Source organism: Vollenhovia emeryi, unplaced genomic scaffold, assembly GCF_000949405.1.
Source record: "Vollenhovia emeryi isolate VEMERY1.0 unplaced genomic scaffold, V.emery_V1.0 DF939190.1, whole genome shotgun sequence".
NCBI lineage: Eukaryota > Metazoa > Arthropoda > Insecta > Hymenoptera > Formicidae > Vollenhovia > Vollenhovia emeryi.
Window position 1 is genome coordinate 152,208 of NW_011967176.1, and position 72,089 is coordinate 224,296.

The 72,089-nt window shown below is 37.0% G+C and overlaps 4 protein-coding genes across 16 annotated transcripts in view; all 4 read left to right on the plus strand.

Moving 5' to 3' along the window:
• The first annotated feature begins 19,724 nt into the window (after positions 1–19,724).
• LOC105562323 (probable G-protein coupled receptor B0563.6) lies at positions 19,725–38,992 on the plus strand. Its single transcript, XM_012013066.1, has 2 exons — positions 19,725–21,595; positions 34,822–38,992. Exons 1-2 carry the CDS (start codon positions 20,572–20,574, stop codon positions 35,031–35,033), a joined length of 1,236 nt encoding a protein of 411 aa, XP_011868456.1. The 5' UTR covers positions 19,725–20,571; the 3' UTR covers positions 35,034–38,992.
• A 6,236-nt stretch (positions 38,993–45,228) lies between these two features.
• On the plus strand, positions 45,229–49,383 carry LOC105562325 (DNA repair protein complementing XP-C cells homolog). Of its 3 annotated transcripts, XM_012013068.1 has the most exons (6): positions 45,234–45,629; positions 45,689–47,355; positions 47,478–47,683; positions 47,931–48,195; positions 48,292–48,460; positions 48,676–49,383. In XM_012013068.1, exons 2-6 carry the CDS (start codon positions 45,703–45,705, stop codon positions 49,029–49,031), a joined length of 2,649 nt encoding a protein of 882 aa, XP_011868458.1. In that variant the 5' UTR covers positions 45,234–45,629; positions 45,689–45,702; the 3' UTR covers positions 49,032–49,383. The 3 variants fall into 3 exon arrangements, with proteins under 3 accessions (XP_011868459.1, XP_011868458.1, XP_011868457.1); XM_012013067.1 differs by having other exon boundaries at positions 45,234–47,355; XM_012013069.1 differs by lacking the exon at positions 48,676–49,383 and having other exon boundaries at positions 45,229–47,355; positions 48,299–48,377.
• A 3,015-nt stretch (positions 49,384–52,398) lies between these two features.
• LOC105562326 (protein FAM188B2) lies at positions 52,399–65,549 on the plus strand. 10 transcript variants are annotated; one of them, XM_012013072.1, is made up of 13 exons: positions 52,399–52,774; positions 53,139–53,258; positions 54,596–55,522; positions 56,609–57,152; positions 61,320–61,405; positions 61,551–61,768; positions 62,470–62,677; positions 63,098–63,163; positions 63,419–63,489; positions 63,611–63,761; positions 64,011–64,210; positions 64,553–64,702; positions 64,972–65,549. In XM_012013072.1, exons 4-13 carry the CDS (start codon positions 57,029–57,031, stop codon positions 65,018–65,020), a joined length of 1,323 nt encoding a protein of 440 aa, XP_011868462.1. In that variant the 5' UTR covers positions 52,399–52,774; positions 53,139–53,258; positions 54,596–55,522; positions 56,609–57,028; the 3' UTR covers positions 65,021–65,549. The 10 variants fall into 10 exon arrangements, with proteins under 10 accessions (XP_011868462.1, XP_011868464.1, XP_011868463.1 ...); XM_012013074.1 differs by lacking the exon at positions 53,139–53,258; XM_012013073.1 differs by lacking the exons at positions 52,399–52,774; positions 53,139–53,258 and having other exon boundaries at positions 54,514–54,750; positions 55,149–55,522.
• Positions 65,550–67,490: 1,941 nt separating this feature from the next.
• LOC105562327 (cadherin-23) overlaps positions 67,491–72,089 on the plus strand; it is a 13,550-nt gene continuing 8,951 nt past the window's right edge. Inside the window, exons 1-3 of one of the 2 annotated variants that reach the window (XM_012013082.1) lie at positions 70,079–70,191; positions 70,796–71,001; positions 71,072–71,191. In XM_012013082.1, coding sequence (XP_011868472.1) covers positions 71,116–71,191 — 76 coding nt within the window. In that variant the 5' untranslated portion in view covers positions 70,079–70,191; positions 70,796–71,001; positions 71,072–71,115. Of the gene's footprint in view, positions 68,165–70,078; positions 70,192–70,795; positions 71,002–71,071; positions 71,192–72,089 lie in introns of those variants that run through there. The other variant, XM_012013081.1, reaches the window with a different exon arrangement.

A 72,089-nucleotide genomic window follows, 5' to 3' on the forward strand; every position in this document is an offset into this window, starting at 1 on the left:
TGTATATGTATTACTGCAATTTTCTTTTTCCTTGCAGTCAATCACTTTTAATTGATAGAAGAAGGAAAATTACAGAAGTACATATTTTTTAAATATGTGATATTTTTTCGCAATAAACTTAGAATAGAATATTTAGACACTGCCACCCTGTCACGGCTCTGAGTCCTTTAAATTCTTTGAAATTTTTTTAAATATATTATTTACATCTATATATATCTCTATATATATTCTTATATATTATTTATATCTATATATAGATATAAATAATATATAAGAATGAATTATATAGATATGTATATATATAAAACATTCTTATTAAACTTTAAAGCAAAACCCTAGATATAATTTATAAAACGTTTTTGTATGATATTAAATAACTTCTCTAGTAACTTCGTTGCGTAAGCCATTAACATTTCAAGTGATTGAGATAGAAGAATTAAGAATTTCTCTTAAATTGCCAATTAAATTTGCCCGAATGTTTCTAAAATAAAATTATTCGATTTAAAATATAAACGATATAAACTGAAATAAGATTATCCGATTTGGGTCGCTCGCAATTAGAGAAGATTGCAGATCTTGTCCGCCAATTACACGCGTACATTTTCTAAGAATTCTTTGGTATTTGAATTATACATAAACAGCTCGGAGACAATTCGCCGAGATGAAAGAATAATACTTTCTTACATTGTCAGAAAGTTTCTGCGCCAGAGATATTTTTCCATAAACTTCTGGTGATGTGTGAACCATGTTCTAAAAGAGAGATCCATTTAAATAACTTTGTTTCCGCAAAGCATTTGTTCTCTAAACATGTGGTATCTGTGATTCGAAGTGCACTTAATATTCGATGCGAAATTCCCGAGAACTCGTTTAATAGAGTTTTGAGCAGCACGGACGAATTAATTTCAGAGCCGATTATATCGTAAAACCGTATTGCCATGTTGTCGAATTCAGCTAACGATATTAAAGGCTTTCGTCATTTTCTGGATCGTTAATTGCCGTTATACAAACCATTAAAGCCCCTAATAAAAGCCGACGATAATCATAGATAAACCGATTTACGACTATCCTATTAAAATGTAACGTGTTAATATATCCGATAAATTAACCTTACATGCACATAAATGATTAATTGCTTATATAGGATTTATATAAGCATTGCTTGCATAATAAAAAGTTAAAAATTTTGCAAAAATTGAAAGTGATGTGTTACAAAAATATTGCATGGTACAAAATAAAACAATTTTTAATTTACTCTTAGCAAAAGTTTCGAAAATGCGGGGCGTGCATCAAGAATATACAAATACTGAGAAAATTAATAATAAAATAAACAATACAATTGAACAGTTATCCTTAAACACATTAACCGGTTTAAGCATAAAAAATAATGAATTTTTTAATGGTTCGTAAATATTCTTTGCCAAATTAACGTAGAAAAAAACAGTTTAATAATCATGAACAATAATTTATGTTGTTAAAAATCTCTACGTTTTTATAACCTTATAAAATAGCGGTGTTTAGTTGAAATCAAAATTTCTATAGTGAGGTAAAAGCTATCCATACAGATCACTGGCTTTAGTACGAATGCTATGATCAATTGTTAACAAACTATCACTAATCGCGCGAGATGTAAAGCCAATCGTGTGTAATCACTGTAATGCGTAGCATAAATCTGGATTTCACACGATATGCACTTAAACATCGCAGAAATAACAAAATTTTAGCATTTTACAAAAACTTTTTATCGTAAAAATATAAATTAGAAAAGACAGTTCTCAACGAAAATGTCGAAATTCTGTTTAAAAAGCGATAAATATTCACTCTTTCGAGACCTGTCAACACAAAAATCAATTTTTACTGTATCATTTACATCTAAACATCCCACAAAGAGAAAACCACAAATTTAGAAAGTGCCTAGTACAAAATGTTACAAACAATAGCCGCGTCAAATTTTAGTCTAGTGTTTCATTCAACTTTTTATTCGAAATTCATGACTAAGATTCTGCGAGCGCCGTGTGAAACAGGCGCGCAAAATTCCTCTAGAATTTTCAGCCATGATAAACAAAATATCTCAACGTTCCGGAAATAGTGTAGTAACGCCAGAAATGCGAAGAATTTGTGGTATTATCGCTTCTATGCGTAAGCGTAGTCTTCGTTATTAATCGTTCGTCTATAGCACCCCGCTGTTGGTTTAAATAGAACTTTCAACGCGTTCAAAGAATACCTCTCAAAGCGATGGATTGACACAATGTACGATCCGTGATAAAAATTTTTTGCAACACGAGCTAAAAGTACATTGGAAACAAATTGCTAATAAGCTATAAGAATAAGTCAACTCCGTTAAGAGTGCAACATTTATTTGTAAACAAATGTTGCTATATTGACATTTGGCTAAATTAATTAAGTATATCCTAATTATTATACAATAACGATTATATTACATTTTAAATATGTAATAAATGTATAACCATAATTACCAATAGTAGATATGTGTATATGATTTCACATAAATAAACGAAAATTTTGATTCTAATTAGAATGTAAATTACGAGAACGATACTCTCCCTTATGGTTACTCTTGATTATCAATTTCAAGCTATTCACAATATAATAATCGTTAACGCGGAAATTGTTAATATTAGATGTAATGTATTGCTACTAGCAATTAATTGAATTCAGCTGCTCACTAATTTGCAATTTCGTAGTCACCGCTGGGCGAATATGAAGTATTCACGTTTTCTTTGAAATTTATCGTTTTTTCATATGTTACGTATAATATTTATAAAACTCGATTATTTCCAATATTCCAAGGAAAGGAACATTAAAATTGTTTGAGTAAATTTGGTGATGTTAATAAATATTTTTATCGCGAAATTGTGCGAAGGGTTACCGATAATTATGCCAATTAGGAAGAAACGCCATTCTCTCATTAAGTAAGTTTGTCTCTGCTAGATGGAAGTTTTGGAATGCAACTGTTTCTCGGAAATCACTATAATTACACTTTATTACATTCCGTTGATTGAATTTTGGAAATGCGAATGATGCGTCATTGCAAACTATGAGCGTGTTTAAAACATTATTTAATTAGACAAAATTATCTACTGTTAAAACTCAACAATAATTTCTTTTAAGTTGTATTAATAATCGCAAAAATAATGGATCTGCGATTATATTACTTCTCACTAAACGCGATTTTTACCTGTACGAAGCTGCGCAGTTTTTCCAATTGCACGTTTTTTCATGCTTACAATCACTTACTATCACAATCACGCTTAGTGCATTTCTAACTATAAATCTCTTGAATCAATTTTCCGCACTTCTCCTCGCAGAGGGGCAAAAAGCGAGAGGCGTACAAAAGACTGGGACTTGGAACATATTGATCAATGAGGTACGTGTGAGGTAAAACGAATGCGTTGAGCTCGCAATCACATCCCACAATTTGGCGGAGACTTCCGTAAAGCCCCATTTTTCAAACGACACGTGCGCAACTTTGCGACGATCTTTCTCTCTGCTTAGTACCGAGCTAGGAAATAATTTTACGAAGTAAAATGATTTAAAGAGAATATTGGAAAAACATTTCACGCTTTTCTAAAATCGATATCATCTCGCAACATCTTCATGTTCACCTTTCTAAAGTACTTCAAAGTACGAAATGATAATAAAAATTCTCTTTGAAAAAATTCTAGCTCTAGGAAAAGCTTTCAAGAAACTCCAGTTCTAAATCTTGATTTTTCATAAAGCTATTTACATTTAATAACCATATGTCAATACAAAGTGATTTCATAATGACAAGCTGTGACATAGCTCAACGTATTTATTTTATCTGACACGTTGATTGATATTCCTGTCGTTCATACACTTCGTTTCTTGCCTCTCTGCAAGAAGAGATTTCAAAAAGCCGTTTATAAAATTTGGATCAATACAGCTGGTAGAATTACGGAATGCAAACATATATGTCACATATAATGTCACTTAAGATTTAACGGAAATATTTTACTTGACCGGGAAAGAAACCTGGCAAGAACCCATAGCATAAAAATTGGATGGCTTCAAAAATGCCGTTGAAATGTTTCTCACACAGTAGAATATCCCGCGTTTGCCAGTACAAAATCACGGATTTGCTCATCTCCAGATATATAATAGCTATTGCTGAAGTGCCTCTGGATTCCAGCCAAAATTATTTCGAGAATTATTGCTAATAAAGCACGTTTCGTTGCACCGAAACGTATTTCATTTTATTGTAGATTTTGATTGCCGCGTTTTGTAAATCAAGGAAAACGATATCTTTATTAAATAAATATGCAAAATCATTTTTGTTATTAAATCTTATCGAATTGTTTCTACATTTTATTTAATAATAAAACTTATTAAGTTATTTTTCACGCATTATAAATATTTTAATGTTAACTTATCTCACGAACATCTCAATTAAATGTGAACATTGCGTAATATGAGATTCGATTCAAGAACAAATACGTTTCTCTGTCAATTAAATCAAACTCTGCCAGGGATAAACTGCAATGAGTGTATAAAACAATTTTAATCCAGTAAAAACCAAGGCTCAAGAGCAAGAGCAATTCACATAAAACTTTTCTTTTTTATGTAAAATGCGCAGTGTAATATTACTAATAAAATAAAACTCGATTTAAATACAGAAACACGAGTTCGAAATCTTCAGGTAACGGGATCGCACTGCCGAGCAGTGCTACAAATGGCATTACGTTAAATAGTTTAGTCGCTATTATCCTGGAACAGCCATTAACTTTGTGCAACAGCTTTTTTTCCAGGCCCGGTTTCAATTATAAAAGCGTCACTAATACGATCTGTTCTGCTGCAGGCAGCGAGCGACGGTACCGTCTTTGCGATCCATCTACGCACCTAGCTCATTAGTGGCATTAACACTACCAATCCTCGTTTCTACGAGGCAGTTAGCGGGGGGGGGGGGTGGTAATTATGCGCTTCGATGATTTCGCGCAAAGGTGGATATACGCGAGAATTCGCGTTGCACGTACATACGTAGACATGTACAAAAGCATATATACACAGGCATATATACACAACGGGCGCACAAGCATGCGTAGGCACGAGGAGATATACGAAAGCCCTGAAGTGCTTCATGCCTTATTCGCGCCTCGCAGAATATTTGTGTCCGCTACAGAGGGGGTTATGTGAAACTACCGTACCGAGATTTATGCACACGCATTCAAATCCGGACTAACGGATTCCGGCATAGCGGTCCCATAATTATTACGCACTTCTCTTTGTCTCTCTCTCTCTCTCTCTCTCTCTCTTTCGTTTCGCGGCTTTGATCCTTCGGAAGGCAAATCGCATTCGACGGCCCAGTTCGTGTCACATTACTAGCAACACAACTCCCACGTAGCGTGTAACACCGGGGGTCATTTTCGGTTTTTGGAATGACTGTAATTAGTGCGCGCAATAACGTGTTTCCGCGTTCGCGCCATGGCATATACGAGGCGCTTTCGCGATTTGCGGTAACCGACGGCACGAAATGCCGGTTATACAATGCGACTAAAGAGATTCAATTGTGGAATGCGTGTTGATAATGTTTGTTTCATAGCGGCCATTGGTTTTAAGTGGTCTTTTTACGTACTTAAGAGGTCGTGATCGTAAATTTCTTCTATTATACAAGTTGTGCGCAATAAATACTGTTAAATTCTTATTTTAAACCAATATGCGAGACATGAAAAAGTCCCGCTTTAATAATACATCAATTAAAAGTCATTGCAAATTTTATGATTTAATTTCATTTGTAATATAATATAAAAGGATAAAATTAAAATAATGATATAAAAGAATATTTGAATGAGCGAATGGATTCTGGAATCGTAATTGCGCATATAGAAATTAGTCAGTAATGTAATAAAAGAAGGTCGAAAAAATTAATTCGAATATTAGTTCGCCGAAATGCGATAAGCCAGTGTTAACAATCTCAATTAAAAAATAAAAATCTAAATAAATAAAAATCCCAGATATTGAAAACGTATATACTCATCGTTACTTAGACGGCGGAAAATTTAAAATACAAGATTGAAAATAAATTTTTATTTGTTACAGTATCGCTACGGTCTTATTATAAAAAAACTCGAATGTGAAAAATTTGTAACGCTGATTGCACATTTCTAATCTACTATTCAGATTTCGATCAGTCATTTTTTGTAAACTTGATTTCACTCGGTCTTTCAACTACGCTTGTGCTTTCTGGGAAAAAAAAAGTATTTTTTAAATGCAATTGTATTTTTTTACCTCTTCGAATGCGAGAGACAGTTCTTTTGTACAATATATTTTTCATCGTAGAAAAAAAAACCAAGGGACTATTGAAAGATTCAATTTATTCGACTACGCGATTCTAATTCACCAACGTACTCTACTGTTACGTAGTAAAAATAGCGTGAAGGACCATTCTTGCATAGCGAAAACAAAAATGGTTTAATGGCTACATCGTGTAAATATTGGATAATGTAAAAATACATATACTAGCGGGCTGCACCTACTCCACAAATGAATATGACCACGCATCCTCGATGATGCCATGCGTGTTTTTCCTGCAAGTAATCTGTACACGAAGGCAATTCCATTGAAGTCATCCAATTACTTTAATACGAGTGTCATTCATCCATTCCTTATTTTACTATAAAATGAAAGTTAACTCTTTCTCTTAAAAAAATTTATAATCTTTACCTACTTTCCATCTTACGTTATGTAATGCTTCATAGTTCTTTTATCACGAGACACGGCAGTGTCTCGCGCCAAGTATTATACAATATATAATATAATCAACTTTTTCACGAATAAACTTTTGGTTTGCAGTTATGAAAAATGAATGCAAACACGAACTGCGAATATGCGAAATACGCGGATAAAGAATATAGAACTTCTATTATTACGTCGTAATTTTTCTTGACCTCATGACCTCAGTTTGCCATTTAAATTTACAAATAATACATTTTCTTTAACTCCAGCTCTATTCCACTTCCAAGACTGTAATAGCAATCCCCCTTAAGTCCGTTTTCGAACGACCGTTTGACAAAGTGAATGTAAATCAAATTCTCACATCGTGATCACGAAAAACTTGAAAAAGGTATTACGTCCAAAGAAAAACTTCATTTGCTTTTGTTGACGTACGATAAGCCATGCAATAGTGTACCTGAGTGGATGAGAAACATGAGAGCACATTATTTTTATGATGAATCATACTTTTATAGTTATTTATGCCTTTCTTCAATACAGATTGTAAAATAACAATCATAACTTCATTTATCAACAAATAACCTGTTTCATTATTGATAAAAAGAAAACCTGTTACTCGCAGATAAAACTTTTCTCAGTTATCTAAAATTTTTATTTCCAGAAAGCAAGAGAGAGAGAGAGAGAGAACGAGAGAGAAAGAGAGAGTAAAAATTCACAAAATTCCAAGCAGACTTATCAACTTCGCAATAAAAAGTCATAATATGTTGCAAGATTAGATTCATTAGCACACGCACACACACACCTGTTTATTCCTTTAAGATAAAAGTTGTACCATTATTTTAATTATTAGTAGACACAAAACTGGGTCAGTGAACCAGCACTCAAAAAGACTAAGAAAATCTCTTCCTCCTTTCGTTATTTTGGCTGTGGTGTGAAATTTCACGCTTAACAAGCCATTTTTCTTATGCCAGAGACGATGATAAAGTACCGTAAGACTTATAATTCTGACGCAGCACTGAATATGTATATTCTTCCTTTCATCCCTATCATCTTTTCATCAAGAAAGTCGACAAACTTACCCCATATGAGAGGAAAAAGGAAGTTAATTAAAATTTCTTTCATACCGCAGGAGTTAATATATGCATATTTCAAATTTCTCTCTCATTCAGACTCATCGAGGGTCTTTATTCCAATCTAACGGGTGCAATTTGTTAACATTGAAAGATATTTCGACAAAAACTTTCAAAAAGTGTTTTTAAATGCGGTTATAAATCAGCCGATAAAATCGCGTTTTATTCTTTTCGCCGTTTGCAGAAATACTGCCAATCTACATAATGCAAGGGCCACTTAATCAGTGAATTACGACCATTTGTCACGATCCACCTCGTAAGCGTATGCATCAATTCTCAAAGTGTCACGACCACTCGCTCGTATATTTAGTCGGACTCTGTCAAAATCGATTTCTCTTTCTTACAACGATTGACATATTTTCACAAGATAGTCATCTAGAATGCAAATTCGCCATTTTCGCAAATATGTAATCTTTTTCGTCATCACCGGATCAGAACGACATTTAAACTTTAGCATTTATATAAGTTTTATATGTCGTTACACCTTTGCAATCTTCATCGTTATGGTTAATGTTGTTTTGCATATACATTGCGTAACATGCTGTAACATACCATCTATCCGATACAATCAGTGATTAAATATAGACGGAAATAAAATTGAACGTGCGTGTCGAGAGAATTTTTCAACGCGAGCGAAACGCGCCGTTTTATAAAACGTTAATTTCAAAGCTCCATCAAAAGACACGCAGGTCGTACTGAAACTCATTACGTGGCAATTGGAGATACGCTAGTGCAAAAGATAAGGTGACGTTTATGAAGAATTCTAGAAAGACGCTGGTCCGACACGAACGGCTGTATTGTGTCGCGTATTCTAAGCTCTTGCAAGAGCACGGATCACAAAAAGCTCGTAACTTACTGCGGATACAAAAGGTACAATGAAGCTCTCAATCTTGTAATCTACCGAGTCGGCACGAATGTGAAAGTAACATTTCCATACCAGATCAATGAAAAACAATGTCTGTGTAAAAGAATGTAAAAATAGATAGGAACTAAAATTTAAACGAAAAAGTTTGCAGTTTTGGATATTACAATTCACAATCAACCTAACTTTCTCCATAAGATAATAATTATAATAATTAGGAACAATTAATACTATAAATAATCGCATTGTACACGTGTATCGTGTATAAAACGCGTGTTCTGCTATACCTTATACCCGAAAATAAAGAAACCACCATTTTTCTTCATTTTTATGCGTACAAGTCAACGCTACCCAACTATGCGAGACACGTTATACACAGCATTACTTTTGACTGCGTAGGAAGCAAGAGGCGACCTTGTCGTGAAAGAAGCACGACATACCAAGCGCACAAGACATATTCCTCGTTTATAAACGGCGCGCAACAGCAATAAAGTTCCACATTAATAAACGGCACTAGATGTCAAGTAAATTATTCTCTCTCCGACACCTCTGCTAAGTTTCGAAAGAATGCGCATGAGTTTCATATATGCCCCACGAATGCAGTTAAAAGGGATTTTATCTTCATCGCGTGATGAAGACCCTTATTTATAAGAAAAATAAAAATTTTGCACTCTTAACCGTGACACAATACAATTAATTTTTAATTATTCCGATTGTATTGAGCATTGCTGTCCTGATAAAATTTCATAAAACACCTGAGATTTTATGTCTGCTCTTTCCTCTCTTTTTTTTATTTTATATGAAAGTAACAAAATATAAAATCAATATCGTTTTCCAGACTGTTATCATAAATTATAACACCATTTATTTATCGAAGTCAAAAGCGCCCGCTATATTAATTACGTTATTAATACTTAACCATCATATTTAACTATCAATAATCGAATAAAAATACTCTGATAAATAAAGCACCAATTCAACACATGCATATCATTCACAGTGTTTGTCATAAATTCATAATTTTTATAATTTTTTATAAATATCGCATAAATTACAAATCATAAATTATTATAAATTACATATCGCTAAATTAATATGCGCTTATGTAAATAGCAAAAAAAATATCTAAAATCATCGAGAACGATATGGATGTATCAAATTGTGATACCCGAAAAGCAATAAAATTAAAAACGACAAACGATCCAAGGGGCAGACGAAGGTTCAATAAAACGACTGTCTGGCGAGGGTAATGACTTTTCGCACATTCGCGATTCATTCATATCTGTCACAACCGGTGGCCGCCTGTCAAACTTTCCATGACGACAAATGATTTTAACGAGCTATACAATTCGCGCTGAAACGTCCTATTCGCGATTGTCGACACATCTGTTTGACGCACTTTTTGATCGATCCTACGCTACTATTTTTAACAACTCGCGAAGGGCTCGGGTAACCCTGCTCGTTACTGAATTAACGTAACAAGAGCGCCTCGCTTTTTGCAGGATTAAAACACTGCCATCCAATAAGACGATGCAAATCATTCTTGCTCCATTTCAGTAGATATTTCTCAAAATATTCTACTCTTTCTTGCGCGATTAACATGTGCATCTTTAAGTCAAAACAGAAAGATTAAGTGAAAAATTCTTTCTTGCAAGCAGCATTAGAAATATATGTATAAAGTAGCAATATATGTGTTAAAGTCACTTAGAAAAAATTTTAACTCTTCCTCTGTTAGACAAAAATTCTTTATAGTTTATATATTATAGTTATTGTAGCTAAATATATTTTATTATAGTTGTTATAGAGATAGACACATTATAATTGATATGCAACAGTAATACTTGCAATTTTTATCTTTTTTTTAAGCTTGAAAACTGTAAAACTCATTTACGCGCATGTGAGTGTGAATCTTTACTTTAATATTAATGACAGATTTTTTTTTAACAGATTTAGAAATACATATTTAAAGATGCATCTTTTACATCTCTTTTAAGATGACAGTGTTGAAAATACACTATCGATATATAGACTTCTACTTTTTTAATGTACCGAAGTACTTCAAAATATGCTCTTTAAAACCATACGTATACATTACGTTGGTCAACTGCACCCTAATTTGTCGACCAGTGCCTCGGCAAAGCCTCACCCTGTTCTCGATAAAAATAACTTTTTATTGCGAAGGAAAAATATTCGAGACGAACTTCTCCATGTTGTTGAATATCTTATAAGTATTAAAGATATATGCATCTTCAGCGAATGCTATGAATCTGATATAAGTACCAATTATTAATAATATGTATATATTTTACCGTTTTACATCTCTATAAATTAATTTGAATTTTAAGGAGACTAGTAAAACATACGTAACTATCAACTAATTATTTATTAAATTAATTATTATATTGTTAAAAATTTCTGTATATTCTAATTTTACGTAAACGAATATTCTGCGTAATATCGAACTATGCAAGTTCTTAAATAAGCCATTACATTTGTTTGGCTTGTTCGCCAATATTGCATAAAAAATTTAATTTTTCATTCCTTTCCAAGAACTGACCTAACTTCCATCTGTCATATCACGTTGTTACATAAGACTTAATCCAGCCAGAATGTCGGCTGCAAGGCAAGGATTTTATTTATGAATCCGAGTGCACGTGTGGCTTGTCGTGGTTCATAGCCGCGGGATGAATGTAACATAATTTAAGTAGTGCAGAATGTATTGTAGATTTGTAGCGATACGGCACGGAATACGTGCGCGAATATGTTGTATCTTGTTATGCACGCGATGCCACTGATGGTGATACGCAGTACAAACATTATCCAGTGTGCACTGTTACATAGGGATTTGGTTGTACGCATTGTAATTTGGGAGGGGACCGTACATCTTGCGGTTGGAATGAGGGCCTAACAACGGGAGGCGATGAGAATAACTATTAATCCTTCGGGATCGAGATAAATCCCCAATGGTATTCGGATCGCGTTCGGGCTTGAAACCGAATCCATTTAGCTTATGTGTCCGTCACAATCATTAATTGACGTAAACGAGATAGCTATTACTTTGATGCATAATTACACGCAGCATTCAACTTTTTCCACACAAATTCATACCTACACGCTTTGCATAACAAAATTTCGTAATGATTTCGAAATCAATTTTTCAAATGTCACATTTTACCGTAATTGTTTCTTAATTGAAATAGTCTGTCGAGCAATTTCTAATTAAAATTTCAAGTAAATTGCAATTCATTGAAAAAGTAAGATGTGAACAATAACGAGACTATTTAAAATTTAACTCACAAAAATACTAGTATTTCAAATTAATTGTGAGTTATTTTTTATATTATATTATGCTAATGCGTCAATTAACATAATCAACAATCGCATTATTTTAAGAGCTATGTCTGCATTCCGAATAACAAAATAATTTAAAAGTTTTAAGCTTTCGAACGATAGATTAATCCAACTTTCGATTGACTCCAATCTCTATTTACCGGCTTGAATCTCAGCTGTTGAGACGCTTCATCTAATCGTCAATTGAGAGAAGCGCATTCACCGCGATCGCATCGCGAAAAAAACAAGAAATATCGTTTAACTTTAAACTACAGTTTCAAGATTGCTCTCAGGAAAATTGTTTTTGACAACTTGCGCAATATTCAATTAAACCGCAATGAAGTATCCCCGTAAAAGCGACGGCGCTGTCTTGAATTTCCGGAATTATTAGCTTGTGGACAACCGTACTTCCGTTTTGCCGAGACATTTTCATTAACAACGTACATCAAAGGCATTTCCCGTCTTCTCGTAAATACTATACTTAGATGCTGAAAATGTACTTGCCGTATGAACGAACAACAAATACGTAACGGTACGCCTTACATCGTAAGGTATCAATTTTATACAACCAAATCTTATTTTCTGTTCAATATAGAGGAATAAAAGGAGAAAATAAACAGAGGGAAAAATGCTCAGAGAAATACCCCTCGTCTTGCATAAAGGCGTTTTGAAAATGGATGTGGTAAAAAAGTGATTGTAACAGTTACGCGCTATTATAAAAAAATTCATAATATTATCGGTTTTTTTCTCTTGACTGATATATATATATATATATAATACAAATATAGATATTTCAAATCGCAAAGCGTAATATTTCGCAAAAGTGTGAAACCAACCACGTAAATGCACGGCCATAAATAAAAAGTATATTCAATTCAAAAGTAATATTTTATATTGATGGTTTTTTTAACAATCGGACAATAAATGTCGGTATTGCCGGATTGCGTGCAAGCACTGCACCTTTTTCCTTGTTTTGCTTTTATTATGTATAAAACCAATTTCAACCACCACATACTATGTATGAATTTTAATAAAATATTTCCTTTAGTGTTTTTATTATAAGCACTACTTTCATAATTACAAGCGCAAATTATTCAGGGCTTTCCCTTCGTTTCGGTGTTGCTTCAATTCGCAGTTCAATGTGAGTCCGTTTCAATAGAGTGAAGATCTGTCTGAACGAATCGGGGAAACTCTAGCAGCTGCTGTTTACATGTTTTGTAATTCTGAATCAATGACTTACAGAGCGATAATGTCATTATTTGATATAATGAAATAATCCAATCTCTATCTCGACGAGAATCGGTTTTTTGCGAAATAGAGTACTGTTGTTTGCGTTAAATAAGTAACATGATCGCAAATTAAACTCGTAACTCCCGCTCTGGTATACGTATACTGCAATACAATAACGCACTCACGGTATAAATATCGCGCTATCTGGCAAATAAACAAAAAGAAAGCGTTAAAATAATACGACGTTATAAAACAGCTCCCAGTTAAATAAGACAGGAGTACGAAACGGCTATAATTTCACTAGCATTGTTTATTGGAGCACATTGTGTACGGTTATTCACTCTACCGTGCTCCGCAGAAAACAATTGGCAAAAGCTAGCCTCCCCGATATTACTGCCGTCAATCAATGGAGAAACGAGAAAACAACGAGAAAAGAAAGAGAAACTGACATTGATCATCTGTGGAAGGGCGACAAGTAGGTTTCCGAAGACTAAAATACTGCTGGTAAAAGTTGGAGACGTAGCAATATAGAAACCATCCCGAAAATGATTCATACCTCGTCTTTCGTGAGTTCCGAAATATTGTTTATATCACAATTACAGATAATCCCCAGGGATCACCCTAAGAAACGAAGTCTGCTACTCAATATGTATGCGTGCGAAAAATAAAGAAAAAAGATATTTCTCATTTTCTAGAGATTCGCAAAGATATGTAACTAAACGACAAGAAACTGACGATTACTATAAATGCTCAATTATTATTTATCTCGATTTATAATTATTGTGCGAGTGCGTGTATAAATTTCCATTTTTTTAAGTTTCCATTTTCTTGTGTATATATTCGTTCATAATTATTACACATACTTGTTATAATATTACAATTTATTTATTAAAATATAATATATTATTTATTAAAATATAATATATATACACACAAGGCTCGTTGACTATAATAGATATCTGAATAAAGATTACAAGAGATCATTTTTCTCAGCGACACAATTGTATGAGTGAGCGTCATATAGAAAAATGTTTCACCAGACTTTCGCGTCTTATTTGTTCACGTAGAATTGAAATCATTTTTGGTTCAGGACTACCCGCATATCACTTACAAGAAATCTAATATGGAAGAAGGTAAGTTTTGAATCTCCCCGTACTTTTCCCCCGAGGACGACCGAAAAGTTAAAAGTAGATATCATTCCTGTCACGTCAGAAAAATAAGAAGAGTTTGATCGAAACGTATCGGAAACGATTGGCGTACGAGCAACGATTTTCACTCCACGTCGGAGCTGTTTTCGCGTGACAAATAACTGTTAACACGCTGCGACTATTCTTTATCACGATCGAGATGTCGCTGAAATCCCATCAGCAAATTTTAGATGTTGCATCGACCAACAGGAAGTCATCGAATATACATTCGTCGAGATGATCAAACATTTATGCATGAACTTTGTCTGATCTTTCCATATCAAGGATGCTTTTTGTAAGTGAACTATTTTGGATGGGAAATATGATTCGTACGTTGTATATTTCAAAGCGAGATATCTCCTGCAGATTCCGCGAGATACGAAGTTAGTTAAACTTTTGTCTCAAACATTTCTTTCTAAAATGTATAATTTTTGAAAAATTTAGAGGTTTCCATGCTTTTTCCTCATGTACAATGATAATATACTTTACGAAATACTTTCGGGGGAAATATAAGAATGAAACGAAAGAGAAATCGAGATGCAATTATCTAAAGATGATATAATAAGAAATGGAGGTTTCCGTTTAAAAAATTCAATTACGAAAGAGGAATCGAGATGCAATTATCTAGCTTCTGTTTTACCAATTCAAAAATTAGATGTATAAATTTTGTTTCTAACAAACTTTTTAAAAGAATCATCTTACAACTAGTCTAAAAATATAACTCTCATCAGAAAATTGCATTTTGAATCTTACGTTCTCACGTTATTCTCAAATGTATTTTACAAAGTGAATTATTTCATCTCCAATGGTCTCCACTCTACTCTAGAGTTACGTATATAGAACGTCCTCCAGTTATACCTTACAATTAGAAATATAATGTATATGCTTATCAATTCGTGCTCTTTTGTTGCAATGTGTATTAATAACTGGCATTGCGTTCAATTTACAACTGAGAATAGTTAATGATTTATTTGAGATATATAATAATAATACACGCAGGAGCCGACGCGTAACGCTAATATTGATACAAACAGAATTCACGCATCGTGAAATAACGATTTCCCTTGGGCATTTAAACCCATTTAAATAATTATTATTGCGCAGCGGATACTCCGTTAAATGTCCAATTTGCGGGCAGAGCTACATTTCAGATTTAAGGCTATAAGCTGTCTCACGTGTGGCGAAATGCTTTCACGTACCGAAACGGCGTAACATTGAGACGTAAAGCAACACAGCATTCGAAAGATTTAACTCCGAAACGTATCTTCAAACTGATAAAAATTCACGGTTGAAAATAGAATACAGAATCGTACAAATCCGTGTGGGGGCTTTTAATGCGATACCATTAGGAAAAGGCACGCGCTCTCGCTCGCCCCAATGTAAAACACACTCGCCGCACTCAATCCGGCCATAATAGCTTTCCAGTGTTAGATGTATAATATGCACGAGGCCACGAAAAACTTCCAGATAAAACAGAGACGAAACAACAAGGTCAAAAAAGTGATAAAGCGGACGAAGAAAAGAAGTCAGATATTCGTAGCCCTCAATATTAATATAGTTCACATCCTTCGACATCAATGGACCTACATCGAAATGCTGTCAGAACATAAAATATTAATCTCTATAAGAAATAAAGGTACGATATTACTCCTTATGTTAAAAAAATTAATTTACTCTTCTCACAATTATTTTAACGTGAAAGGACAGTTTTTGTGTGTTTTTTAAGTAAAAAAAAAACCATAAGTAAAAAGAAACATTTTGCTATAAAGTTTTTATAAGATGAACCGAAAATCATATCTCAAAAACAATGTAAAACTCTAGTGTTCGAACGTGCATAATCCTAAATATCAAATAACAATAAAGTATATTAAAATTATAATAGATTCGATAACAAGGGTAGGAATAAGTGATAAAAACTTGATATAACTGCTAAAATTATTGACCACTCGTTTCAGCTCTGTTTCATGACGTTACTTAAACGAACCCTTCTTGCTTAAACCATCAATTTTGCGCTGGTCACTGTAACCCCCTATCCACTTTAGCCCCTATCACCCTTTAGAGATTACTATGGAAACGCGATCTAAGGCACTATTCCATCGTGTCTATGTATAACAGGGAAAATTGAATTCATTGAAATTATACCAGTTTCTGTCCGGACCGACTTTGATGAAACGACGAGTTTCGAACGGAAATACGAAGCGCACGTTTTCAATCGAACACAAATTGCTACACGTTGTTATCTGCGCTCATTGTAAGCCTCACACGCTCGAAGAGCCGACATGCGAATATCTTTGGAGGTTTCTGAGAGACGAAAAGCTCAGTACAGCGTGCATTAACGACAGAAATTAACGCCGGGACGCTGTTACAAATTGTTTCGCATATGTGCAAAATGATTCTCGCTGTCACATGTGTTAGGAGATATCGCGCAATGCCTGCACTTTACAACGGAGGGAATAATAAGGAGGAAGATTCATCACCGAGTTCTATTAAATACGACCGCGGTATAATGCTAGTGTAAGGCAAGAAAATATATTTCTAGAAATTTTATGGTGCGAGATTGTTATATAAAATGTTACTCATTTCTTTCTCTGTTCTCTTGAACGTTGAAAATCTCGAGAGAAACGGTTCAAAAAAATTATTATTTTTTACACGAGAATAGTAATAATTACATGCTTATTTGTGTTAACCCCACTTTTCTGAAAATGTGTATATTTAAGAGAATATTTTATAAGAGAATTGCAACTGTACCCATATTTCTATGCGTCTTCGCGACATCCTCCACTTGGAGTGTTTAATGCTAAATGCAGACATATAACCTCATATTTTATATACCCATGAGAATTGCGTTTCCACATTAGTGTGGGATCAGAGAGCGTTTACCAAATCTGTGATGACAATGCGGAACTGAGTGTATTCATGAAACATTCCCCTATCTGTACAACCGCAGTATTTTCGTACGTCATCCCCATGCGTTTAGAGCGCCCCAATTTTCGGATAAATTACTCGATTAATTAACTAAACATACCAATCAATTGAGCACTTCCATTGAACCGATTTGCTAACGCAAATCCGCATTTGTAGGTGCTAATTACGTTCGCTATTCAAAGACACCGAGACACGCGTACGTGGATTCCATTCGCGAGAGTGCCGTTCTGTTAACACGAGACAAACGACGAGTGCAGTTGCGAAAAAAAAAAAGCAATCCTCGCTGATACGGAGATTGCATTGCTACGTCAAAGCCGAGAGTTGGGAATCACTCTCATATCGCTGCTACCGGAAGCTGATACCAATGGCCGGCGCCGATGACAGGAGACAAACCCGAGTAAAGAGCAAGGCACTTCGGCGAGTTGGGACGCGCTTCAGCGGGGATCACATGCGAGAGAACCGATAAAAGGGAACTAGAAAAAGTAGCAACTAGGAAGAATGAAGAGTAATGAAGCGTTCTATTCTGATGCGAGGCGACCAGGAACCAGGAGCTTTTTTTTCCGCCCGGTAACGTATGCCGACATTTTAATGGTGCCTATTGTTAACTCAGATTCCTGTCTCCACCACCCGCACGGGACTAAGCCTGTTTCCTTTCCTCCGCCGCAGAATCGTGTAGCGATTCGATTTTACAAGTATCGCTCTCACATTGTGGCTTGATTAAATCTACCAAGGTGGGACGACGCTCCCAGTGTTTTCCAAGTATTCTTTTTGACAATATTCTTCCTTCTTTTACAAAGCGAAGGTACCATTGAAGATAAAGATATAGCGAGAGAGAAAATTATATAAGGGGAAAATAAAAAAAAAAAGATTATTTATATATAGCTTCTTCACGGCATTGTACGTGATGAATACAATCAGCGCAATATACTATATACCGTTTCGAAATAAAAGAGAGATATAAGAGTTTTGATGGAATTATATAAACGAATTTTAAATCACGATAACAAACAATCTAATTTACATCTCTCGCGTATAGGTCTACTTGAAGAAGAGATTTAAATTAAGATTAAATCTCCATTTGCCTTATAGATTGCCGCGTCCAAGACTCCTTGATCGTTCCTAAGGAGACCTGAACTCTATTCGCGCTTTGGTCGCAAAGATGCAAAGAACTGCTTTGACAGACGAGAAAGGACAGTACGGGGGGGGGGGGGGGCGGGGGAGAGAGAGAGACAGAAAGAAACAGAATGAAAGGGAGGAAGGCATAGAAGGAGACTAGAATGGAGAAGTGGACGCAGGCGCAAAAGCCGTTCCCCCCCAGTATTACGAGGCGTCGCGACGCCTTTTCGCTTCATTCGGCGTCCGGACGTCAACTTACCACATATGTGGGACCGCGCGACGCTCCTCGCATCATTACTCTAACGTGAAACAGCTGTGTTAATCGCGCTGGAATCGCTGGCGAAGGGAGAAAATCCGCGGGACGATGGGTGCGAGTGCGATGAATGGAGAATTAAGATAAACTGTACAAAGGGCGATACAGCGCAACGCGAGCGATCTCAAATTGGCGCCCGAAACAATTTTAGCTGGCGGCATTTCCGCGATCAAAAGCTCGCCCAGTGATCGGTTAAGTGGGGGCGGTAACTCGATCTGCGAGCGGCGAGGCGAGTGGAAAATTGAAAGCGGAATGTTTGTGCATCTCTTGGTCCGGATTGACGATAATGCTCGTTTCGTGCTCGAACGGTTATTACGCTGTGCGTAGAAAAGTGTTCCTATGGCACTCGAGGATCATTCGCACTACACCAGGGTGCGGCAGCCACGATTAATAACTGAAGCGTCCTTCTCACACGTGTCACCGGCCGTACGTGTCACATGACGCTGTGTGATCCTGCACGCGACACACAAATTCGATTTGCTCTCGGAAAGTCGCGCTTCCTCGAATCAACGTGGAAAACGTCGGACTGCGCGCGGCCAGCGCGGGCTAATTTTAGAAAGATTAATTAATCATCATCCCCTTTAATCGTAATCCTGTCCGCTAATTAGCAATGCTGCTTGATATTAATACGTCAGGCATTTGCATAATCTAAATCGCTATTAAGAGATCTATTATCTTTATTGTTATAGAAGAGAGAAACTTAGTCTTGATATTGTTAACGCGCGAATCGACTTGGATCTCTTAAACGCTGAAACACAGGCTCCAAAACGTGAGACGTAAAAGTCGAGGTCAAATGACTGCGCTCGTACTGGACGCTCCGATTGGAAATGTCAGATTGTCACGCGGCAACAATAATGCTAACGAAAGTTTTGTTACTGTTATATTTCAGCGTTTCATCGCGCTACCTTTGACAGCGTTAAAGTTTGACCGGAACACCTTCGACTATGATCGTTGGAGGTAAATTGAGGGAGAGGACCTTCAAGCGCGTAGTAACTTTATCCCTCCCTTCATCTCCGCGCGCGTGCACGAGAATGAATCGTCTCAAAGTTATCGCGCGATTTCCAGGTCGAAGAATGTAGAAAAATTATCACATTCTCCCGATGTCGAATCAGTGAACGGCGACTCTCTCCTTGTCATCAAAGTTAGTCGGCCGAAATTTTAAAGTGAATCAAAAATGTGATATAAAGTAGAATTGGCTCGATTGTCCCGACCACACATCTCTCCAAAGTGGCATCGAAATGACGAAAACGTTTGCTCGTTTGCTGTGAAATACGCCAATGCCGGTTTATAAATGTTCCCTTAGATAGAATTTATCACGGTAATTATCACTGCTAAATCAAGAACACTCATTGTTGTATACAATTGTAACCTGTGTGTGATAACTGTCTTCGTTAATCTGACAGTGATAACTTTTAAATAACTTAACTAAAATTGTAATCTCAATTCGATGGTCAGTATTAAAATACGTCTAAATCGTTGGCAACGTCATGGTGTAATTTTGTCAATGTAAGTTCATGTGATAATGATTATGATAAATCGCCACTTTTCACCGGAAACTCCAATTCCGAGTAACTTGGAATCGCGTCGCGTAATTCGTGCAACGTTCTTTATAAAAAGAAAGACAGCGAGGGAACTATTGTCATAAGTGGTAATGATTCAGCCGAGAGAATTCGAGGCTCCGAGGCGCGTGAAAGAAAAAGAGTTGGTTGATCTTCCGTATCCCGCAGTGGAAGTGCGGCTTACTCGCTCGCAGGACCGCTTTATCTCGCAAAGATGAATTTCAGCGAGAACTTGACGTCGGCGCCGGAACCCACGGAATATATGTGCGGCGCGCGTTTGGAATCCTTCTACAATTGGTATACTCAGGTGCACGGCTGGGCTAGTCTGCTGGTATGCATATTCGGCTCAATCGCCAATGTGCTCAATATCGCCGTGCTGACGCGCCGTGAGATGCATTCGCCCACTAACATGATTCTCACCGGTCTCGCTGTGGCCGATCTTCTTGTGATGATCGAGTACATTCCTTACGCGATCCACATGTATCTCTATCGACGATCCCGCAGAGATACCTTCACTTACGGTTGGACCATATTCGTGCTGTTCCACTCGAACTTCACTCAGGTGTGTCACACGATCTCGATCTGCCTGACGGTGACCCTGGCGGTCTGGAGGTACATCGCGGTGGCGCATCCACAAAGGAATCGCGAGTGGTGCAGCAATAAGCGCACCTTTTTGATGATCGCCTTCGCCTATGTGTCCTGCCCGATACTTTGCATACCGCTTTACATCAACACCGAGGTGAAGCCGCAAATGGAAATGTTAGACAAGTTTGGGATGAGTGTAAACCTGACAGAACTCCAGCAGACGAGTGCGTCTTTCGACGGTGTGACTAACACCACCCTGTACTTCGTGAAGCTCACCGATTCTCCGATGAGCAATGTTCTCAAGAACATCAACGTCTGGATCTACAGTGTAGTGATCAAGCTGATACCGTGCATGGCGTTGACGGGATTGAGCATCAAGCTGGTCAAGGTGCTATTGGAGGCAAAACGGAGGCGGAAGAAACTCACTACGAAGAACACCGCCATTAAGATGGGCAATGGTAAGGAGAACGCCTGCGAGAAGCACAAGAAGAGGAGAAAGGGCCAGGATAAAGAAAGACAGACTGACAGGACTACGATGATGTTGTTGGCGGTGCTCCTGTTGTTCCTCGTCACGGAAATGCCGCAGGGCATTTTAGGATTGCTCAGCGTTATATTGGGCCCGAGTTTCTTCAAAACGTGCTACGTAATGTTGGGTAAGTCCAGAACACTTGGTGTTACGGAAATAAACATCGTATTATTATTTCGGTCGATTTACCATTAGCATTATCACATTTCGCAAAGCAGTTAAGATTTAATCCAAAGTCCTTTTTATTTCTAGTCCGATTTTTATATGCGCTCGAGTGCTCACATTTAACAGTTGAATTTCCTACAATACCTAAAAAGCGTACTCTCCGTTTACATAATCAATTCAACTGCTTTCAAATGCTCGAAAAGAACAAAAGCAGTGAATGTTTCGCGCTATAATATAAGGATATGTTCGTTATACAATATATTCATTATAGGTACATATCGCGAGAGCTGAGATTTAATTAATAATTCTATTGTAATTTAAATAGATAAATATTTGAGCACCGCTATTGTGACAATGATAAATGTGCAAGGATTAAATTCTCTATAATAACGACGGTACTATATTATTCATTTTATATGTCATGTATATTTTAAATATAGCTTCATTTCCATTATTCTCAATATCAATAAAAGTTTTTATACGGCTTAGCAACGAAACAAGGTGAAAATGATTTGAATACGGTTAGATAACAATATTTATGCTATCGATCATACATTGCATAACTTTTTTATATTAGTTTACTGTAGCATTAGTTCCGCGTAAAAGTTTTAATGGCTGCTAATGTAATTCAAGCGCATCATTAACCGCCATTATTCACCGCATTATACATCTCTAATAAAAGTATGCCGTAAAAAAGAAGTTATTGAATTTGACCAAAAAAATTGATATTAAGTCGTAAGCTAGCGGGAAACTTACAAGCAGAAGTTCGAGCTAATGAAAATTGAGTGCGATGCAAGAACAAAAAGGCGATTTAAATTCACGCCACGAAGACTCGTACGAATCTCGAGTATTTGCTGTGAATTTCATGAATTCGTCTATAAGACGTCTCATTTGTGGGAGAAACCGTAAATAGAAAAACACGTTGCCGCACTCGACATTTACGATAAAGCATATAAAACTTCTATCGTAAAAGTTTTTCAAGAGTAAAAGAGAGTCATAGCGTGAAATATGACAGTCCGATAGTTTGCACAGAGAAGTTCTAATAAGTGCGATCTCCGTCAGCAAGGTAACTGCTATAGCTTTTATTTAACGCGCAGAGCAACAAATCATTATCGCTCGTCACACCACGTTCTTCCCTTAATTGGTATAACATTTAAAAAATTGCGCGATATTAAAAAAGAATATATAAAGAAACTTGTCAAGTCAGTATAACGAGATCTCTTATATAAGATTTCACATTTCCTGCAAATTAACGCAAGATCAAGTTTCACTTCATATTATTGGAATTGTTAATTAATCGATAACGAGAAATTTCTCAGAAGAGCTATAAAAGGGAGAAAAATGCTATCTAAATTATGATATACAACGATCAGCCTGGCAAAAGATCGTACGGTTAATAATTGATGTGCTCGATATTACGATGTCTCATGCGTGAAATATGAAATTGAGGCGGAAACAGTGTTACGCAGATCAAATTATGCATTTCACGAACATTAAATATGTTTACTTTACGTCACCGGCATTTTCATCGTCGTCACGTTTAATCTGCATTTTACATCATCATACATTATATGTCGTTCTGAAATTGTTACGAGCGTGTTGTGAGTGGTTGAAAGCATTGCAAATACTTTTAAAAGCAGGATATTAATACATTATGTCAATTACAACTTATTATCAAAGCTGCACTTTTACGGTACTTTATAACAACGCGATATTTCATCATAAATCATATATTATGTCGTTATCATATAAAATTCGCTTACAATAATGTGTTTTGAAATTATCGCCACTAGATTACAAGTGCGTAATCGCGCTTTATTAGGTTTACCGCGCTAGAAATTATTGCAATATTCACCCCCCTGTTTTACAGAAAAAGATATAGGGACGGAAATGCTGATGTACCAATGTTGACGTCGTTCTCTTCACAGCAAAAACACGATAAAATCGCAAAAAAAATCAATACCCTTCTTTTTTTATGACATAATCCTATCGTAAAATTATACCGAAAGCAGGAAGAGAGTCGCGCATAATGCTGTGTGTGACAAATCTTCTCCGCTATAGTATCCAAATGCGACATAATAAGGTCTTTTTACCCCGTCGGAATATTGGATCGGAAAAGGGACCAAATACTCCCCGCTAGATGTCGAAACTTCGCAAATATTTTATGTTATATGAAATTCCCTGCGTCCGAATCTCTTAAGCTCGATTTCTTCGCTGATATGTTGTCGTACATTAAATCAATCCGTCAACTATCTTAAAAAATGAGAAAAAAAACGTTTCCTTCATATCCCGAAGGAAATTGCAGTGCCTGAGAGTAACTCATTTTCTCGTCCCATTGCGTTATTCTCTTCACGATCCAATTATCAAGAGGTATGAACACTTTTATAAGATAATTCGAATATGTTCGTACAATAGGTATGCAGATAAAGATGTGTATAAGAGTGATACTTCGTTATGATTTAAAGCCTTCCGCGATTCATGAATACTTTCGAGGGTCACAAACTTTTTCTCTTTTTTCCCCGTTAGCAAAAAATAAATTGGGGATCTGCGGTAGAACGCGAATCGCATAAAACGAGACACGCGGGACATCAGAGGAAAATCTGAACTTTCACTAATTGTACCAAAGAAATATTTTATCGCTGCGAATTTTATCGTAATTATTTATGTAAAAAATATTTTTATTCTTACACGATGGTGTCATCTGAAACTTGAAAGCACACAAACAGCTTCACTAACTCGAATGTCCATATCTTATTGTTAGACATGAGAAAACTAATCAGACATTTTAGAATATACAACAATCTAAATATTCACGTAAATCAAGCCTTCAGAACTTTAAGTTTTTAATTATCCGAAATTTGGAATACTTTAAGATACATATTTGAGGTGGAAAAATAGGAAAATGTAAAATTTCGGATTTCCCAATATTTAAATATCAAAAAGAGTTTTGACCATATCTCGCGATCGTGAATCCTGCGAACGACAGGCGATTTCATACATTTCCAGTTAGATTTACCTCTTCTGTTTTTGATAGCCAGCTAGTATAGTCTCGTTTGCATTCTATCTTCGATTGGCGTATTCTAATTAACACGTGTACTTTCATCGACATTGTAATCGTGTACAAATATAATCTTGTATGGCGAAAGCAAAGGCCAACCAGCATCATGTACCTATGCGTGCGATACGTCGATACATGCACCAACGCTATTCTCCTCTCGATTTAACCGCGGGGTTTCATGCAAAATACAAATTTTTCTCTTTATATGCCGAAGATTACACGGATATTACAAGAATATTAATGAGTTGTCAGTAAAAGAATTGCAGATCTTTTTCAACGATTATTTTCTTCCTTCGTTTGTTTTTATATTTGTTTTTATCTTCACCAGCAATTGCCGATCTGCAATTAAATACACATCTTGCTTAAAGATTAAGACACTAAGTTTTCCTATAATTTAGGAAAAAAAATAATTAAATGGACCCATCTGCTTTTCTTTCATTTCATCTTTACGTAAAGGATCGAAAGTTATATATGCAACCACATTTCCACATAAAACAATCAAATTAAACTTTTGTACCCGGAAGCGATGTAAGTAAGTTTATTGAAACTAATTCCACGGCGGTCTGCTACGAATGAGTTGACTATCTAGTGAAAATATTATATATTCCATTTGCCAGTTCATCAGCATGGAATATGTTTTCTTTCACCGTGACATAAAACATCAGATTCCTACGTATTGGAATTTCAATACGTATCAATATTAGATCAATATTAGATATAGGAAAAGTTGATGTAAAAATTTCACATCACGTACTTCAACTTGGAATTTCAAACGAGTAATTTCTACAAGTCTTTTTTTATAGAAGTGCCTCTGTACGTGTGTGTATATCGACGTCTGGTACGTTCGGCGAGCAAAGAAAGTTTGCGCTACATACGATTATTTGCATGTATTATCTCGCTGCTAAAATTTCTAAAAGAAAGACTCAATATCGCGATCTTATAAGTGAAAGAATTATTCTGGTAAGAAGTTGAAAAAAGAAATTTAATACAAATAAACCGTTTGTCAAGAAAATTGCTTTCACGAACGACGGAAAATCTGATGTTAATGCGGTAAGAATGAAAGCGTCTATGTATAAAATATTAGTTTTTATTCGTCTCACTTGGCCAATATATACTGATTCTAGCGACAAGTAGAAAACACAATTCCGAGTTAACTTTGAACATTCATACGTGACATGCGACGTCTATAAAGTCGCCTAATAAATTTCACTTGTGCGACATTATGACGTACGCGATAGTAACTTGTAACATAATTTCCGTTGCTGCATTTATATGGTATTTGCTGCTGTTAACTTTCTCGTACTTATAACGTCCGGTCACATGTTATCGGGCGGTGCGAGGCACATTACGGCAGTTCGTATTGAATGATATTTCCATTCCTATTAGCACGACATTAACGGTTCGCGTTTCGCCACCGATGACGGTGTGTTGCGCAAGTTCTTTAACTCCCGTGACTGTACTTTCCGTCAACAAAGCGTGTAATTTAAAAACAACAAATGCTACAGCGCTCACAACAACAAATAGGAATGGCTTTTCCAACGGTCCTGTTATGTTGAACGCTAAATAGCGACAGATAATACATCGTCCTTCGTGCAGCTTCGTAACTTTCAAATTACGAAGGCTTAATCAATAAGTAATTAATAATGCAAGATTAAAAAGTGAGAAAGTTAGATATGAAGATTCTGCAAAATATAACAAACTTATAATTCAAAATTTTTCTAGACCATCCGGTGTCTCCGATAACATCTAACAAAGTTGGTCTCGCAAAAAAACGCGAGAATAACAATTTCTGAATATGGAACTTATAATTTGATTTTGCGATCCAGAGAGAGAATAAAATTTTAATTTAAAAATTTTGTACTTTTTATATAATGTTGGGATGTCCGCCCTTTCTTCCTGGATCGACCAGGAAGTATTATATGGGCCATCTTATGAAAGGTAGATTTCACAGAAATACGAATATAATAAATTACAATATTATTTTAATAAAGGTGGTAGGTTACCAAATATGATAAACAGATGCCCTTTCTAATGGATCTGTGATCTCGGTAATGAGCATACGAAAAGTGTATAATTTGAAGCGGCGTGATACCATCAGCAGAAAAGTTAGACGCTAACGAGGAAGTTACTGATTCCGCAATAACTCCGAGTGACATAAACGCGACATCACGTCGCGCATTATCTCAGCACGCTACTGGGAATAACGAGTACGATAGTAGCATGAAGGATGGACACAAAAGAGAGAGAGAGTAGAGCTTATGAATAATAACGCCGTTCCTTCTCTTATATTCGTCAATAATGAACGACTGACAAAATTGCGAGCAAGTCCTGTCAGCAGTCGACTGCACGATGCAATTATTTTCATGTTGCACGTATGAAAGTACACGTTCTCATAAACGCTTCTAACACACGTCACAAATATTTAGAACCGCCATTATATTAGACGTGCAACAATTTAGTTCATTATACATACACGTATTCTTTTTCTCTCTCTCTCTCTTTCTTCTGATATCTTGTTATTTAATCTCTTGTGTTTTATATAGAAACAAAAGAAATAGTATAAACCGATTTGTAATAAATTAACGCAAAGTAATTTCTAATATATAGAATAAAATTGTTATTGAGCCCAACTGAGCTCGATAATATAATTGAGCTGAATATATTCCTTTCAGATATAGGCAATTTCATTGATAGTAATGTGATTTGAAACAATATGTTTAATGCAAATGTGAATAATTGGGCTTGAAAAGAAAACGCTATCCTTTGTTGATTTCATTACAAACTATAGCAAGATTAATCTGTTTCATCAATTTTACAAGATTATATTCAACGTGATGATATGAACATGAACTTCCCATTCATTTATCTCGCGAAACAATCTCGAGACAAATTCACTGTTATGCAATGCACCATTTCAATTAATGAAGCTGTTCGTAGCAGAAGTTAATTAAGAGAACTTCGTTCAAGAAGAGCCCGATTCCGCGAATTCGTTCTTGTAGTTTTGCAGACGGTAAGCAGCGTAAGATTAATCAAAGTGGTACGTTGTATAGGTAATGGTACATGTCTTGTTAAATTCTGTACAAGATCTCGAAACTTTTGTGAAAGACAAGTAAATAAAAGATTGATGCTACCGTTGCCGAGAAGAACCGACAGAACGTAAAAAGCCTTAACTTTATTATACATATACGATGCGTTTTATACGGGAATGCTAAGTCACATATCGTAATGTAATCCCATAACGATAAATTCTATTGCGAGCAAAGCTAGTAAACTTTTTATTGCCCGACTTGTACTTTCAACTAGCTTGCCACTTCCATTCAATCTATTTAGATTTATTATTAAATAACTATTTTCCATACTCCCTTTACGACAGCTGCCAACCGAGGGTTGCCAAAACTATTATAAATTAGATTGCTTTTCAAAGAAATGTCATTTTACCAGCAAATTTTAGTTCTGACATCAGCCATTTAATAAGCTAATACACTAAGTTCCAATTTTTGTTTTAATATTGACGTTCTATTAATGCGGACTATTACAAATAGTTGATGTGTTGATGTGTTTTTATCCGGAAAGATAATTTTAAACAACTTCGTCTACGGTATATTTATTTTATACGTGTTTTTTTTTATTTATTTTTAAAATAAATAAACGTAATCGGATCACGTAGAATACTGGCAAATGGAGCCTATATATACATTATCTCCGCCACAAAAGTTAAGCTATTTTACAATAACGCTTTATAATGGAAAATGGTACGAATGTAGATTTAATAGCCATTAATGAGGCAAAAATAAAGAAGATGAAAATGTTATAACATATGTTATAACGTGTGTTATTTATATATAAATTGCGCCCGGATACATATAGCAATATACAATACATCGCTGTTTTAGCTAGATATTTAACTTATTCTTTCTCTCTTTCTCTCTCTCTCTCTCTTCAGAAATTATATATGTTTACAATTTTACTAAAAAATTATTAATATCTTGCTACTGCAAATATTACGCGTGTATATATGTATATGTATATAAAACAAATTTTTAAATTAAAAGCAAATATTTTTACCTAAAATTAAAAGCAAATATTTTTAAAAAAAGCACCTAATGAAAGTTTGATGTCACTGTATCAAAAATTTAATACCCAAGACCTGTGTCGCTGAAAGCATATTGATTTTCAACAAATGTCTAAACCGCTCGTGAAACAAATATCGTAAAAATACATACCCTTGCACCATCGTGTAACACCTTTGCTTAAAAGTGTAAACACAAAAATATTTTTCAAGTTTATTAAACGCACGTAAATTTCAGCGATAAGAGTTAAAATATGTATTGTTTATAAAAATTTATGTACCTGTCAAGAATACTGCAGTAAAAGTACTAATTCTACTCTCTTGCTTCATTTACTATTCTTTTCTCATTTTTGATATTGAATATTTTAATTAATAACGTTAAGTCGAAATTTTATAAAATCTATTCGAATTAGCTCTAAAGAAAAATATATACATACACATTAAATTCTATAATCTAACATCACGTCAATCACTTTCAATACAATTTCAATTCGAGTCTAATTAATTTAAATCGAAACTTTAATTTTTGAAAAAAATGTATTTGAAAAAAAATTGCAGGTTATATTAATTAAAGCGTATGTAGGCGAAAAGACTGGCGACGGGAGTTTTGAAGCCCGCACGCTCACATGCATAAAATGATATACCATTCTCCACTTCGTACGCTCACAATTATATTTTGTACTAACTATTATCTAAACTATTTTCCATCAACCTCGTATGCACGTCGTCAAACTTCAGTAAAACATTTTGAATATCAAACATTAATCTCAAAATTTATGATTTAATAATAACTATCTTAAAAGTCACATATACACGTATATACCTTCTAACTTTTTCAACCACATCCAAGTGCAAGAGAATTTGAAAATATCAAATTTAATATTTGGCCATCAAACTATATATGATATTATAATGATAAATAAAAAAAAATCAGCAGAGAGACGGTCACATTTTTCTAAGCGTTCAACAAGAAATCCTCAACTTATTGAAAGAAAGGGATCTTGTTGAGCTCTTAAGAAGATATGGGTCGCCTGTAATCTATTTTGTGGTATTTTATATACCCTATAAATCCATGTTTCAGAAAGGATTTTGATATTGTTGAGCTCTTAAAAATTATGAGTTGCGTATCGCGACGCTACATATTGTAAGACATTTCTGTAAAACAGATACTAATTTAAATATTTCTAATATCTCTACATCGTCACATTTTTTTCTAAATGATTTGAATTGCCTGTAGAGAAATATTCTTTTTTATTATAGATAGTCACTGAACCATAAATTAAAAAAAAATTGCTATTTAAAATATTTCGTGAAAATTTATCGTATACACACGAGATTGGAAATACACACGAGTGGGAAACGATTCAGAAAAGCTCCGCTACTGAGGTTTGCGCTTTGCGCACATTTTCTGCATTTTGTCCCAAAGATTACGCTGATAAAAGGGCGGAAAATTCAAAGAAAAATGTGCGAATGCACGGTACGGTAACATTTAACAAACGACTTTGCAAATCCAGCTGTAATGAGGCACAAGCGCGTCGGACTCTTTCGCTCGACATTTTACATTGGTAGAAATACTGGAAAGGTTATCGAGACATCGGAATTGGATGTTGAAACGAAGACAGCCAGACGAACTGACGAAAACGAAAGAACGAAGGTGAAAATGAGCAATTTATCTTTCCAGTTCGGCCGATCGGAATCAGAAGAGGGTCTTTCTGATCACAAGAACAGTGCCCTGATAGATTTAACGCGATGAAGATCGCGTACAGAGCCATTACTAAGGATTCTGTTCGTGGTCTTTGTTCTTGCGATTCTACCGCGCTGATTGAGGATCACTCGAAACGCGCTTGCCGAGCGTCTCACGAATCCCATTGAGGGGAGAAGACTCACGCTCGTTGTCTTTCTCTCTACAGGGACAAGAACAATCGTATGAAATGGTAAGAACGTCAGAACTTGATGAAGACGAAGGGTGTGCTATGGAAGCGTGGTAGTTTCCTAGGAAGTGGCACGCAATCCCATTAAGAGATCGTGGAGCTAATTACATAAAATATAGGATCGTTGCCGTTGCTTTTTTCCTTCACCCGATTATTAAAACATTTTTCTCTAGCACATTTTAATCGATAAATTCAATGAAACGACAAATTTAACGACTAGCTACACAGTAATACGCTCTAGAAAATGTCACACAATCTCATTAAGACGGAATAACATGATTATATAGGGCATGTTTCTGCTGCTGTTTAACAGCTTGACATTAGTTGACTTTTTATTAAATTGTTGCTGATGAATTTCAATTAAAAAGTTGAGTTCTATTGAAGATAATAAGGCAAATGATTTTAATGAAAGCGAGACATCTGTCCTAAGAGCGCAAGGGGTGAAAACACACAAATAAGGTGAAAAGCATCGAGTGAAACAGTATTCTATTAGATTAATTTCTAAATTAACGATAATAATGTTTATGCGAGCCAGCGTGTATTTTGTCTGAAAATATTCGCTTGTAATCTTTTATCACTTATGAGGACACATATCTACGTGATTTGTGCTACTATTGTTGCATACAGAATTCCGAACTTGAACGCAATGAACGTAATCCGTAAAAGTAAATGTTTGCCTTTACAGATCGCTAATGTGATGGGCATCTCGCGTTTCTGCTGTTTTTCTTACCGCACGATAAGTAAGAAAAATAAATGCCAAAAGTAAAGTATCGGAAATTCTTGCACCCATCGTGCTTTATAAGCCACGCTGTGTTTACTATTTAAATATCTATCGTCGAGATACGATAAGAGATTTCAAATACTTGCTTATTTCGATACAAAAGACTACACGTTGAGATTGCGAACAAGGATATATCTATATTGGCGGCTACTCGGCGGGAATATCCACCGTCCTATTTTCTTCTATTTTCACACTTCTGAAAACAACAACGATGTTACCGACTCTTGCTATGAGAATCCTCCGGGGTATTTACTTAACGTTCGATACTGAGATGCACCGTACTTATCACGCGGCACCAAAATGGAACGGCCAGGACAATGACAAAGGGTACAAGTATTGCAAGTGAGGTCTTATTTGATGTGCACTCGTATTAAACTTGCTTCGTATTCCCCTGTGGTTCTCGTTATACTGCAATAACAAGGGCTTTTTGTAAAGTAAACACTGATGTTGCGTGGAATCGTGTGTATAATGTGGAATAGCAAATACGGTTAGATCGCGGCATCGTAATCATAAAATTAAACGTAGCACGAATGAAGAAAGCGAAGAACAAATTGTTATACGCCATAATTTTCATAGTTTTATAGGAATATTATGTTATATATATACATATATATTGTACTACTTTTACCGTACCTATTATTTAAAGAGCCGCATCTAATTTGATCAAAGACTCTGTCTAAGACGACAAGAAAACCAGCATCCTTTAATACAATTTTAAACAATATGCATATACTATTAAACTATATGTATTATACACATATTATATACGTTCATTCTAAAAGATAAAGATTATAATAGCATTTACTATACTGCATTTCGTTTTTAAGGCATGTATAATATATGTGTATAGGTACCATATATAAAATATGTATTGGGGAGAGCACGTAAGTCCAAGATAAAATTTCACGTAAAACCGGCGCCGCAGTAATCTTATATATCGAATACGGTACTTTGGTGTCCACCCTATCCGAAGTATCGCAAAAGTTCCCTATTATTTCCTCCGACAACCGTAAAACGTCACGTTAAACGTCGCGTAAAACGTGGGATCTGAGGAAATGGGGCACAATTCGCCGGGACTGTTTGCAGCTTGCGGTCGCACGTTGAAATGCACGTGGGTTTCTCGCGACGGAAGGGTAATTTACGCAACATCATCGTCGATAGCGAGCCGAAAGAGATCGAAAAGCAACGCGTTTGCATTCTTGTTGCGCAGCACGGCGGAAGCCGTTCTGACGCGAATAGATTTTTTTCGCTTAGCAAGACAAATGGTCGATTTGTCGCGCAATGTTATATACAACGACCGTTGTGTATCGCGAACAAAGAACCAAACGGTATTACGCGACGCACGGGTGACTTCGGCGTCGTTGCAAAAATTAGATCGCAATCTGCATCAGTACTATTGCTCTGATGACAGCAGACAAGACTGATTTACGTTACGAATGTACATAATGTAGCAAGAGACACGTAATGTGGCAAGAGAAACAAGTTTTTTAACTTTAAAATGGTGTGCATATTTTTTATCTTTTAATATTACCTTACTGTAGAGATGAGGTAAGATAAATTTACACTTAACTGTGCAAATTTTGCAAACTTTAAAACCAGATAAAACAACTCATTTCTTAAATCTTATAATAACAAAAATATATATATATATATATTCAAAAACGTAAGAATAAAGGAATATATTTAAGAATCAGAAAATATACTTAAGAAACGAGATTATTAGTTATATAAGTCTATTAACTCTGTAGAAATGACGGTAAAACTAGATTATCCACTCAAAGCAATGCCTACTCTTTCTTTATTCAGATAATTTCAATACATATTTGCGCGTAAGATAAAGTGCAAAAATACGAATATTTACAGTGCACGTAAATCTAGTAAAAAAAAATAAGTAGATGTTATAAAACGTGCACAAATGCTCTTATGGAAAGCGTATTTCCAGTTAAAATCCGATTAAATATTATCAATAATCAGAGGAGATAACTGTGTCATAATATAAAGTTATAATAACTCTACATGAAAAATCAATTATTTCTTTCAGCTTACACGAACAGTTTTAATATTAAGTCAATTAAATTCTGATATTTAAAAGCGATAGGTTACAAGCGATACAAAGTTAAATCACATTTCCAGCCAAGCCGCTGAAACTATCAACGGGACTTGGAGATTAAGATTTAACAAGTGCTTGAATAGTCATGACATTTTTTTCAAATGTAACATTCACGACAAGTGTCGTGTATTATTATTAATGAATATAAAATTATAAGAATTCACGAGGCGCGTACATTGTTGCGTAAAATTTCTCACAGCGAAAAGAAATCACCTGATAAAAATATTAAACTCGCGGAAATGCTGCAATATCTTTTAACCTAACGATTTATGATGGTACTTGTATTTAGAAACTATACTTTGTGTTTGAAATTTATATATTTCATCGTTCCGGCGAAAGAATTTGAAATGGTATGTGGAGACTTCCATTCAATCTCGGAAGCATGTCGAGAATGTATCTACCGAACTGCATGCTTTCTCGTGTATGAAGTGTTATAAAATACATCGTTTTATTTATGGCATTTCTATATGTCAGGCGTCTCTCGTCGCGCGAAAAGTCATGTGTCCGGCCCACTCGCCCATACCAAAATCGAGACGATAGCTCTGATTGTTTTCGACTCGCGCCACGCGCCTGCATTTGTTCGTATTCGAAGAAACGAGGATGACGTGATCTCTTCAAAATTAAAAGAAGATAAAGATATAAAGGGCGAAAAAGGGATGCGAAACTGTCGAAGTATGCGCATACAAGCACACGAAAAGAAACACATTTCTGTAAGCCCTAATGCAAAAGACGGCGGGAAGGATTTTAATAAAATAAGAGAAAGCTCCCACACTCACATCTTTGAGCCTTTCGAAACCTAACGCGTATAGGCATTTGAATGAAAATAAGAGAGATTCCAGGAAACTCGGACTTTTTAAGCTAATCCACTTTCGATCGTTTAGTACATAGATACTTCTTTTCGATAAAGAGAAAGATTTTTTTAATTTTCGCTAACTCTCTAATTATGATCGCTTAATTTGCGGTTCCATAATATAAAGCCAAGTCTCAAGGTAAAATTTAGTTGACTGGTTGGTAAACGGGAGATCATTAAAAGAGCGTCTTAATTTCCGGATCGCTAAAGATCCCTTTAGAATTTTTTCTCCTCTCTATCAACAAGAAACTTACGTACCAAATTCCAGAGGCAAACTTCTCAAAAATTTATTCAAAAGTTCAAAGAGTTGATGGAAAAGTTTCTGAAGCTAAATCATTCTCGGCAATTTTGAACTTGCTACTAATCAAGTTTGTTTCTTTTCTCGACAGGCGACGTGATAGACATTCTGACACTTATAAACTCGGCCATCAACTTCATCTTGTATTGCGCCATGAGTCGACAATTCCGCACAACCTTCAATCAGCTGTTCTGCAATCGATGGCGATTAATCGGCAGATGGATGGCGGTGCCGCATCAACCGATGGAGAACAACGGGCACACCGGGACCAATCACACGGTGACCCAAGTCACCCAGGTCTAGCGTCGAAGAAATCGACGGACCTTTTGCTATCCGGTGTAAAAGAGCTCGCTGATTAGCTTCCTTTTAGACACGTGTACTACATGTCCGCGAGAATAGAAAGGGAATATTTCCTCCGCCCGCCAACATGGCGGTAAGCAAAGAGAGGTGAAATTTATTTGCTCGCTACTGCCACCGGTCTTAATTGCATCGTCGTTGCGAACTTTACAACGCCCGGGGCGTCTTCAAGCGCCGGCTTCGCCGTCCTGGACGTACGACACACCAGATGTGTAATAAATATTTGTTTAAGTTAGTTGGCGAGTCGTTATGTTTTTCCAACATGTTTCTTTTCAATTTTGCATGTTACTTAGTTAGTTACATTACAACGCGTCTGACTGCCGTCGAATTGACGATACGCACAATTATATTTAAAAACAAATGTGATAGATATGCGAAAACGTCAGGATTATTGCCACTAGTAATTTTATAATGCCATCGTACTTCTACATTTAAGATGTCTTCGTTTAGAAAATTATCAATTTTTCAGGGATGACTGTAACAGTAAATGAAAACCTTGTTACGAAAATGAATGAAATTTTCGCAAGCACAGTTGCTCATTCGTTATAAATTTTTAATTATAGCAAAACGTGTAAAAATTAGAAAATTGTACATTATTTCGCAACAAGTCTCATTTGTTGTTTTCAAATTCATATAAAATTATCAAAGAATATAAAATAATCCTAAAATCCACGTATAGTTATCGAGAAGTTTCTTCATTATTTCCAATTTCTGTTAATTCCGCGCTCCAACATCGATTTATACTGTGAAAATAATTAGTTTGTATCTTCGCGTTTATTGCATATTCTGATCGACTATTTAAAATCTCACGTTATTAATAATTGATGTTATATGCATTAATAATGTTCTATTTAAATTTTGCACAGTTAATATTAACAGTCATAAAAAAAAAGTGAAGATTATCAAGCTACAAATGAATTGATAATAGCACAGTCTAATTGAAACATAAGTGTGCCTATTAAGCTGAGTTTAAATTGCTTAAAATTTGCAGACAAAGATCATTACGATGCATCGTGCAAGCTGCAGTGCAGCATAATTTGCTACAGGAAATAGAACGTAACTAACTTAACTACGTCGTAAACAGTTAACCAAAGGCGTCATGCTTCTTCAGAAAATGCAGCGAAATAGTAGTTTAAATAGTTTAGACTCTCCTAATGCAGATTGGCGCAACAAGATGGTATTCGAACAGCTACCTATTTTGTTTCTAGAGATTTAAAAGATTTAACAGATTTTTTTTATTGGATATCTCTTTAAAAAATTTCAATATTTTTTTTATACTGAAAACGCACTTTCCACTTTATTTCGGTTATATCTTTTTTTATTTGTTTGCAGAAATGTTTTTAACTATTGTAAAATATTGTTGTTCAAAATAATATCTTCAACAGATTTCACTTGAAAAGGCGGCACATTTCGCATATTTGTTATACACTAGAAAATATATGCATATAAAAAATTATAAACATAAACAATAAATTAACTTTCCCGTGTCAATGAAAATAAAAAATGAAGATCACAAAAAGTAGACTAATGAAATACCCATTTTAATTACGTATGGATTAATATAAAAGTTGGCATACTGTTTTTACTAACCCGCAGACCTGATAGACGACTTTATCATGGAATTGTTTGAAAGCTCCGCCGTGAAAACGAGCGCAGTGATTAACATAATTAACAATGCAATGCGAGATGTAAAATTTGCGTCGCCCAAAGGACATACTTTGCGATTCACAGTTATCTAGTTGAAGATTAAAAAAATCTCCGCGATGCAACTTCTTCTTCTTTCGCTCAAGTTAAATGCAAATTACATTCACAATTTGCATTTTACCCTTAAAAGATGATAAAAAACCAAAGTATTTCCCTCTAAAGCTATTTGTACCTCTTTTTCTGCAAAAAACTTTTGCGGAAGACCTTATTATAAAATATTAATTTTCTAATTACAATCACGACGCTACTGCCACAACAATGTTTTTTTTATTATTAATTATCTATATCGCTAACATTACCGTAAATTATGTTCGAAAAGAACTGTTACATTTCTAGCGTGCATTTTATAATTTTGTAATACGTACTTTTTAGAAATTTCCTAAGTATTTTAAAATATCTTGTAATTTATCTTTATATATTTACATGCTAAAATATTCTACAAATATCTAACAAATTTCTTATAAGTCACCTTAATTTTTTAGTCTTTCTGTACACTATTTTAATGGCATTAAAAACGCAATCGCGAAAAATATCGCTCTTAATCATGTCTCTCTTTTTGAAAGTATTCTTTCAAAATGATTTTACGTCTAAAAATGTTTAATGTATATTTCAATTAAAAACTCTCGCTGGACAATAATAAATCGGACTATTTGATCAAATTTTGCAGAATGAAGCTTTCAAATATCGGCGCGTTATTAAAATTCGAAATATCAAACGTCCGTCCGAGAAAAAGTACGAAAAAAAAGTGGTGTCCGTTCTTGGTTGCAGAAGCGCGCAGTACACGCACAATAATCGAATTGTCGCGTTTTCAATCTCGCGCTTGCGTTTATTGCACGTTCGACGCGCTCGATACCCTTATCGATCGTGAGAGACCGCAAGAGCGACGGATTACGAAATAAAAATCTGTGAATTGTGTCAACCGCAATAAATTAGAACTTCCTTAAATCACTCTCGACTGTCCGATAAAGCACTCTTGGACCAAATCGCAGCAATTACCACGCGACACGGGGAATTGCTGCGATTAATCGCTACCTTCCATTTGTGGCAAAACTTTATCGTCTTGTATAAAATCGCCGTGTAAGTCGCACGAACGCATAAAGTTTCCCATTGGAGTTGGATTTTTATTTGCGTCCGCCCACAACTGGGTTCGACAAATTGTCGTGGTCGCGGATTCTATCTCTGCGGGCCTTTGCCGTCTCCTCGACGTTGATTCTTTATACTTTTTCGCATTTCATTTTCAATTAGCATTGTTAAGAGCCATCGGATTGCTTGCGCGAATACTCTACTCTTATACTTTGATTTTCAATTTTATAATTATTTTAATAATGCCTTGTCTCTTATTCCATTATCACGTATACTTTCTAATTATATACTTTTCTTTACAGAACAAAACTAAATATTTTGTGACCGTAGAAACGTATGAACTATATGTATAATTTATTTTTTAATCTGTTAACTGTTTAGTCTCTAACATGTCTTCTGTTAGTAAGGAGAGAAAAAAGTTCACCTATACAATAAAATTACTAATTGAGTGTGTTAACGCAGTATTTCTAAATGTTGGAGCGCACAAAGGTTTAATACTTGTTCCCAGTTAAAAAATTTACAGAATTATTAATCCCCTGCATCGTAAATCTCTGAAAGAAATTGGAAAGAATGTTTTTCAGATTGCAAAGTTTCTTACGAAATTGTGATAAAGATATAAGACTCGAGAACAAATCGTAAATCAATAGTTTTAGATTTCTTTCTAGCAAAATCATGTACAACTTTTCTAATTTCACTCGCAAACTAATTTATCATACGAAAAAATGCGAATAATTTCTCCATTTCAGCGGAAAAAAAAGTATCTGGATTAAGGAATGATCTATTACATCCAGCAAAATGGCTGAAGCAAATCTTCTTATGAGATAAGTAATGTCCTCGTTTAGTTGAAATGAGTTATACGATAAGTATGATATCAAGCTAAACCCTCTTCACGTTAGCAATGGAACAGAAACATTATCTCTCTATGCAATCTTGTACCTATTAGCTAGCTTAGGCCCTGCAAGTAATGTTCCCCTTTCGTGATAGAGATTCATTAGAAAGAAACAGCAAATATGCTTATTATAAAAGAAATCAGCACTGATATCATCCTACAAATCTGTTGCGTGTTGTTTGTAGCGGATAGCAAAATGTTCGTTGATCAACCCCGCGAAGAGAATTGATAAAAAAAACAAAAACGATATGATTAATGAAGATTGCGGTTCGTCGGTCGACACGTTAAATGATCTTCGTATCTGAAGTACGTTGTGAACTGTATACTTTTGGAAAGTCTCTATAGGTGCGTTATATATGCGTTTGTTTGAAGAAACATGTTTCGTACTAAGAACGTGACGTTAGGTTGGGAGCCAATTACGAGGATCAATTGGGAGATTCGTGTTTCTCGAAGCCTTTTGACGGCGTTAACAAAGGCAAGGGCGCTCCCCACTTTCAAAGACGTCGTTGATCTACCAATACGTCGTTCCGCGTTTCTCAAAAGCGAAACTGTATCGTATGTAAGGTGTACATAAATACAAACGTGGAATTTCGAAGAAAACTCGGGACAAGGTAAAATAAAATAAGTGAGAATGATAAAGGACTGACATTGTCACGAATATTTATGTGAGTTCTTCTGTCTTAAGATAGAGCGTGATAAAATATTTGTTAAATGTCCCGTCGAATTGCCCAACCTAACATCTAAATATTTATTGAACGCGAAACTGCACGTTCGAGTCTTTTACTGTCTACGTAATATTAATATCTTGTTTGATATAAGCCATCTATAATCCTTTCGTTCTTTTACACGAGGCGTAATAATATCGAGTTTGTAATTGTATTTTATTAATTATTTTATTTAATTGCGTTGTTATCATCGACGTTACGATAACGGGATGTGCAACTCGTTGTAAGATTAATATACATTGTAGGAACAATTATTTTCATTGTGTCATATAATAGTCTTCTATGTATAACTGTCTTTACTCGAACATGCTCGAATTTCTATGTTACATCTAAAGACGATGCGGAAGCGAGAGGTAATTATTAATTCATTAGTTATAAATTATATTTAAGATTAAAAGTGTAAGCACTTGGAAAATGACGTGGCGGTAGTTGAAAAGTAAGAATAACCGAAGATTAATATCTCACCGATATTCTTATACTTGTACAACGACCATACGAGTAATGAACTAAAAAAAAATTTATTAATTTTTAATATTCCCTGTAAAATTATAACATATCGGATTTTTAATAAAACGACATTGTTTTCAGGAAAATGACATTATTTCCTACACACCGGACATAATGAAACTGTGTAGATTAATTACAAATGATAGAGAGCAATGATAAAATTGCTCCAAAGAGATTCTTTTGTTATTTTTTTTTTTATTAGAAATATTGTATAATCTCTTCGCGTTTGATATCAAGCGTGAAGTTGAACTGTATACATTATTACGTCGGTGTAAAGTTTGCATTATCTCTCAATACGTTGAAATAATTTTAAGCGCGGGCAAATATCGTTTTTATCGGTTATTTGTTTCCGATTGAGCTTACGAATGACGTTTAATTTTCGCGTGACCTGGTCATTTAAGCAACACCGTTGTTTTTATCGACCTTAATATTTAACTAACAACGACGAAGTATTATAAATTACATCGGGACACGTGTCGCGGTTCGCAATGTCTTGTTGTTGTAAATCCGCATGCTGCAACAGCTGATGTATATTAGCGTGGATAAAACTATTAGGTCTATTATACTGTACGTCGTATGTCGCTGTCGGATGTCCGGACGTAGCTGATGGTCTAATGAGAAAATTTATTCTTTATGTATTGTATTGTATAACAGGCCATGCTGTTTTAACAATTAGGCGCGTAGAAAAAACAACGCACCTAAAAATTATGTTTCTCGAGTTGCAGATATATGGAATGTCTTGAGTTGTTCGTTCTCATTTCCACTTAGAAATTCTTTGAACAATTTAAAGTTTCCGAAGGGAACTTATTAATCTAATTGAACTGTCCTTCCCCCCGCAGCTTCTTAACACTCAATTTCCGATATCATTTTAACCGATTGGCAAATTAATATTCTATTATAACAAAGTTGATCTGCTTCTCTTAAGTGGAAGATAAGAAGTTTCGTCTGTTTTCACCCCTAGAGTTTAATTTGTAAAAAATCCCCCACGTATAAAGAAGCGATGTGAAAAGAGAAAGGAGTCTCCTGTGTGTGTATGCAAATGATAATGTTGTATGCTCTCGAATAATCGGACATGAATAATAATAAGTATCGATCTTTTTTTGTCGTTAACAAGCTAATATTATGCACCGAGAGTGTCTTTTTACAAACAATCGCGACACCGTCTATTCTTTTCTTTCCCTTCTTTTTTTTATTTAAACTTCCGACGCAGATTAAACCTTGGAATCGGTATCTTTAAATCAAACGTCGCAGCTCCCGTAATTGCTTCGTCGCAACTAGTTCCTTAAATATGCATTTAAACCAAAAAAGAGTTGAAACTGATTTCACAGAGTTTAACAGTGTTTAATTAGAAACTTTATACTTGAAAGTGGCTTGGGAGTAATTAAAAGTCTTAACGAATGCTTGATACCGGAAACGCAATTTGGATTAGCTACATCTCGATCCAGCTTCCGAACAAACCATATCTCGGAGCAGCTGTGCAAGCTGTAATTATCTCATATCCTCGTATAGCGGAACAATATCAAGGTAAAGCTGTACGTATAGACGTAGTAAATGCACATTACGCATTACGTAGTGTCATTAAAATAAATGAGATTGCATACTCAAAATTTTATATCACTAGGGAATATTCTATAGAACAAGCGGAAAAGTTCTTTTCACGGAAAACCTACTGCTTGCTTATCGAACCAGTCATAAAAATTCCAGTAGGTACATCCTATGCCTAACAGGTATATTTAATAATCTCATCAGTATGCGAAACCAATGTGACACGTTAATATTGATAGAACTCCGTACGAACAAATGACTGTTGGCACTTTCTTAATTTGTCGATGCATTTATATGCCGGATATATCCATAATGTACATAATTTAGCTGTGAAATTTCCAACTTGAGTGGACAAAGTATCGCAATAATTTCCAATTTTCCAGAATATCATGTTTTTCTGAATTTATAATTCGCATAATAAAAAATATATCAAGTAAGAGATAATCATACGCGTATACTTTATAATGAGGTACACTCCATAATGAAGCTACTGGAATATGAAAAACACAGTAAAAAAAGGAGCTTTAAAAGGTTGGAAATTTGAAGCATAAAATATAAGACACGGTTGTTTTATACCCGAATATCCCACGTGAGTAGTAAACATATTTTTCTCCATCTCCGCGTAATTTGTAATTTATAATTTCATTAAAATTGCATTGTGCTATCAGGTCAGTCTTCATCGAGGGAACGTTAAAACGATCGTAACGACCATCTAAACGAAATGCAACGCCGTGTGTTAAGCATTTCTTTTTTTACAATCGATACCCACAAATGGATCTTCATAAATTCATGTATATGCATCCGGCTATTTACGTGGCGGCTTTGTACGATATAGAGAGATCCGTTCTCTCCGTTAAAGGTTTGGTTTCGATAACTTTATGCACATACCTTTGTCAGAAACTCTGCACGCTGATATTAAGATACGCGGTGTTCCAAGCATCCATCGCTTCCTTTTGACCATGAATAATTTAAATCTGAAAATAATACCGTTCGTTTCAGCATCAAAACATCGACAATGTTCAGGCTATAAAAATGAAAATATTCCTCTCTCTCTCTCTCTCTCTCGCAACTGGAAGCTTATTTTCCGTTCTACGTACACTTCATTTTAACGAAAGATTATTTAAACGAGATATTTAATAATTGACAGGTTGCGAGAAGGCATGGCGAGCTTGAAATCCTTTCGCCATTTTAAGCCGCGGGAACGGAACATTCTAAGTCACGCACGTGCTTTATTGCTCGCAGTTTATCGGATTCCATGCTACATTGGATTTGAAATGTGACCGAACAAGGCAAATGTCGGCGCTGGCTTTACACATAAATGCACTTAGGTATTGTACACCGGCCATCCGATCGCCAATTATCCATTACGTCGAGCCATATTCAGAGAGTGCAGGTGCACGAGATACTGACAAACTCGACGTATCCCGATAAATTGCCGGAGGCGATGCATGCGCACGGAGGAAGCCGCTGACGCCGCAAAAGGGACGGGCACGTCTGTTTGCTCATTATTTATAAAACGTTAGTGCGCTACTATCGAAATAATTCATCATTCATAATCAAGAATGCGAGTCGCTGCTACACGCAGCACTCCGCAGCGGAAAATCCATCGTTGCGCCATTACATGTCGATTCGATTACAAGCATTAGAGAACAAAAATGGAAAAAAAAAGAGATAATCTCTTCGATCCCCGAAACGTCGATAACTGCAAAGTCATCTATGATGGAAGGCTAAGCCGATAAAGTTCCAAATTAACAGCGCTATGTTAACAGATAAAAAATTATGAGAAATCAAATTTAAACGATGCTACGCTGTCGAGATAATATAAATGTTAAGTACTTATTAGTTACCCACCTAAGGAGAAGAAAAAGTCAGGATGATGTCAAGTTGATGTCATATTGCCCAAATTTGTGTCAAATTTTGGTCAATATGGCATCGAATTGACCAAAATTTGACATAAATTTGGTCAACATGACATCAAATTGACATTATCCTGACTTTTTGTTCTCCTCGGGCAGTGAGAACAGTCTAATCAAAATGCCATCAAATTGATGAGGGATACGAATAGTCAAACTAATGGCAAAGTTATGATAATTTGGCTGCAAAACGTCCCACGCCTTGATTGAGACTGTCATTTTGATGCTTGTTTCAAAAGTAAACAATTACTCTCTACAGGAATAAACGCATCGTAAAATACTTGCTCTATGAAAAAATTGTTCAAACGCAAGACAAAGGATGTATATACAACAAGTCAAAGAAACGTCGAAGAAACTTGTATGTTAAAATATAAAAATAATTTATAAAGCAAAATAAATGCGATTATGAGAACTTCAAAAGTCTAAAGTATATAGAAATTGCAATGCATGCTACAAAACAACGCCGGAGGTCCCTTTCGAGAAAATAACAGAGTAAGTGAAATATTGTCTCATCACAATGAGAGATAGACATCTATAGTTAGACATCTATTTTCATATGATCTTTTGTCCCGTACAGCGTCATTATAGATAGTGTCAATTTTTCAGCGTGTTGAAAATATTTCCTTGACGCAATGCCGGCAAATAACAATTTTGATGTCATACTGACGTCATTTTGACTAGACTTTTCACTGGGTAACTTCACTCCCTTGTAGAAATTCCATTCGAAAAATCTAACTACGCCGAGCTATTTTAATCTTTTTGCGTGCTTAATCGCGCTTAATATTTCCGTGTATTCTAGTTTCAAGATAATTCCAGGAATCATTCGAGTGGTCGATGAGTTTAAGCGCGCACGACGTCTTTCGACGCAGCGAAAAGCCCAATGTTGCAAGATTTATACGCTACCGCGTGCACTTAATTTCTCCTATTTAGCGCGCGCTTTTTCCCGTCACGCTATACCTTCCGCAATTTTTTCACCAAGAGGAGATCGTTGTTACAGTAATATTTCATAAAATCTCCAGCTTTTGTTATGCAAGGATATAAATTTCACTGTCGCGTGTAAAGCGAAGAATAAATGGACGCCGGGCAAACTGGCTTTGTTGTCAACGTTACGGTCTATCCATCATATCCACAAAAGTCGGTTTATTAACATTATTATGAAAAGGTTCAAGTCAAGTGAATGCGTTTCGAAAATATTAGAAAATTGATAACTCGTATTCATAAGATACATTTTAATGACAATAAAAAAAAGCTTGGTGAAAAATTGTATTCTTTCCTTATAAATCGACAAAGATTGTGCAACATGCTGTAATAATTAAATCTACTGCAAAATATCATAAGAATGCATATATAAAATTATTAAAGAAATATTTGAGGAATGCTGTAAAAATTTTTTACAATGTTGCTGTCAATCTAAAATATTCACGAGATAGCAAATATTTCAAAAATTTGATTTTATATCTTACGTCGGCCAAAACTTTCCAAATACATATAAAATTATTAAAGAAATATTTGAGGAATGCTGTAAAAATTTTTTTGTTGCTGTCAATCTAAAATATTCACGAGATAGCAAATATTTCAAAAACTTGATTTTATATCTTACTTTCGTCGGCCAAAACTTTCCAAATAATTTGATAAAATTGATAAACACTTGGATAATTAATACGCATGCAAGTTTGAATTAGACAATGCCATCTCAAAATTTCTTTTGCGCCCAGAATGAAATCCAAACGTGCACATTTGTCACAAATAATTTAATTCTATTATTTAACTTAGCTCTCTGATCCTCCAATTTTTTCATTTCGTTCTCTGTACAGAATAAATTTATATACACGCATTATTGACACAAATCCTACTTTAATAATTTATATTGTAAAAATCGCATTTTAATCCATTGCTTGGGTCAGAATGTCATCTCGAGCTGAACTGTGAAACGAAACGCTCGCGCGCTACACTCGCCATTATCGGTAAGCCAGCAGGCTTGTGTATCATTAGAAGATAATATAAGAACAGTCTACCTGTTTCATAACAGTGCGCTCACGCGGCTCTTGTCACGCACGTGCGGTGTCTTCTCGTGTAAATACACGTTGCGACGCGTGAGGCAAGAGCTGGTGCGGTCCTTGGCTCTTTCTTGGCCGGCAGAGAAATCAATTTAAAGGGCGGGCCCGGACCACGGCAGGTACGACAATAACGAGCGGTAACAAGTAGCGGCGGACTAACGAGGCCCGCATTTTGCAGGATAACCGGCGACTATGAACGAGTCCGACGATGACAGTTCCGACAGCAGCAACGATTTCGCCGGCATCACGCCGAAGGACGAGCTGACGGCGAGCTTCTTCACGATTAAGCCGGCGACGAGGCCGAGCCTGGTGAGGCACGGCAGCGAGGACGAGAGCAGCGACGACGAGACACTGGCGAGCGTGCCCGAGGGCAGCGACATCGAGCTGTTCTCCGAGGTGGTGAGGAACCTCGAGGCCTCGCAGAGGGCTCGCGTCGACCAGGAGGAGCCCGGGCGCGGCTCCTCCGGGAACGACAGAGCCGCCAGGGTCGAGAAGCGGGCGGGCAGCATATCCGACGAGATAAACGCCGTCTTGCTCCAAGGGGAGAGCGGCGCGCGGGCCTTCGACGAGGACGACGGGGACACGGGCGACGAGGAGGAGCCAGAGGGGGACGTCAAACGCCCTGAAGATTATGCCATACCCAAGGAGGGTGTGAGGATCACGTTGCCGGGCACGAGTGCGGTTTTCCGGAAGAGAGCGAGCGGCAAGAGGGAGTCGGATCTGGCCGCGCTTCTACGAAGGAGGTTGAAGGCCAATCAGATCGTCGTGGAGAAGGCGGGCAGACTCTGCTGGCTGGCGTACGGCTTTCACCTGAGCCGCCAGGCGTGCGATCCCGAGGTGATGGCGACGGCGGTGTCGCTCGTCTCGACCAAGAGCTATCCGAAGGACAACTTTGACCTGGAGTACCTGAAGAAGCTGACAAAGTGGTTTAAAGGTACGTTCGCGATAGAGGCCGCCGGCGACGATCAAGTCGTCATAAACAAGGAGACGCTGTTGCAGCGACTCGCGGAGAAGAGAATTTACAATTACAGGGAACTGGTGATACTGTACGTGGCGGTACTGCGCGGCATCGGCTTGCACTGCCGTTTGGTGGTGTCTCTGAATCCGCCGCTGGTGAAGGCCTGCAATGAGCTGCTGCCCAAGCCCAGCGCGGCGAAGAAAGACGGTAAAGTCAAGGAAGAGACGAAGGCGACGAGAGCCAAGGTGGCGTCCAAGGGAGGCAAGAAAAGCGCGAGATCGAAGGAAGATCTCGCGGGTAGCAGCGCGATTCGGAACGACGAGGCCGCGCGAAGAAACGCTAACGCCGACGCGAAGAAAAAGGCGGCGGAGATCCTTCGCTCCAAGTACTCGTACGGCAAGAAAAGTCGGGACAAGTTGAACAGCGACGCGTCCGCGCGCGAGACCGCTTCCACGTCCACGAGGGTCGAGACGGCTTCGAGTTCGCGGAAGGCAGAGACCGGTCCGTCGCCGAGGCGTTTAAGACCTCGCGAAGCACACGGCGTTGCGTCTACCTCGGCCGAACAACGGAACGCTGCCAAGACTACGTCGGAAGACAATCGGCCTAGAGCGAGCAATTCTAAGAGGCAGTCGCGGAGTGACGGCTCAAATTCCGAGGGAGCAGAAGAACCGTCCAGCAAATCGAAGCGGAAATGCGGCAGCAGGAACAAAGTCGTCGGGTCTAAAGGAAAGAATGAGGAGGCGCAAGCGTCCACGGACGACGAAGAGACGGACAATAAGTTGAGGAAGAGACGGGACGTGTGGGCCGAGGTGTACGTGGAGTCCAAAGCGAGCTGGATTTGCGTAAACGTTATGGACGGAAATGTGGATTGCGTGGCCGAGATATATGTAAGTGACGCCTGAGAAAGTGGCGGAGAGGCCGAAGCCTGTTGCGAAACAGTTGTTTCGATAATTCCGCGCGCGAAGAAGAGATACCGGCGTAAACTCATTGTCATGTACTAACGTTTCAGAAAGCAGCAACCAAGCCAGTATTATATGTGATAGCTTACAATTCGGAAAGTTTAATAAAGGATGTCACGAGGCGCTACTGCCCGCAGTGGCTCTCTGTCACGCGCAAGCAGCGTATCGATGAGAAATGGTGGACCGAGACCCTAAGTTATTGGCAGGAAAGGGAGACGGCCATGTCTAGGCAGGAGGATGAACTGCTGCTGCAAAAGTAATCTCTCTTCTTTCCTTTCCGGTCGTACATTGTTTTTTTTTTAACTCCGTCCCGCTTATTTGAACGTAACTGCGACGAATGTCGAGAGGTGCAACTTCCCAGATAACATGCATGTCTAAAAAAACATCTTTAAGATGTCTTTAGACATACACGTCTAAGAGACATCTTAAAGACGTCTTAAAGAAGCCTTGAAGATGTCTTTTAGACAAGCATGTTATCTGGGTTGGCATTGCTGTTTTCGCAGAGAATTGGAGCAGCCGCTGCCTAAAACCGTCGGCGAGTGCAAAGGTCACCCGCTGTACGTTCTCGTCAGGCATTTACTTAAATACGAGGCCTTGTACCCGCCGGATTGCGTGCCGTTGGGACACCTGAAAACCGGCGAGGCTATTTACTCGCGGTACTGCGTGCACACGCTGTGCTCGCGGGAGACTTGGCTGAAGAAAGCCCGGGTGGTCAAACCGAAGCAGGAGCCCTACAAGATAGTTAAGGCGCTTCCCAAGTATGACAAGGTAGATCCCGCGATGCACCTGGAATTCTACTGGAAGCTACGCGGCGAGCGCCGTTTAGCCTCACTTTTGTGAAAATTGTAACGAACATTTCGGCAGCTTTCAGGCATGAGACTCAAGGACGCCGCGTTGGAGATATTCGGAGAGTGGCAGACCACAGACTACGTCCCGCCCGAGGCCAAGGACGGTGTTGTGCCTCGCAACGAGTACGGGAATGTGGATCTGTTTAAGAAATGTATGCTTCCGAAAGGCACAGTGCACATAAACCGTAAGTACAACGTATCCTCCGCACTATCAGTGGGGCATCTCCTTGACATTCGTCGCCAGCGAATTATTTCACGGCAAAACGAATGGCGGACTGTTAGAGGATTAGAGAAAAAAAATGCTGGCAGAGAACTCTACTTTATATTGCAAGATCGAGGGATTGAATGTCGCAGCGTCGCGATGCACGCCGATGCATACTCAATGAACGAATCCTTACAGTTCCAGGATTGAACCGCGTCGCGCGGAAATTGAACATAGATTGCGCGACTGCCGTGGTGGGCTTCAATTTCGGCTGCATGGGCGCCGTGCCAGCCACCGAGGGCTACGTCGTGTGCGCCGAGTACGAGGACACGCTGCGAGAGGCCTGGGAATCGGAGCAGATCGAGGCGGCTAAACGGGCCGCCGAGAAGACGAGGAAGAAGGTCTACGGCAACTGGCGGAAGCTTATCAGGGGTTTGCTCATCAGGGAGAAGCTGGCGCAGAAATATGACTTTAGGGACAAATCGAAGGCGGACCAGCCGAGCAAACGTCCGAGATCGCAGAAGGGCGCCGCGAAGAAGTCCAAGGCTCAATAGAACGCGCGCGTGTACATGTTACACTGCGTTTACGTACGCGTTAACTTGGAAGTGCGTTTTGCGTGGAATGAAGCCCACCCATTGGTGTCGAATGCCAGAAGATTTTTACAATTTACACTCGTCGTCGAAGCGGATCTCGCATCTCCCAACATTGTACAAACCTCCGTACTTGATAATATCACCTTAGTATTTATCGATTCTGCCTGTATGATTTATACGATGCTGTGAACACTCGTGCGCGAATTAAATTATTTTTGTACCATATAGCGTAGTCCGCGTGATGCTTCCCAGACTCCATTTTATGGTAAACGAGGAATGTAATACTGTACAAATATCAACATGTTTATGCCTACGTCGAGTTTTACAATGCCGTTTATTTGCACGACGGAAAAATAACCGGAGTGCTTGCCCCCCCCCCCCTCTCCCCCGTCCGCCGTGTATTGCTAATGCCGTTATTGATGTTATTTCACAATTATTTTTTACCCAACTGTTTGGTAATCTCGCTGCGATATTTGCGATGTCAATTTACATTTCGCCCGTTCATTTCCAATCTCGCGTATTGCCTTTTAATGGAACACGCGCTACGTGGATGCATTGTGTATCGATATGGCTAACCGGATTACCCGGACCTGCCGCGGGGATTTCACCCACCCGCGATTGGGCGTCTCGCTCTTTCGTTTATCCCCTGTTTCAATTTAATCCCACGTTGCTTCTTATAAAAAGAATTGCTGGACGACGTTAGGCTGGCAGACGATTTCTTCATTTAAATCCGACGTTTCCATACGGATTGCGGTCCTTTTCAAGGAATTCAACAATAATATTACGTCATTGATATTAAACTAAAAAGCACCGGGAGTTTGACATCCGTCTCGGGGCGTCGCTCGGAGAAATATTATTTTGCGATTTATTGTCCGAAATTGCGTGTCAAAAGAAAAATGTTTTTATAATTGTTTATTAAAAATAGCTCATTATTTACGAAGACAATATAGTCGGATCTTCTATTCAAGACCGTCGGGAATTTATCTAAAGATGGAACGTTTCAGTGGCTACGAAAAATGATCTTAAAATGATATTCTCGAGATAATCTTAAGACGGTCTTGCCGCATCTGCCGGCAAGTCGCCCAACAATTCTTCTTATCGCTAATCAACTACCCAGTGAGAAATGATTCGTCGATCGATGTCGAAACGATGTCGAATCGACATCGACACCGTCGAATTGACGTCGATTCGACATCATTTCGGCGTCGATCGACGAATCATTTCTCACTGGGTACCAGCGATTCGCGTTCCTTCGTTGCTGCTTCTAGTCTCGCAAAGGGCAGCGACGCAATTCCGCGAGCACTCGCGAGTCAATTTCCTCAGCCGAATATTATACCTTCATCTCGCCGCGCGTTAAGCCTCTCGGCGATATCGCGTCGATATCGCGGCGATGCAAACGAAACAGCCTGGACGCGGAAAGGACATCCGAGATCCTTCCCGGCGACCGAGGAGCCGAGGTTCGCTGCGCGCTGCACAGACCGCCGCCGGCTCGTCCCGCCCGCGCGTCTATTAGGCGCAGCCATGTTTGAATCTTTTAGACCGGCGCCTTGAATCTTTTAGAAGCCCGCCATCCCAAGCGCATTAAGGGACCCCGCGCTGTCGCTATACGGATATACCTCGATCTTATTTACGCCAGCCTCAGCCGCGTCTCATTTTCCTCGACATTTCGAAATTCTGCGCCGGAGAGACAAGATCGAGATCGCTTGCGTCTGACGTCGCGGCCGGCCGCGCGACACCAATTTCAGCTCCGCTCTTTTATCCGGCGATTGCGCGGCGGCGTCACGCCGCAAACTTGGAAATCAACGGGCTCGGCAGCTATCAATGCGAATAATTACCTGGATCTCCGAATATCTGCGCAGCCGTGCGGCCAAAAATTTGCAAGAAATGAGGGACGACGTGACTACGATCCGCTCGGCGCTCGGCACTCGCCAGCGCTGCGCGCGCAGCGAATCGCTCGCTTCGTTCGCGAAAGCGCGCGAACGGCTAGCGCGCCATATTCAAATTTCGGCAACGACGGTCTCGCGTGAAACAAGCGCCGATAAATGTAACGTTTCGACGTGAACGCGTCGTACGCTGTTATTCCTTTACTCCGCGAGTACGTGCGCGTTCGGGCGCGCAGTGAGCGTCGCGGGTGCATCGCTCTATCTTCGTTTAACGTCCGATGTGCAACGAAAAAACAGAATTGACGCTCCCGCGGCGGCCACTGCGTAAGCACACTTTAGTTTGAATTATTAGCGCGAGCTTTAATGGATCAAAGCTTACTGTAACCTACATATTTGCTTCGCTCAGAAAACAGTTAACATCAGATCCGAGTGTGGCAAATTAAATTAAAGTGAAATATTAAGAATTGAAATTCACACAGGTATACGATGTCAAATTAAGAGCAGAAAAATTAGAAAAAATACTAGCAGCGCAGTGCACTGGCTACATATTGACTAAATATTGGCCCAATATTGTATTAGAAATTTGTTGGCCAACGTTTCCCACTGTAAAGTCAATATCGGACGTGGAATAAACGCAAATATTGCACGATAGTGATTATAATAGTTTTTAATAGTAATTAGATTTATATTGGAAGGGCATTGGCTAATATTTAGCAATATAATATGAATATTGGTCTAATGTATTAGTCTAATGTATTGGCCAATGGCTTCCAGTGTAAAGTCAATATTGGCCGTGGAATAAACGCAAATATTGCACGATAGTGATTCTAATATTAGATTTATATTGGCAGGGCATTGGCTAGTATTTAGCAATATAATATGAATATTGGACTAATATATTAGCCTCATATTGATGCAATAGACCAATATTGCTGACTAGACATATATACTGGCTAAATAGCGTCCAGTATCTTACAATATTGCAACAATGTTGGGAATATTAGATTTACATTATTTCCCAATACTGCGCTAATATATTGTGCTGCCAGAAACTTGTTACATAAATCTACTGTTTCTGCTGAAGGAACTTATTGTTTATACATAAAAAAATAACAAAATTAATATGTTCAATATTGAAAGAAAACACGTGAAATTATTCGCGCTTTCGAAGAAAGAATGAATAAGTGAATTAATTTAAAAATTAGAAATACCCAGGAAGAAAATGCTGATTGTCAATATATCACAAGTAGCATTTGCGAATAACTCTTTTCCCATAGAAAAACTAAAGAAACTTTTATCTAGTAAACTGCGTTTGAGTGAAGATTTTAATATTTAACAATGTTTAGAATTGACCCGTTGCGCGATAAATATTTATTTAAAAAGACGATTCCCTCAAGCCCGCCTCAGTTCAATTTGGGAAACGCAATTCGCTGAGGCATACGTAATAGGACTGCGGGGCAACAAAGGATAACTTATGCAACTTCCATGGAAGTGTGCCAAAGACAGCGTTCTCGAGTAATTGGAGTATTTTTGCTAGATAGGCACATGCACTCTCGCCCTAGGTGGAGCTTCTATTAGCCCGGATCACGAAAGCCGACCTGGAAACTGGTTCAGCCCGGATTCAGGTTTCTTCTTTGCAATAGGACCGTTCTTTTACGGCGGAAGTGCGATAATACCTGGGCCGAAGCTGCCGTTTCGGCCTCAACATTTGTATCCCAATATCGCACAATGGAGAAATATTACGAGTCAACAGTTCCTTGCACTCGTCTGCCGTTCCAGCCAGTAAAAGTTTTGGAACAGGATGAAGGGATCAGTTATAAGGTAAAAAGTTTCCTTGACGTAAGTTGAGCTTCGTAAAGAATGAAATTTTTCATTCTTTTAACTTTGAATAGAATTTATGCGCATAAACTGCATTCAATATTTTTAACTTCTAAGAGATGTAGTGTTTTCAGAATTAGAAACTGTATTTTACAATTTGTCTGAGAATCCTTTCTTTACTTGTACGACGCGTTCCTATATAATTTATTGATTGGAGAAAAGGAAAAGTGTTGTGTAATGTTATTCTGCATACGTGATTAAAAATATAATCAAATTTGTCGAATTCTACCTTTCTTAAGCGAAGAGCTAGTTTTTAATAATTTTTTAAAAATTGGAGAAAATAGATCCATAATAATTTTTCATGTAGTATGTACAAAGGATTCTGTGATGCATCGAAGACAAAAGAAAAGACTACTAGTACTACAAAATATGGTTGCAATGGCAAATTCAACATTGCTTCGTCTGATCGAAGCATGAAGGGTACAAGGTATCAAAACTTGTAAATTTATAAAGATAGGAAATAAGTTACAATTTTTCTCTCAGGTATTACATCAATTTTGATAAAATACTTTCCAAATTAATTTCATTCTCCTCTCAAAAGTAGGCACTGTATATCTTATATTTTCTCGTCTCAAATTTTAAAAAATAGCAGAGTCGAAAAATCCAAAAATTTGTAAAAGAACCCGCTGGGGCTAAAATTGAGATTTCTAGAACGCCGTCGAATCAGTTACGGAAGACATCGCGCGTCACGATAACGAATGTCATAATTAGAGGTTCCAATGCAATGTTCTCCCTGCAAGGCTTACAAGCAGGTTCAAGTAACATTTTCACTTGGAGCTTCACGGGCTTCGGCAGCGCTGCACAATATGCGAAAGAATCATATGTTCTCTTTCATACGCTGAAAGTTTCCCCATTTTCCGAAGCGCGCGTCAACGATCGATCATCCGCGCGAGATATATGATCTTCGCCTCGCGCCTGGCGTAACCCGTGCAGAGTTGATCGATCATTAAGCTCGCCTCTCGCTCGTTCCGCTGCACTCGCACGTGTGCATGCATCGCACGGCTCCTGGTACTACGCCACACGGCTTTGGCTGTCCAATTTCATATTCGCACCGGCGTCCAGATATAGACACCGCGCATATATACGCAGGCATACGTATCGGCGCCTCGATGCATTCTCGTGTATAAAGCACGCGGGGGGTGTGCACGTCTATTTCAGAACGTGAACTTGAACTTAGAACTCGTTCGAGCGCGGACTCGCGATGGATGATCAGGAAATTGGCAATTAGAGGCGAGCAAGTAGTTTGATCCACGAGAACGACGGGGAAATCAATTTTAAGGATTCTTCGGTTTCCTTGTTACCCTCTATGCACTATGATCCGGCCGGGCGGATCGTTTAATTGAATTTTCCGATCAGGCGAAAGGTCGAGGGATGATCGAAATCTCTCGGCTCTCAATGTCACGTTATACAAGATGTATTAACGTAATTGTGCGTGATGTTTCCAGAATGAGTTTCAATGTTAAAATGTTGTGGATGATATATCAATTAAACTGCTTTTGTCACGTCTAAGCTTTCAGAGTGAATAAAATGCAACAACTAGACAAGTAAATCAATAATTTATAGACCATTTGTCTTCGTGCTAACGTTATTCTTGATATTGTTCCTCTAGACTCTATGTTACTTATCATTATCTTATTATTTTAATTCTGCGGAAGCCAAACAATAATTCTAATTAAATTTGAATATTTAATTTTGTAACAAAAATGATTTCTTCAATCTTCTAAACCTTTTACTTACGTTTCGTTGCGTACGTTTTTATTTCAGAACGATAAGACAATCTAATTATCACTTATAACGGAAACTTTAATGCAAAGGAGGATTAAATACGCGCATTATGCGTTAGGCGTATATGGAGCGGAAGAATCGTATAAGGAAATACGCACACCATTCTAGTTAGTTACAAATAGTTCTTCTCGAAGGTAACTGTTGCTTATAATCAAGCGGCTTTCTTCTGCGTGCGATGAAAAATTGCAAAGAAGTTAGAAAAAAATCTTACCGAGTCTCGCTGATAGAATCGAAACGGAGCTATTGAAACTTAAATACCGGAGTTGTAATCTTTGTTAAATTTTTTTATCAATATTTTTCTTATGTTCTTTCCCTAATGTATTAGCACAAATTATATTTTAATAATAATTTATCGCGATATTTTGGAACAAATTAAAACGATATAATTTCTTGCGTAGATATTTTAATAAATGCTTAGTTGGCAAGATGTAATTAGAGACTGTAATCACCTTATTTTGCGACACTGTAATTAATGGAATAATTTATGGAACATTGCCACAATAATCGAGCAGCAATACCTTTCCCATTCCAGCCCGGAAAAATGTCTGAGGTATCCCGAGTTTCTTTTTCACGTCGCTATTTGATTAAAGTTATTTCCGAGCGCAACTTCATTTCCGATTGTCTGTAAGGCCGGCACGAGAACAGCACGGAACGCATGCAAAGATGCGCAGCTCCGATAGATCTATAAGATAAGACGATTCGTACTCCGCACATCTGTGTCGAATACAATAGCTTGGATATAGAGTAGGTGTGGGCCAGGTGCTACGCAGGTATAAAAGCGTGTTTCGGGCACGTCGAAGCTGTCAGTACGCGTATAACAATTAGACGAAGAATTTCCTCTAACCGCGTTCCACCCAGTACAGCCCATCTCGTTGCTATCTATTAGATTATATTTTTAATAGATTGGTACATACAGAAATACTGGTTTTTGCTTGGTTTAAACTTTTGGTACATTAAAAGATTTGAGAGATTTAAATCTCCTTAACCGCCGATTAATCTCTTTTCAAAAACTTCAGTATTCAAACAATCTAAGGCTCGATCGCTACATAATCCAAAATTTATCAAACTCGTAAACTAATCGAACGTTCAGAAAACAATCTAAATTTGTAATATAACAGAATATTATAGACACGTGAGAAGGGAATTGGACATGAATGACTCGATCGGAAACTACTATCAAAATAATAGCCCGTGAAAATGCATAGCTTTTAGATCGAAAGTTTTTAATGGTGATTAACAAGCATGATATGTAAGACGAGTCGTTGCCACAATTTAATCGACAAAATTGTTGTGTTCCCTTTTTGACCCACCCTGTGTAGGGTGCTTGCGCGGCGTGGCAAGCTGAGTCAGCTTGGGGGTGTTAGTTAGGGTTATTATTTCTCGCCGCATGTCTGACGGCAGCCTGTCAGTTATCGCAAGTCAATGAAAGTACAAACAGCATCGTTACCTTCGCGGCACGTTCGTGGTACTTGATTAGTGTGATTAGACGAAATATTTGAAATGTACTAAACGTATGAACAAGTGTCCAATGCATAAACGTAATTTTAATTTGTTACGATATAAACTACAGCTGTATTCTGAAAAAAACCTGTTCATAAAATACACGCACATACAAACGAACGCGTACGTAAATAATATTTTATTGTAACGCGCTTAAATTAAAAGTAAAAAGATATAAAATACACCAAGTATTTTAATTAGAACGCTTAAAATTATTACAACGGGCAAGCGAGGTTTCTTTTTCTAAATAATTATACAAATTAATCGTGAAATAACCGAAGAATACTAATTACAAAATCAAATAAAATACAACAATCAATGACTGTTAAAAAAATAATAAATTTGTGGGGAAATTAGCTTTAAAATTCAGCTGTTCTGCGAAAAAGTATCAAAACGCAAATCGTTAATATCTTAAAGATTGCTGAGTGTACGTAGAATTTCGTGTACTTCAACTTTTAAGCGCGAACGTTAAAGCCTAACATTGATTATCAGGGAACCACCGGGAGAAATTGCAGGCAAGGCACGTTATTTTTCTTGCATTCCGTCTTCGGCGCGCAAAATGAGAAAACGTGAAATAACCGCGGCGAGCGAATCGACGCGTTTTTGCGGAAGTCATGCCGGTTAAGGAACAAACGCTGAATGGGAACGAATGGAATTTTTATGGGCCGTCGAGCTGTGTCAGGCTGTGGATCTTAAATCTGACGCATGAAGCGAAAGATGTAATGTCTTCCAACACGAAAGAAACGTGTCGTTGAACGAGTTCAACATGTGATTGGTTGACATAAAAAATAATTGCGATGGTGTCCAGCGGCGATCTGCCTGTGTACTGGTGGCTTGAAGTTATTTAAACTGTAAGTCGCGCAACGTGTGAATTTAAGTCTTGAATACAAGTAGAAAAAGTGAGCTTCAGAAATGGCTGAACCCGACGTGACGGATGAGAAAGAGGCCACTGTGGCGAACGCGGCGTCCACCTGCGATAAGCGACATTGCAAGGAAATGCGGAAGGAAAAGCTACCCCCATATCTTCGGGACAGAGGTACGAGATCTTTAAGTATTAGAAAAAATTACTTAAGTTACAAACAAATAATTATTTATTTATCGTATACTGCAATTGCTTCGAATTTTATGATACACCGTACGCGATTGTATTCTAAATCATATATTTAATGATGATTTAGAGGCTCCCTTGAATATAATTAAAAAAAACAATAAGAAAGGTAATAGAATCTCAGCGAGAAATAACTCGTCGATCGACGTTAATTTTGGCAGGTTATTTCTCGTTGGAACGCGCGTTAATTAATGCGCAAATAACTTTAATTGCAAATCAGTGAGTCATATAAGTGAATACAGGCGTACGCTTCGATCCTTTTTCGGACTCTTATCAGCGCAGGGATAAATGGAATTCAAAATAAAACGTAGTTATTGGTTAAAAGATTACATTAAAAATACATAGAAAATAAATTAAATTAGAAAGTGAAACACAGTTGCTAATTAAAAAGTAATAAAATATAAATAAAAAACTAGAAGGTAAATACTTTCTTATTATTGCTTTGGATTATATAGTTAAGTATGTTTATTCAATGAATTATTAGGAAATAAATTAGTAAATTAGTAACAAAAAATACAATTATTTTAATGAAGTAAGTTTCTTTTCTATTGGAGTGTCTACTCTTTTCCCTGTAGTCAAAGAAACGAGAAACGACACAGCATCATATTGTAAGAACTAATTATAAGTTGTATAATTATTCTGAGAATATTTTGTTTTAATTATATTATTAATTTAAATTACAAAAATTAGGTTGTAATGCTTCTACTTTCTAGGTACTTTTTAGTATCTAATATATACAATGTTGTAGGTGGTTAATTTCCTATATGTGTGTGCAAAGAGATTTAAGTTTCAAAGTGATCTTCCGAATAGTAAATCCATATTCTGCGCTAAATTAAATTATTAATCGACTACAGCAACTTTCTCTTTTCATTATTTTTGCAATAACCCTCATTTGTGCAAACCAATCATGAACTTAAACGCGAAATATGAAAGGAGAGCAGTGGTTGCTTCATTAACCAAGTATTGCCAGCGCATTTTTCGTACAGTAAATATTTTCTCGACTATAAGTAATATTAATGTATACTAAGCGAAATTTATGTATGTTTATTTTCAATTACAAGTATTGGGCTACCTACGTCTTGCTCAGACCTACATGGCTTCTCTCGGATCGTTTGTTGGTTGGTTTTACTTAGGGATCTTATTTAACTCTATTATTTATGTGAATCAAGCGAATATATGCATATTCGCTGTTAAATTTATTCTTTTTGTCTTCGCAAATACATTAAAAGCATAATTTTTGTTGTTCTATACGAAGTTATTTGCAAACAGGATGTGAAGTAGATTATTTACAATTGTGGAGAATTTTACTTGCGGATAATAAATTATATTATCACATTTTGCATTTTTCACTATATATTAATGTAAAATATAAATCTTATTACACTTTATAATAATTTTATAAGAAAATCTATTGCAGCCAAAAAACAATAAAAAATCTAGCAATCTCAGGAGAATATTTATTATCATAAGCTCAGGGATCTGAATGGTTTTGATGAAGATTTTCATTAACATTGTTTTTAATTTAATTTACCTCGAAAGTTTTATCCAAATATAACATATATCTTAGTTCCAACTTTGGCGCTTCCTTTAAGTAAGCAAACTTGTTTGCCTCGTTAAGATAATAGAACGCAAGGTAAGGATATAATCAGACATAATTCTATGGAGCGTACAAGCGTGTACACTGCAGGAGCATAAACGGTCGAATAGATCGATAGGTATGCCTTCTCTCGACAGGCGCCTCGCAAATGTAAATTAGGGGCGCGATATATCGGGGTGTGCAATCGCCAAATGCAGATGGCCGTTCCGGCGCGAATTCGTAATCCGATATTTTGATTGCACGCGAACACGCGATCGCTTTCGAGCTGCGAGGTAGTCGAAAGGCCGTGCCGAACAATACAATACATCTTCGGTATCTGAAAACGACCGATTGTGGCAGCTTCTGTTGCTGTCCTCGCCACCCTTCTCTCAATCAGATTACGCTTTTACGACGCTTACCGATGAAATAGGGACAATAAAATCAGGAAATTGTTTCGTATCGTGTATACAAGCAGAGAAGAAATCTTGTTTTATTAATACTGCTTCGAGAATTTCAACTTTTTTTTAATATAATATAAAAATAAGTTACAATGATATTTTAATCGATTCAAACTAGCAACGTAATTGCCAATAGCTTATTTAATCGTTAAATAACAGAAATATCAAGAAGAATTAAAAATGTAGATAAAAATAAAAATATGAGGCAGAACAGAAATTTGAATTCTCAGCGTGTAATTTTCCGGCAAAATGTGGAAATATAAAATAATTAATAATTTTTACCATGAACTCGTGTAAGTTCTTAAAATATAAAATTTTATAAATTACTTTTATTTCAGGGATTGTTAGAACCGAAATTCGCAAAATCGTAATAAATTTCAGTCCTATTTCTCCTCTTATATGTATATTATATACACGAATATTAAAACAGCAATTATGCCTTTATTTCAACTACTATTTCAAGCTTTATCTTAAAAGCATTAAATACAGTGAATGTAGTTAATTTGACTGAAAACCTTGTACGATTAACATTCACACACATTCCCGTATTAGTTTTCTGTCAGACCCGTCAAGGTCCTGCTATAACAATCGATCAGCTCGTCCAAACTGTTTCCGAGAAAACAAGAACCTTGCCCCCAAATTTGCCCCATCTTACTCCTGTATGTTCCCCGCAGTTATGTTCGACGTACACGCAAGCGGCGAGAGGTCTAAAGACCCGAAGCACATCTATTGCGTATATAAACAGTATCGCGTTAAACTTCGTCGTCCCCTAAAGCACTCGCCGACGGAAACACGGGAAACACAGAAACTTGGATAACTTCAGCCACTGTTACATCCAGCCACGTGCAACGGCGTAGCTAATGTTTTAATTATCCCTCGTTGAACCGAACAGAAAAAACTTTAAATGATCCTTCAACCTTTACCACAATCTCGATCTCATCCTTTATCTGTATAAACTTCGTGATGCTCAACAAGATATTGTAGAACATGACATATAAATTTAGCATGCTTGATTCAACGCTACAGAAATAAAAATTCTATAATGCTTTCTTTCTTTTAAATAATTTTATGATGTTTAGACTTTTCTTATTTCTTTCCTCCTTATGCACCTCTCATTCTCTCTTTTCTACTTTTATATTTCTACGTATATTTCTGTACCTTTTTTTAGTTTCTCACTTTTCTAATCTTATCCTCGTTTCTTTTCATTCCACATTTTAATTACCATTCTGTTCACCTCTCTTTTCTACTTTCTTCTACTTTTTTCTTCCCCCTTTGCCGTTACCTTCTTTCTGTTAGTAGTTTTCTTTTCTCGCGGTGATAGATCTCGGGGTAATTTACTTACGCCAGTGACCGTGTTCACACTCAAGTTCCAGCTTGGAGTGCGGCGTGGCAAATAGACATTAGTAGGGCATGTCTATCGTTCCGAGCTGCCGTATTTCTTTTTGGACGTTCGAATTGACACCTTCCGTGCACGAACGGTTTGAACGCCCCGACGCGACGGGTATTTCGCGAAATGCTTGCACGCATAAGCGTCGCGTATCAGATCCTATATAAAGGAAGTGCGGATTCCGGCACGATCTCAATTGATATCCGATATTCCACCGGCGCGGTGCCTCTGGGTGACAACTGGCTGTGGAAGCCACCCGAGAATTATCCTCGTCGATGAGACCGTTTCTTGCATTTCAATACTCGCGCTGCGTATATTGAAGCACGGTCGTACCGTTAAACGATAAATTGAAGATTATGATAAACGAAATTATATAATTATTTATTGCGAAGAAATATTTAAATTAACTTTTGTGCGTATAATACACACTGGAATTTTTGCTACACACGCATGCAATATAATATTGTAAAGTAACCGCAGCTGATTACCATCGATACTTAACATCACGTTAAAAAATTAAACATACTTCGAAGATGTTATTGTCAACTCGAGCAGCCCGGTATGCTGCTCTCATGGCCGAACCCGACGAGCTCTATCCAGGTGCAAAAGGGCATTTAGTTTTAAACTCTGTTCTATTTCGTGAAAAAACTAATCTATTTTGGATTGTGTTTCAGAGAGGATACTCTACCCACGTAACACGAGAGCCCTTCCAAAAACGCCCGTGATCGGCGGGCAACCCATCGAAGAAGAAACGTGCATGGTAATTTTAGAGTGCACGAATTTTATTATAAATATATGTATATAATGAAGAAATTTGTGCGAATTTTACGTATAAAAATAGTTTGAAAACTTGTGCTTAATTTATAAAAATTAATTATCGTATTAATGACTTCGTATCGTTACAGGCTTTGAGAACGTTGGTCTTCGGTTCCTGCGCGAGTCCACCTAAGGTCGAGTGGGCGAGGACCGGGCTGACCTTACGACCGTACGGACAAAGCTTAGCATTCGGGTTGAGAACGCCCAGAAATACAACAAGAAGCCTCGTCACTGCAGTGCAAGCTATTATGCTGAAGCACTTTTTGTTCAAGTGCGACAGGCAGGATCTACGTGTAAATCCCGAAACGTAAGTACCTGTTATTTGAACAGCACATAGATATATATATTTCATTGCCGTACATGCAGTCGAAGTCTTTGACGATTAGAGAATGTGGCAACTAATAATGAATATCAAGTAATTAATAGCAATATTTATTATTGCAAAATATGCGTACTACTATAAAAAGTTTAACAATTGATAGTTTAATGCAACAGTTATTACAATATTCATATTTTTATAATAATTATGTGTATCGTTAGCTCTATATAATTTATATATTACAATAATTTTATATTAAACCTGACCGTCAAGTAATTGAAAAATAATGAATATCAAGTAATTAATAGCAATAGCATTTATTATTGCAAAATATGCGTACTACTATAAAAAGTTTAACAATTGATAGTTTAATGCAACAATTATTACAATATTCATATTTTTATAATAATTATTATATGTGTATCGTTAGCTATATAATTTATATATTACAATAATTTTATATTAAACCTGACCGTCAAGTAATTTTTTAATATATTCTAAGTATTCCAAGTATGCTTATAAGTCTAGTCCAATTACGAAGAAAAATTTACATATCTTAGAACAGCACATTAGTAAAATAATCAACATTTTAATAATATTATATTATTTATATTAATTGTACTTATCTTAATTACGGAATTATTACAGAATCGTAACTTGAGCATAAAGAAAATTTCTTTTGATTACAGCTTGCTGAAACCTTCATACGATCGACAGATCGAAGTGTTAACTTGTGCAATATCGGAGATTATCTGGCGTTGTGCAGGTGGTTTCTCCGTATCCACATGTCCAAACGTGGTCAGCAACATCGTGCCAAAGGCCATCGTAGTTCTGCCGCAGGATACGCCGTATCTTCAGCACAGTGTGCAATATTTTCAAGATGGATTAACAGAAACGGTATGTCTCCCTTTTCGTAATTTTATCCGCCAGTAAGTTAAATAGATATTTAAAAGAATTGCCTCTTAACATTTCAACAGTTTAAATATTTTTCTTCATTATCCGTATATTATATAAACCGTAAGTCTATGCGAAATTAACATTCTCGCGCGCGTTTAGCGAAACAATTTAGTTATGCACTAATGCATCCACTCTATTTCTATCACATTAACGAGTAGCGAGGTGAAATCCAGCTTTCTCGTTTAATTAATTTACGACGAAACAGAATATGTCTCGAATTATAGCGTTGCTATTTTGCCAAGTGTGTTAGAGTGCAGTCTCAAGATTGCGTGATATATCTCTGTCCTATGGTTGACAGTCCATTTTCTACGACGTTATCAGATTCAAGTGCACTCCCTGAAAGGTTGCTTTATACTCTAGCTACACCTTTTCGAGTTCAATTCCTTGGAGGATCTTGAGATATTTGTCAAGAGGTACTTGTACCTGGTAAGTATTTACGTAAGGAAACTAAAATACTTGATGGATTGAATGTCAAACATTACAGATATTATCAGACATTATTTAAGCGACGGAATTTCATATAGTTTCTGTATTAAATTCAAATCTTGATTGCTCGTTGTCATTGTTATAAAATTATATAGTTTCTTCTCCACACAAAGTCAATAAAATATCAAATTATCTTACACAAACTCACACTTTTAAGGTTTTGTCACGCGTAATCTTCATTTTTTATACCTTCAGTTTCATGACGAGGGCGGACCTGGCGCAAAGTTACTTTTATACAGCGCAGTACTTTCAAGAGGCCTCTCAAAGTAAGACCTATCTTTTGGATTTTTCTCATTCTATTTCGAATTGGAGATGAAAAAGGATTGTCTCAGCCGGACAATCAGCTGCAAGTTATAATATTCTGATTTATATATTTTTATGTTTCAGGGTGCGAAATGATATAGAAGATCCAAAGGCATCGATCCTCGGCGGCTGTTCGGAAGAAGGCCCAATCAGTATTACCATCTTCGTTTTAACCGGTCGTGCTTCACCGCATCTTCACAACGGAGTGCTTCATGTTGGCGACGAAAATACATACGTAAGTCTATATTAATTTGGTTCTTTACAAATTTATGTTTTTACAACTACGTTTCTTTACAATATATGTGTCTACTGTAGCTTCTATGGATCATATCGAAATTAGTACGAAATTTCTGCACATAATGTAGATTACTTGCACGATATATATCCTGGTCGAATCAAGTTTTTTAATATAATATATAAATATAATTTTTAAAAAACGACTATTCATTTAAATGCTAATTCAATGTAATTAATTCAAAATAAGGCTGTGCCGCACTGGGGCGTCCTTATGAGGAGCGAAGTGGGGTTCTTAGTACACGAAGGTGATAGCAATATAAGCAAACAGCCGGGTTCTCGATTGAAAACACCCAGTCTACCGATATGGGTGACTCTTTGTCTCGGCCATCACGGTGTGGTTTTCAACACGAATCGAGAATTGCTGAGGAATTATCATGCGGAACGACGGTATAGATCATGCAATTTTACGTATTACTCGTTCTTTTTATTAATCTTATTTATGTTTTAATGTTATAGTAATAATTTATTTATTTATTAATACAATTGCCACGACAGCACTAGCTATATTTTATATCCCTGTGCGACATACATATAATAATTCCTGTACGAAGAATAGATAATCAGATATACAATTTATAAATGAAAGAAAGAGCCGTCGTGTTGATTATATGCATTTCGAAAATGTGTGTAAACCTAGCTCATTCTTAACTTCTACATACAAACACATAAATAGCGTCTGACTTTATAGCAGTCTCAAGGAAATATCGCTCATTCTGAATATGTTAAAAGATTCGAGGTTCAATATTTCACCTGCGGTGGCAGTCACGCTACGTTGACGGTGGATACCAGGGCAAACGAGGCTTCCGGAGGATCAGATGCTGCAACAATGGAAACCGGGGATATCGCCGCGACACCGTTAGAGAAACTTATTCGATCCAAGTTAGTATTATTTGAAAAGTGATACAACAATATAATACACGCCACAGTGTATAATTTTACCTAAATATCAACGTTACGGTTCGCATTACGGTCTTACAAAAATTTCACGAATAACTTTATAGGCAGGCCCGTACTCGATTACTCGAACAGTTCAATTTGAAAATTATACTTCTTTCATTAATTTTGCACTCCATACGCTCGATACGAAATACGATAGTTCAATTTGAAAAGTCCACTTACTTCTTCCGTTAATTTTAAAAGCTTTTTAGTGCAGGGAAAAGATCTAAGATCGCTATTGTCTTCTCGATTACAAAATGATCATGCGATATCTGCGAGATTGCTCGAGCGTTACCGTAAACAGCGCAAGAATTCAAGGTATCACCTCTTCCACTTATTGTTCCACGCTGCACCAAAGGTGGCAGGATGCTCTCATACAATGGAACGGAACGCCGGTGATGTGAGGGATACGAAAGGATGACGACCAGACCCGCTCTTCCGTGTTAAGCCGTGTGTCCGTGATTCCGCGTGATGCTAATCGATCGGCGCTTATCGATCGCTATGTATGCTTATCCCAGTAGGGCCCAAAAAGCCTTTAATTGTCGTTACAAGTCCACGTAGAAATTACATGTGTCGCAATATCAGATGTTTCATAATATTTAACGTGACAAAATTCTTCCGACGCTTTCTAGACAGTGTAGCAGGCATTTGTACGATGGCCAGGAAGCTCTGTTATTTCGTGAAATATTTCAATTGTCAATAAATGGCTGTGTTAATGTACCATTATCTTATGTAAACTGTGTATTGTAAGATAAAAAAATACATTCTGTAATTGTTACCTTTAATATCATACTTGTCTGTCGTACTGTCGTTAAATATTTTGCCAATTCTTTTAGGAAAATTACATCTTTACTTTGAAGAGGTCCAATTTTATATTTTACAAAAATATATATATAATCATAAATGCGTATATACGGAACGAATATACAAATTTAAACGATCTACGTTCATTATTAAATCATTCTTAGAAAAATCGTATACCTCGGATATACAGTTCAGTCGATGATAAACAAACTCTTATCGAAGCTACCACGCGATCGCGTGGGAAACGATACGATGCCTTCTTTGACTCATGTGCATACAATATCGCGATGCGCTTATGACGGCTGGAAGGATTACAGCTGATTTTATTTTATTGAGATCGATACTGTTACTAATTGTGTTAAAATTTTTTCTTTTCGGAAAACGTCAAGATTTTCAACGCAGTAAGTACAATTATTTTATCAATATACTGCTTAAAATTATTAACACAAATAATTAAAAAAATATATAATTAAAAATATGTAACATGCAACGTTATTTTTTAAACATCGTTGGATAGCAATAAAGTCACCAAGAACAATGAAGATATTTTCAACAATCAACTAGAATGACTAAAGTTTCGTAAAAGTGGAATTAAAAGCGACCATGAATCTCCATTTGTGTTCTAATGGCCAGGCGTTTGAGGACTTTTATAATAATTGAGCACTTTCGAAAATATCCGATAAATTGCATGTCTCGATTGTGTCGGCCGGTGGACGCACCGTTAGATAGTCATTCTGCGTAAATCACGGACAATAGCAGAAACTGGTTCAAAGTGGAAAGGACTTGAGACGGGCCTATGTTTATTAACTGCAAGAACCGTGCATAATAAAAGTCATTTTTCCCATGGGGGGGGGGGGGGTACGAGGAGGGGCGAGGAGGTACGCCCGCAATTTCACAGACCGATGATCCGCGAGGGACGTCGTCGCGATGCCATAAGCGAATCGCGACGCCTGCAACGCGGTTCTCGTTCCACTTGCCCTCGGCGACTTCTCACGACATTAAGTCGCGAACCGCCAAGGGGAACGTGATTCGCTACGCGAATTGCCGAAAAAAATTGCGCGCTTATGCAATTGTTCTTGATTATGTGTATTCGTTACTCGTTATTACAGCTTGCTGTACTAACAATCTCATATTCGTTACGTGATTAGATAGAGCTAAGAAGATAAAAGGAGACATTGATATTATAACGTCGCGCCAGAGAATCCCAATTGAAATTATTATTTATAAAGTGCCGCTGAGTTTTTGTTAGCTGCAGCTGCGATTAATTCATATTTTTCACGGAAAATGTATCAAAATGATTGCTGTTACTAAGATGTGAGGCTATATTTTATCTATATCCTATTATACTATGAAATACCGCAAATTCTATCTGCTCTCTTTCCTCACAGCATAGATAAATTGTCACTTTAAGGCCCGGTTTCACCAACGTTGTTTAACTTTAAGCTTAGCTTAATTCGTTCTTTGTCTCTTTCTAAAGTAACAGTTGAAAAGAGACAAAGAACGAATTAAACTAAGCTTAAAGTTAAGCGACGTTGGTGAAACCGGGCCTTAATTGTTATATCGTTTTCAATTTCCATATCGTTTCGATCTTGTTCATTTAATTCTTCCAGCTTGCCGCGTTTTATTTCCAAGAAAATTTTCTCCGAGGGAACTCGGAAAGACCGGAAATCCTCGCGCTCCCGTCTTCGGTAAGGTCGACGCAGGTCCCCGTAGGGCCTCGAAGATAGGGGTCAGTTATGTGCGCACCCATTCAAACGTACGCACATATGCGCCGCGTCCGTTCCCCCATCGTATATGAAAGCAAACACCTGTTCGCGGTATGGTTCAGATACACGTTTCTGTTGGTCGCCGCAGTCCCCCCCTTCCCTGACAATGGGGAGCCGAGTGCCACTCCAGCCGCTTTGCACGACGGCTCCGTTTTGTAGTAAAGAGTTCTACAGCCCTACAGCGCGGTAGTCGTAGCCGAGTTTGATCGAGGTCGATCACGGTAGTGCACGTAGCGTAAAGAGCAACGCGCACGGTGTATTAAAACTGAAACGATAAAACGGCCCCAAAATATAGGAAGAAATATAAAACGTTGGAGACTGCACTGAAATATAAATTCCTAAGGAAAGAGAGAGTTGGAGATCGCCGGAAGATAAAAAAGATTCTGCAAAAGCAAGCGATGTTTCGAAGAGTCACATCGTCGTCAAAATATAAGAATTAAGAAGTATGTAAACTGTGAGCACAGAATTTAAGTAAAACATAAATTGTATTTGAAGATATAACAAAATTGCCGATTTTTCATTAAAGAGTTAAACAAATTGATTGACACGTTTGTAACATAAAATTCGAGAACTTACTTCGTTATGTGCGCGAAAGGAAGTGAATTATAAAGACTGTCTGGCCACGCCGATCGATAAGGACACCTTAGGGTACAATTCGTAAGCCCTTTGTGCTTTTTGTTGTAAAGGGCGGTGGCCAAGTGCGTGGTAGATCAACAGCAATCTACGGAATTTATGTTATTAATAAAGAATAAAGTGCTGCGAGTGAGATATCTCTTTGCAAACAATGGAGATATAGAAACGCGAACCTGCGCGCTTTTTCCAAGTACATTTTGTGGTGAGTATCTGTTACCAATCTCTGATATTATCTCTCTTAAACCTATTATTTAAAAACATAAAACTTAATGAAAATTGCATTGTATAGTAAATAAAAGTAATTTATTATAATTAATAAAATTAAATGTGAATTGTTATAACGCCAAATTATAATATAAAAATAAGGATTAATACTGTTAATAAAACATTAATCACCGCTTAATTAATATCAATAGAAACATATTTTTACGATAAGATAATATCTCACTTTTATATCAAAGTCTTTTATTGTAATGGGCACTAGAATTCTATCCTTTCCTCCTGAGAATTTAATAATTAAACACTTTAACAAATGTAAAAGTGAGGAAGACGTAGGTGCATGTTTTTTCGAAAGTAAGAAATCTTATATAACTTTTGTGTACCTTCATACTTACTGCACTTCAACTAAACAAAGACACTGGATAACACGATTGAGCACGACCATAGTAATTCAACGTTTAAACATTATTGTTAAGTTAAATATCGCCTAAATATTATTAGTAATAAAGTAAAATGTCACGCACGGTGTGATTGTTAATTTTTTAGTGCGATTTCACAAACTTTGATAAAGTAATCAGTACGAAGATTCAGATCACTTGAACTGTCAATTTCCGCAGTACACGTACCAATGATATTTTTATACAGTTATCCGCTGGAGCAGAGGCCGGAGGCCTTTACGCCGGCTGCCCATCGCGTTTCAATTTACGGTTCGTGAATTTAAGCAGTACTGCGCCCCATATAGCCGAGATATCCAGCCATTTTGCGTACAAATTTCCTTGTCGGCAGACATTTTCGGAAAAACTTTTTACCTGTTTTTTTTCTATTGTAAATTTTTTTACATCTTTTTAATTATTTTTCATTTCTCTCGTGTTACTCTAAAGTATCTCACGGAATGCGACGAAATTAACAAACAATTATGCAAAATGCAATATGCAAAATTGTAGGCAAAAAATGTAAATTAAAACAGTGAAAGAATAAAAAATTATTTAGAAATTAAATCGGGCATGTAAATGCAAATTTACAGATAATGAATTAAAAAGGAACAATAATGATTATATGTATTATAGTGCAGTGTTGAATAAGTGAAGATATTTTATAGATACAGATATGAATATGAACATAGAATAGGAAGAGAGAGAGAGACATTATGAAAATTATTTGTATAATATTTTACTTAAAGCTTAAATATTATTTAAAATTAACTTTTAAAATTTTTAGATAACATTTGAACGTAAATAAACTCAGATATAAATAAATATTAATTTATTTTTTATATCAAATCAACTTATTGCACAACAAAAACTGTGGAATATTCTTTATCTTTTATCTTTCCAGTATCTTTGTTATATTCCACTTATATTTTATGACTAAATTTAAAACATTTGCGTTTAATTGTAAGAAGTATCTCTAGTACCAGTCCATTCAATACCACTAACAAAGTATCATGAATGGAAAAACGCAAAGGCAAACTTTCTCGCGCTAACGAGCTTAAAGAAATCTGCTTCCATTCTTACCACTCAATCGTAAGAAGGAACGATTGCGTTGTAACATCGGTATTTCAAACGCTTTCGAAATGATCATCAACTTCCCGACATGACGTCACAAAAGAAATGCGCTATTTGCGCGAAAGGCGAGAGTGCAAGGTGTTAAGAGCTGCCTCGGGCGATAATTCGTACGAGTCATCCTAGCCCTGATGAGACGCGCAGTCCTACATAGCCATAGTTCCACGTAATAAAAGAGTTTCTCTGCATGCTTTCTAACCACGCGTTATGCTCGCTATTGCAGACGAGTTTCGTCGTCGGACGAAGTGGTCGTTCGCCCGGCGCTTATGTTCTTACATTCGTCTGCTAACACGATGACAAACCGGATTGCACGTTACCAGCAAAATTGTTACGTTTAATGTCACGTCCTTGCGTCATCTTGTCAAGAGTTGAAGCGTATGTGGATCCGTGGACGATCTCATCGGTTTCCTGTTAGAGCAATATTCATGATTATTATTTTTCAAAGAAGGTATTATGATTTAAAAATCAGTATTTTCGTTAATAATACTGAAAGGTCCAAAACGTTTTTAAAGACAGATTAAAAGTTTCAAATTTTAATATATTTTCGATCTCATAAATTTTCTTTCAAAGTTGAGTATGGCTTTATGATTATTTTCTAATTTTATTACTGCTTTCTGAAACTTAACATTCCCCAAAAATAATTTGCTACTTTTAGTTACTTCACTTAATTGTAATAAAATTAACCATATTCGTTTAATAATGCGAAAAAGTCTATATTAGATGAATATGAAAAGGTATTATATTGTAGAAGCTAGATTAGAAAATTATGTAATAAAAAAGGACAGTTAATTCTGTAACGTTATGTAAAATTCTTGTATTATACTTTCGCGCGTTACTGCATCATATACTTTGCCGCGTTACAACATTAGAAAAAAAAGTAATGTCGATATCAAGGCAGATTAAATAAAATCATTAAAAACGATTTAATAGCTTAATAATTATTGAAATCTAATTGTGTTAAAATATTTTATTGCTGTCGTAAAAATGTGAAATACAATTAAAAAAAGTAATAATTAATAATTTGATTTAAAACTATTATAAATCTTTACTAGAGTCCGACAACTCGTGACATCTAGCACAAGATCTTCTCGCGAGATGAAACGCCTTGACGAAAAGCAATAAAAACTCCGTAATGATTCCGAGAAGCTGGACATTTCGAACGCAGGAAATGCTATGTCCGTGGATACGATAAATCGAAGTAGCTTCCGGGAAAATTTTATTCCCGCGGATAGATTAAAGGAAGCCCAGTTGCGCAGAAGTAATGCACTGCATCTCTCGTCGTCTCTTATCCCTCGCTTCCATTAATTTTCGTTCTCCTTTTTTTGCAGATGCATCTGTCGACAGAATCGGTGGACGATGATCTTAAATTGCCATGGGACGAAACGTATTGAGGATCTTGAGGATCTTGCTGCTCCTCTGCTGCATGCTGCAACCGCACGTCGGGCAACGTAAGTCTTCCTGCACTCATATATCACAGTCTTCCTCTCCATATATTCCTGTCAGAATCCTCCCAGATTTGTAAAAAAATTTTTTTAATTTGTAAAACCCAATTTCTTTCATTGAATGCAGTTTCCAGGATCACTGTATACTAGTAAGTAAAGACTACAGAATTTTCAAGATGTATAATCGGTTCAATCATTCTTTATTCCTTTTTTCCATTTCTTTTCCATGAAGAATGCCAATGCAGTAATCGGGCAAATGAATAATTTGAGGAAAAAATTGAGATAAGTTAATCAACTTATATAGATCTCCCTCAAGTATATAGTCATCCAAAACATTATGTCACAATTACATCATTTTTCTAGCAAATTCTTTCTTTCTTTTGTATTTTAAAAACTAAACTATTCGCCTCTTTGCGCGAATCGCACGGAAAAGCGCAGTGTGCCTGCTTGATTCGTCTGATGAGAACTCTTTGTCAAAGACTGATGACAAACTCGTGCAAATCTCTGCGGTTATTTTCGCGGACGATCGAACGGCGATCGCTTTTGCCAGGGAGAGGTCCTCGTCTATGCTAGAAAAGGAGTTTGCGAAAGGCCAGCGCCGTAACGCTGCGCCGCCGACGATACGCCATGAGTTTGCAGCGACCGGAACTCCGCTCCAGGGAAGCGCGCATATCTACCCCCTCGCATACGCGTTAAACAGCCCACGCGTATTCGTCTACGCATCCGATTCGCGTCCTTCCAGCGTCCGAATTCCCGTCGATCAACCGGGAAGAACGAGTGACGCGACGTCCATTCAGGCCTTTGTCAAAGACAGACTGTTCAAAGTTTAATTTTCGAATTGAATTACCTTCCTCCTAACTGTAACACGATCTCGTTACCGCGATAACGATATAAAGGTGTCCAA

Bases quoted from the DNA above. Each gene is read 5' to 3' on its own strand.
- LOC105562323 (XM_012013066.1), top strand. From the start codon at position 20,572: ATGAATTTCAGCGAGAACTTGACGTCGGCGCCGGAACCCACGGAATAT. The intron at 21,596-34,821 runs GTAAGTCCAGAA...TTTTCTCGACAG, and splicing joins AACGTGCTACGTAATGTTGG to GCGACGTGATAGACATTCTG.
- LOC105562325 (XM_012013067.1), top strand. From the start codon at position 45,703: ATGAACGAGTCCGACGATGACAGTTCCGACAGCAGCAACGATTTCGCC. The intron at 47,356-47,477 runs GTAAGTGACGCC...CTAACGTTTCAG, and splicing joins ATTGCGTGGCCGAGATATAT to AAAGCAGCAACCAAGCCAGT. The intron at 48,196-48,291 runs GTAGATCCCGCG...ACATTTCGGCAG, and splicing joins CGCTTCCCAAGTATGACAAG to CTTTCAGGCATGAGACTCAA.
- LOC105562326 (XM_012013072.1), top strand. From the start codon at position 57,029: ATGGCTGAACCCGACGTGACGGATGAGAAAGAGGCCACTGTGGCGAAC. The intron at 63,762-64,010 runs GTAAGTCTATAT...ATTCAAAATAAG, and splicing joins TTGGCGACGAAAATACATAC to GCTGTGCCGCACTGGGGCGT. The intron at 64,703-64,971 runs GTTAGTATTATT...AAAGCTTTTTAG, and splicing joins GAGAAACTTATTCGATCCAA to TGCAGGGAAAAGATCTAAGA.